This window comes from Rhinoderma darwinii, chromosome 12 (genome assembly GCF_050947455.1).
Source record: "Rhinoderma darwinii isolate aRhiDar2 chromosome 12, aRhiDar2.hap1, whole genome shotgun sequence".
NCBI classification, from domain to species: domain Eukaryota; kingdom Metazoa; phylum Chordata; class Amphibia; order Anura; family Rhinodermatidae; genus Rhinoderma; species Rhinoderma darwinii.
The window spans coordinates 16,837,417-16,909,505 of record NC_134698.1 but is presented as its reverse complement, the minus strand read 5'-3'; the positions used below and the strand labels follow the sequence as shown (position 1 = coordinate 16,909,505).

Genomic DNA, 72,089 nt, shown 5'->3' with positions numbered 1-72,089 from the left:
CATGACAGAACTAACCTGTAACAGTGCCCCATGACAGAACTAACCTATAACAGTGTCCCATGACAGAACTAACCTGTAACAGTGCCCCATGACAGAACTAACCTGTAACAGTGCCCCATGACAGAACTAACCTGTAACCGTGCCCCATGACAGAACTCACCTGTAACAGTGCCCCATGACAGAACTAACCTGTAACAGTGCCCCATGACAGAACTAATCTGTAACAGTGCCCCATGACAGAACTAATCTTTTATAGCTTTTATAGCAAACACAACCTGCAACAGTGCCTGCATAATGCCAACACCTGCAACAGTGCACACACAACAGAGCAATAGTGCCCCCATATACAGCCAGTCTGCAGGAGTACGCCCATAAGAGATACAGCCATCTGTCAATCATTGGTGCCATATCTAGTTTTGGTATCCTCAGGGTCTGTGCTGGTAATAGTCCAAATATTCATATCAGTTACCAGCAATGTGGACTACAGAAGGACGTCTCACTTTACCACATGACACTCCCGGTTCCCCCGTCACTATACATATTCCTATCAGTTATAAGCAATGTGGACTACAGAAGGACGTCTCACTTTACCACGACATTCCCGCTTCCCCCGTCACTATACATATTTCTATCAGTTATTAGCAATGGGGACTACAGAAGGACGTCTCACTTTACCACATGACATTCCCGGTTCCCCCGTCACTATACATATTCCTATCAGTTATTAGCAATGGGGACTACAGAAGGACGTCTCACTTTACCACATGACATTCCCGGTTCCCCCGTCACTATACATATTCCACAGTGATCACAGCGATCTGTATTTTCTGAGTGGAAGAAATTGGTAAGAAGTTCCATCTTGTTATCTTTATTCCTCAGTCATTTCTAGTTCAGCCCCTTTATTAGTAACAGAGATGATGAAGAAGAAGAGAAATAATAAAACAGCGGCACAAGTAAAATCTTTCATTTTCTGTTTATTGTGCCGATAAATAAAGTGATGGCGTTTATAAAAAAATCTTACATGTAAGTTCTCTTGTCGGTAAGGGGAGGGGGATGGGCCGGGAGTCTTTATATTTCTTATTGAAGAAGTTCTTGTGGTCGGTCTGTTTTGGGCTTACAGACGTTCCAGTCCGGTCTCCCGGTTCTCTTGTTGGTGAGGGGAGGGGGCAGGGGACAGGCTGGAAATGTTCATTTCTTTGTTACACCAATGTTATGAGGAGCGTCGGCTTCCAGGTCTTATCTATCAGACGCCAATCCCATTCCAGGAACAGTTCTCTTGTTGGTGAGGGGAGGGGGGAGGGGACAGGCGGGAAATCCGCTTTTCTTTGTTACACCAATGTTATGAGGAGCGTCGGCTTCCAGGTCTTATCTATCAGACGCCAATCCCATTCCAGGAACAGTTCTCTTGTTGGTACGGGAAAGGGGTGAAGGGGGAAGTTTTTAGTTTTTTTTAAATGTTCAATGATTGACGACTGCAGGATTTACATGATGTTACGTATAATTTTCTTAATGGCGGGAAGGTTCTGCGGTGTCACATACTTCCTCACCATCGGCATACATCTGGGGTGATGAGCCAGAAGCTGCAGGGTGTTCCGGCCGTGCATCCTGTCACATATAATTTATGGTTAAATAAACATCAACAAGAACTATAGAAATCTATATGAGACATGAAGATACTGATATAAGATATATTTACACGGCTACATGAGTTATCCCCAATCTGTCTTTAGAAAAGCAGAGTGACCCCCAGTACAGCCGCCCCCGCAGATCCCCCAATACTTGTCACACAGGTTTTATGACTTGTAAATGGCAACGCTGAATAATAAGAATAAAATGTCAGCGCTTCTGTCTTCTCATGTCTGAGGAAGGTTCTTCAAGAGCCAAAATCAGCAGCTTCCATTCATTATGAAGCATTCACTTGTCACCCTTCTATTTCCATTGGTTTTACATCTGAGCTCCTAATAACAGTCCATGGACATTGTGTATATAGTCTATATGAAGGTATCTCACCTGGCTTCAGGGCAGCCATCTTGGGCAGAGCGGGTGATGGCTGGTATAGCCCTGTCAGTAATGCCTATGCCACCAGACAGGATGTAATCGGCTCCGCTCCTCCGCACGATGGTGTATAGTTGTTTGGCTGCACAGGATCTCACTATCGAGTTAAGATGACTGTAAAAACAAAAGGGTAGAAAGGGTTAATATAGAATTTATTGTTTGGACTCAATAAAAAACTTTTAGACAATTTCTCATATCTTTATCGTATTACAATATGACACTGATTGTATTCAACATATAGAAATACCTTAACCCGCCGTCAATGAGGGCGGCGAGCGCTCTGCCCGGGTGGATGTTACGGGCCATGGAGGACAAGGCCTCCTCTGCTGCGTCACGGAGAAAGGTGTTACATTCTCCGCTCATCTGCAGAAGGAGACGGACGGAGATGTTAAGTCCGTATAGCATCTTGTCCTGTAGCCCCTGAAACATGTCACCTAGGCAGACCATGGCAGCTCTGGACACCGCTGATCTTAAATTCTTCACCTGTAGGTAAATTAAGGAAGAACGGGTCAGATCAGTAGGAGAACGAAAAGTTGACAAAGGATCACTGTTATCAAAATTGTCAATGGTAATCTTTCATGTTAAGGACAAGGCTACCCAGGTGATGTTCACCCAACACTGCCAGAGAGGAAATGTCCCCTGACATGTCACCAGTTATTAGACGATCGAGTAGTTTACATGTTTTTTAAAACGATTGTTAGATAAGTAGGTACTTTGTTGTATCGTTATCTGGCAGTCCTAACCAGGACATTACTAGTTGGCCAATTGTTCCACAGCTACACCTATATCCATCAAAATCTTTCGTGTAATCCTAGCCTAAAACTACCCTGTTTACCTTGCACTACCGGGCTTTACCACATGGTGTGCTATCAAACTCCATTTTGAGGATCCATCCATTCATCCATCCATGATCGCCATGGAACACAAAGTAGTTTTATACAGGCCTGTATACTGTGCTGTAGTATAATATTCTAACCTGCCATCTACTGGTAGAAATGTTTAGTGCAATAAATTACACTCTTATTTATACAATATATACGGTGATTCTGCTTCTGTACAATGCGTCCTACCCAGAGATCCTAAATAATATGGAGTTGAGTCATTTCTGGTCCCACATCACCACCACCCTCTCCATACACATCAGATGTAAGACTGAATTTAGGATCAGTGTATAATAGAAGTGACTATTATTAGAGGCGTATAATAACCTCATGGGTGACGGCGGCATGCAGCTCTTGGCTCCTCAGTGCAGCAATATCCTGATGATGGACAGAGAGGGAGCGGACGACCTGTAGACCGGCGATCTTCTTCTCCCTGTAGATGATACATAGGACTTAGTGATATAAACTGCACATTATATCTGTTTCTACCCATCCTCTGTGTCATTGTCCTCACCAGTCGTTCTTGCTCAGCAGCTCCAGGGCTTCACAGACGGCCATCTTGGGCTTGGAGAGGCGCTTCACTTCTGGTCTCTACATGGGCTGAGCGTGTACAACTGCGTAGTAATAAATGTAGAATGACTGATATGACATGAACGCTGATGACGTCTTCAGAATAAGTTTGCCGACACTCGCTGAGCCCTTTAGACCAGTCAGAAGGGTCAGGAGGGGTCATGTGATCCATGTTGACCATTTTTAAAACCCTTCCTGCTTTGTACATGTCTATGGGGGCAGGGTAGCGCCCGCACGTGATTTATCTATTGGCTTGTAGTTGGCCAAGGGGGCTCAGTGAGGGATGGCACAATATTGACTACCACAATAGGGACTGTTTAGTGGGAGCAGCCACCAGGTCCATGATATAGATGCTCAGCGCTCGGGTTTGTCGGGTGTCTGATGTCCTTTATGATTATCGTTTATTATCTATATAATGGAGTAAAGTAGAAGTACCTGGATGACTGATGGAACCATTTGTCTGCGCCACTAAACTCTTCCCCATCTGTACTGCCGGCAGCTTGGTCTTCCCTTCTCCGGACATGTTCTTCTTGTCCTTGGGGACGGGAATACGGGACTTCTTACACCCCTGTATATGTGGCTGCTCCGCCATGTAAGCAGGAGATGCTCCATCTGTACAGAATGGAGACAGTTCTATATTAGTCCTGCAATTCCTGATTTCTCTCTGCACTTCCACGCTGGATGACTGCAGATATTCTATGAGCCGTGTAACATATTCCAGACTACGGAGAATTGTTCATGTGTTTCCTACATGAGCTGTGAGTAGCGATACAATAATATACATCAGTAGTGATGGCCGCCGTCCTCCCGCGCTGGACGCAGGAATATAAGGGGAGTAACTATAGATATATATAATGTCACATATTAGTAGAGAAGACGGGGAGAGACTTCTCCTCCTGATAGAGTTCCCCTGTAATGGACCTGTAGTGTAATAGATATAGGTCACCAGTACTGACTACTTACATGGCGCTGCAGACGTCAGGTCCGGACATTTCTCCTGACATTGAGCAATCGGGGGAAATTTCAGGCGGTTAATCGGACGCTGAAAACAGAATGAGAAATGACAATGTTTATACTGTAGTATTGTGATTATACTTCTCCTCCATGTAGGTGGAGTTCTCCTTTAACCCCTTAACGCAACAGGACGCACCGGTATGTCCTGGTGCAGTTTAAGAAGTATGGAGCGCTGCGAGTGTTGGCTGACAGCTGTTCCTGACTTTTTAACCCTTCAAGTGCTGTGGTGCTGACGAGGCGTTGTAAAGAGGGGGCGGCCCCCTCCCATAGCTCACCCCCCACCCCCGCAATGAGATCAAGTTGTGACGATGGTTGTCATGGCAGCCCAGGGGCCTAATGAGGGCCCCCAGGACTGTCTTCACTCTGCCTCTGTTAAGCTGTGCCTGTGGCAGGTCTTAACAGATGCCTAATATTACGATATACTGCAATACATTAGTATATTGTACCAGCGATCTAATGATCGCTGGTTCAAGTCCCCTAGGGGCACTAATAAAATGTGCAAAAAGAAGTGAAATAAAGTTTTTAGTAGTGAAAAAATTAATAGTTCAAAAACCCCCCTTTTCCCATTTTTCCTCTAAAGTAATGTAAAAAATAAAAAAAAGTAAACAAAATTGGTATCGCTGCGTCCGTAAAAGTCTGAACTATTACAATATAGCGTTATTAAACGCACACGGTGAATGCCGTAAAAAATAAAACTGTAAACCGCCAAAATTGCTGTTTTTTTAGTTCAAATTATCCCCAAAAAATGTCAGAATCTGGTGATAGAAAACAATTTTGTTTTTTAACAAAAAGTTTTTTTTTTTTAAAAGTAGTAAAATTTTAAAAAAAAACAATATAAATTGGATATCAGCGTAATCATATTGAGCCACAGAATAAAGTTAAGTTATTGTTGTTACCACACGGTGAAAGACGTAAAAACAAAACCCAAAAAATAATGGAGGAATCGCAGTTTTTCCCAATTTCAGCCCGTAAATACGTTTTTTTCAGCTTCCCAGTAAATTATATGGTAATGTAAATGCGACCAATAGAAACTACAACTCCTCCCGCAAAATATAAGCCGCGCTCTACTGACGGAAAAATAAAGACGTTATGGCTCTTGGAACGCGATGAGCGAACAACAGAAAAACAAAAAATGGCGGTGTCCTTAAGGGGTTAAGGACGGACACAGCAGATGATAGACACGTGACATTACTGCAGCTCTATACATTACAGTCCATTATATCACAATGTAGACTATGCCGGTGACCACATAACAGAAAGAAATGCTGCGCTATTCTCCCCGGGTAAAGAATGACATCCTAGTGGTTACCGTATGTTTTACATTGTGCCCTATGGAGGACGCCAGAAATACCGGATAGATAATATCTGTAATGTGAACAGGACTTTCATGCTGAGAATAAGTGCTCACACATAGTTACATGTTTCTGAATATGTACCATGTACCATATAGTGATGTAGCAGAGCTGAACTTGTAATCACAGCATTTCTTTAGTGACATGATACCTCTCTGAGATAAGATGATACAGGAGGTTTGCCTGCAGTCCCGGTTAAATCAGAAATAAAAAAAAAATATTATGTTATAAATTGTGCCAAATGACAAACTCAAGTCTGCTACATGTGATAATCTCAGCTCTTCTTTCTTACTGCACACATTTTCTATAGGAGGTGAAGTTACGTGGTGTAATGTGTGTCACCGCTGCTCGCCCTATTCCTCTCGCTCATGTACATGCACAGATGCTACACCCACTTCTGCATAGTTCTGGTTCTCCTTTGGTTCGTACAATGTTATTTTGCTTTGGACATACGGGACCTGTTCTCAGAATCCCAGTCCTGTTGACCTGTGGATGAAGGACTGATAACCTGGACTATAGGTCCCTTCTTACCTGCTCCGGTGCATGGTATTTCCCGCCTTGTTTTCCCCCTGATGGTGCAGGTGGTCCGGTAAGTCTGGCAAGGATTTTTGCCATTTGGGTCTCTCGGCAAAACAGGAGGCCATTCTGGGGACTCATGGGCTTGGTGTCCATTATCCCCTCTTCGTCAAGGTGCTTGTCTAGACTGGACCAGCTGCTCCCCAGGCTGGAGGAAGACGGGCTGGAAGCTGAACCAGAGAGGTACCAGCCCAGCTCTCTTGCCATGATGGTAATGGCAGAGAATAAATATAAAAACAATAAAAACTCTCAGAAAATTCTGAAAACGCAGTCGAATAGCCGACAATTTCCACCGTCCTGTGATCTGAGTAAAGTCTGTGGATCAGCGGTGCAGAGCAGGCAGGGAGCAGCGTTCTAGAGCACAAGTCTCTTTATGACGTCATCCAGTCACATAGTGACGCCGCAATCTGACAACATCTCACTGACAACTTATCCAGGAGATTCTTTATTAAATCTTTATTTATACAGTTCATAAGGAGAAGAACAAAAAATAATAATGATAATTGATGACAATGGACGCAAACAGATACAGATTCATTCACACAGTTTATAAGAAGAAGAACAAAAAGGAACAAAATGGAGGCAAACAGAAACAGACGAGTGGCTATTTATTATAATCTGTCTGTGATTCTTGGCAATTGTAATAAGCAGAAAAACCATATAGAGAGTCATGTATAAAAAAAGTCTGTGATTTAATGGAGGGGCAGAGGGTGGGCTGCAATTGATATGCAGGAGTGGGGGGCATCTAGGAGTGGGTGGCATCTTCACAGTCACTGCTCGCGGCTGCTGCCACCGGAGCCTCAGCAGGGTTGTATAGGAACTGGTGGTGCTGGCGGAGGGTTTTTTGGACACCTATGTTTTCAGTACTGGGTAATGCTCCCACTCTACACAGGCTGCTATACTTCCCTCACCTGTGCTGGGGACTGGCGGCTATTCCTATACTCCACCATTACTTCTGGTGACTACGCTGGACTCTACGGGTTGGAGCGGGCTGTAGCGCTTGTAAGGGGAATACAATTGTGTATATGTACTGTATATATAGATATATATATCTATATATACACATACATACATACATACATACATACATACATACATACATTTACAAGGATTATAGGAACTATATACTTTGTATTCCCTGTGCCCAGTGTGGGTTAGAACAGGCGGGCAGGAATAGTAGGTTAGTTGGCTTGATTAGTTTAGTTTCTGCTGCTTACACTAGTAATGGCCATTGTAAAACACAACCACATAAGATCCTACTGGGAAGAAAGCCCCGTACATGGGACCCCGGGTTTTGCCAAAGTAATTCCAAGAACCCCTTATGAGATTTTGTCAAAATTTCTTCACTATAATGACAATAGTCAGTGCCCCCCAAATGAATCCCCAGCATAAAATCGTTTGTACAAGATTCGGCCTGTTCTAAACCATTTTCTCAAACATGTCTGAATCCGTATGCTCCTAGCCAAAATTAGTCAATTGATGAATCCCTGGCAAAATTTAAGAGCAGACTCTATTTTAAACAGTATATTCCTTCAAAACGTGCCAGATATGGAATCAAATTGTATAAGCTACGAGAAAGCAGCACGGGCTATACATTGGATCTTCGTGTCTACCAGGGGAAGGACAGTCAGATAGATCATCAAGGTTTCTCACCAGAAATCGGAACAAGTGGTAAGATAGTCTGGGATTTAAGATGATTATATTGCCTAAAATCTTGTATGTATTCAGGAACATTCCCAGTTTCTTGCCTATATCTTATCTTAACAAACTTCAATCGATTGTGCAAAAATTCATATGGGGTAAGACGAGACCCAGAGTTAAGTCCAACATTTTACACTTAACCCATCGTGAAAGGGGCATAAACACTCCCTCAGTTCTCCACTATTATAGAGCAGTGATCCTAGACCAAATGAGGTCACTCTGGTCAAAAGATAGATCAAAACTATGGGTTGATATTCAACTTCACTTCCTAGATAACCGCCTTTTGAGGCATCATTTTATTGCTTGTAGCCAAAAATAGGGAGGGGGTGGGTGAGATTCCCTCCCACATTTACAGCAGCTGTGAGTCATGTTGCTTTGCCTTATTCACCTTGCTGTAATTCTGGAAAGTGCTCCCTCAAGTGGCCATCATAGGAAAACATGTCAAATTATTATTTAATTTGTAATTCTTTCCACCATGTGGAAAAAAAAAAAAATATACACAGCAAAAAACTTAAAAAATATAATAGAAATAAGTAACTTACTTAAAAAAAAAACAAGGTTTAATTCACGACACATTCCCTTTAAACTGCGTGGGAGCCTGAGGAGGGGAATAAAGCACTGGCCACCAGGTACTTGACTCAGATATGTGCCTATTAAGCCGTCCACTTCCATAGGCCACCAGAGGTGTCCCCATTAACCCTTTTACTACCGATGACCACCAGATATAGCATCACATACAGCAGAAGTTTTCTGCTGATCACAAAAGCCCCAAGAATCCTCTGCAAAGTTTTATTTTTGTTACCTGCAGATTTTGCCTTGGATTTCTTTTCTTGATTTGACCACAGATTTGAGCCTTTACATTGATCAGTGAAATCTGAGGCCAAAACTGCAGCTATATTCTGCAAGATATAAGGCACATACTATACTATGTAGATCTATTTCCACATCATGTAAATAGGCTTTAGATAAATCCTATTCAGTTGTGTGAAGCAAGTTTCCAACGTGAAAAATTTCCCAAAGGAAATCTGCTGTGTGTGAATTTGAGGGGGTGGGTTGGCACCATTTCAATTTTCACTTCAGGCAGCAGAAAGGCTTGGTATATCCCTGCCAATGTTTGCTGGGTACATGGGTTGATGAACAGAAGCATGCCCGCCAGAGTACCCCTGGTCCTCCGGTGGGCCAGTCCGGCAATGCCATAGATTGTGTAATACCAAAAGTCTCTATCAGGTACATGAGGCCTTAGCCTAGATATAGTTGCTCCTCGGGGGCAGGGCCATATTATATTTCTTGTGTTGGGAATTAGTGTAGACGTTTTCATGCAATACCTTTATACACGGAATGTAGTTCTTATTGTTTGGGTCAATAATATAAATTTATTTCAGAATTTATTTCATAAACTTGTTCTCTTTCCTGGAATAATACAGCAAGGACTCCCCAGTGAACAGTATGAGAGGGTCTGCTGCAAAACTCCTATTACTATCTATAGAAGCTACAAAATGAGACTGCTGTACTGATCATTGCTGATCACAAGGATTTTCCGCAGCTGGACATCCAATGGGGTGTATGTAACAAAGCAGATGGTCTTTGCTGGACCATTCCTTACTAATTATAAAATAACTTGCTGTCTACAGCCACCACTAGGAGGAGCCTAGGAACTTACTGTACATGGATTTATAATGCAGACACGCTAAGCTCCCCCTAGTGGTGGCTGAAGGCAGTCAGAATTGTATCATTTACCTCTGATGTTACAGAGGATATGGAGCTCTTTACCATTGTAAAGATATAGTATGAGATTAGCACAAAACTGAATTTCGACCTAAAAAATGGTTAAATGTGAAACTTGAACTAATAGAAAAGTGGAATATATAAAATATGTGGATAGTTTCAGATGAAATGTTTTTCTTCATTACAATAAAATAAAGGAGACGACACAAGGTTATAATTATAATTAATAATTTATTTCTAACAATTATTATTATTGCCCTATCATTACTATTATTATATTATTATTATTATTATACTATTATTACTATCATTTCTATTATTATATTCTTATTATTACTATTATTATACTATTCTTATTATTATTACTATTATTACTATTATTACTATTATTATTACTATCATTACTATTATTATTATTACTATCATTACTATTATACTATTATTATTACTATCATTACTATTATTATACTATTCTTATTATTACTATCATTACTCTAGTCCTATGCCCTATCATTAAAGCTGTTGATCTAGAAGAAGGCGAAAACCCCTGGTCACATTCTGCCAATTCGTGCCACAGGGGGAAAATTCCTTCCTGACCCCGGGAAAAGGCGATCAGTCCAAGAACCCTGGATCAAACTCGCTGCTAAATATTATAATTTACGTTACTATTATTGTTATGCTGATTCTGATGATACTATACTATTATATTTGCTATTACAATTATTGTTATTATTATACAATTGCTATTTCTTAATACTATTATATTAACCTGCTGCTAACTATTACAATTTACTACTATTATTATTAATAATAATAATAATATATTGTTTATAATCATACTATTATAATTGCTATTCTCATTACTATTAATGTTATTCTTTTATTATTATACTAATGTTATTTCTAAATATTATTCTATTATAATGATATATTTATTACTGTTAAATTATTATTGCTATTGTTACTTTTATTTCTATTATTATTTTGCTAAAACTATAAACTACTTCCCTAATCCTAAAGCTGTTGATCCAGAAGAAGGCGAAAACCCCGGACACATTTGGCCAATTCGTGTCACAGGGGGAAAATTCCTTCTTGACCCCGGGAAAAGGCGATCAGTCCAAGAACCCTGCATCAAACCCGCTGATGTTATTAATATAATTTATGTTATTACTGCTATTTATTTATACTTTTATACTATATTACTCTGCCTAATATTATTATGAGAATCCTACACTATTGTTAATTATTTATTTTATTTATTATTTTTTATACTTACCAGTTGTTGTTATGGCTGTTGATGGTTTTACAGCTTGGATGGTGCCGTACTACACATCACCGGCACATTGGTCTGAGGAGGATGGTCCAGATGATGTTCCTCTTTCCTCGGAGGTTGCTGTGGATGTAATGGAGGGGGGAATGCTGGCGGATCTTATATCTTCTTCCTGCCTGATGTTGAACTCTTCTCATCTTCATACTGACTTTTTCCGTGGTTTCTTTTACCTCTTCTACGATTTTCTCTTCCTCCTCCGTCTCTTCCTCCTCTTCATTGTCTTCAACCTCCTTAGTGTCCACTTCCATGCTTTCCACTTCATCCTCGCTCTTGTCTTCCTCCTCATGTTCTTCTTCCTCCTCATCATTGTCTTCCTCATGTCCATCTTCCTCCCGGTCCTCTGCCTCTTCTGGCTCCGTCTTGTCCATCTCCACCGTCAGATATTCGCTCAGCTGGCCATCCATCATTGGTGTAGTTTTGGGTTCTTCTTCGTCCCATGGCCAAGGCAAGTATTTCCTCTGTGCTGCCCGGTTGGCCGGCATGAGGCGCTAAGAAAAAAAAATATTCAGTCAATTGTCTATTGAGATGTTTCTATAAAACCTTCACATCTATAGAGAGAACATGGATGAATCTGTTATATAGAGAACATAATAGGCGGTATGATCAGTGACCTCCATCTTGAAAATCGGAGACGGCAGGTATTTCGTACAGTAGATGAGACGCTGAAGAACTCTCTCCTCTTCAGTCCTGGGGTAAGCTAAAGAGAGAAGCCAACCAGATAATGAGATCAGTCATAAAATGTCAAGAAAGTGTCAAATCGATAAAATTACAGTAACATACCTTTAATCTGCCATCAATGGGACCTGCTATGTGCTGGATTATCAGATATTCTGCATTATCGGATGGGCATAGAAAACCATACAAATATCCTATAAAAACCTTCAATTTCCTAATAGATCTCTGCTTAATCTTACACATCATATGACAGTTCTGGACTACCAGATTTTCTGGATTATTAGATGCCGGGTAAAAGGAAAGTTACTGTATTTTCAGATTAACTATCAATCAATATATTGGGGCTTTAGCACCAAAAAACAAACAAACAAAAAAAACTCACTTAAGAAGGGTAAAAGTCCAAAGACGCTTTCCTGACGGCGATAGATGTCCTAAAGGGAAGAGAATCCAGTAAGTGTCCACTCATCACTCAGGAATGGAGCAGAGGACAATAGGACAAGGGGTCAGATACCAAATGAGCAGCCAGTGATTTGTGGACTTGTTACCTGTCCGGGGCTCGTACTCAATAAGTGGCTACTTGTCTGAGTGGACAGCCGGCCACATGGACCGCTCCTGCTGGATCCAAGTCTCCTGCTACATGTCCATCACAGGGAAGGAAAAAACAAGACAATGAAGACACTGACCTCCAGAGAACTGCTGCCCGCTGCCATCCTGTACACGTCCTGAACTGCAAAATCACAAGCTGGAACCCAAAAAAGAGATTTAGTCACAGATCTGATAAAGACACGAACACTGCAGCTTTCCACATGTACTGATAGTGAATGTCCGCTCAGGTGTCGGACCCCCATGATCAAATATTGTTGCACTATCCCAGAAAAGTTAATGTGTAAGTCCCGGAGAACCCCTTTTATCTACTAATATATCTTTGTAGCAGTCAGAGATCAGTTTTCCCCACACAGAGCTCCAAATCCCCTGCAAAATAAATTCATTAAATAAAGATGATTTTTGGACTGTAACTTTGGATTTGTGCACTTATATTTATGGGCAGTGATAATACATTGGAGTGTGGCCCTTACTGGGTATTTATAGGGTCCCCACATAGAAGAAGGACCAATAAAGGTAATACCAGACACAAAGCAGAGTGCCCACATAACCAGCTCCAGCAGATCTTCCCATCACACAGCCAGAGAATTAATGATACATTTCTGGTTTCCTGCACCAGCCACTAGGGGGAGTACACTGCACCAATATTTATACAGCTCATATTGAAATTATAGGGAGAAATATAAATACATATACAGCAGCTCCCCCTAGTGGTGGCTGCCAACAGTCTGTGGAGGACATTTGTCTGAGTAGGATTTAGGTGAAATAATAAAATCCTCATCAGATTCTTAATAATGTGAGTGAAGGATCATGGGAGACGAGATAAATCAGCGTCAGTTATATGACATTATATGATGTGAGGACTCACCCACGTCCGTCTTCACTCCTCGTTGTCCTGTAACAGACTGAGGGCCACTGACTGTTGTTGTTTTTTCAAGTTCAAATCCAGCGATATCATTGGCTGCTGACCAGTGACAAAATTTAAAGGGACATGCCGCTCTTTTTTTTTTTTTAAAAAACAGTTTTTATTGAGTTTTGTTAAATTTTTTTTTTCTCTTTCCTTTACAGTTACAGGAAACCAAGTATGACATTGCCCATATCTTGGTGAAAGTACAATGATATACATAACTTTGTTTTTGCCGTAATATCATCCTGGTACAATGACTTTTACATCCTAGTTTCTGATATTTCGCATGTTTTCCAATAAACTTTGTTAACAATTAACATAACAACAACATTGGCAGTCCTTATTTTATTTTCTATTTATTTCTTTATGTATTTCTTTGTGGGTTTTTCCCCTTCTCATTTTTTTCCCCTTCTTGTCCTATCGTGATTCTCCACTCCCTATGTCTTTCTACCTAATGTCTTGTTACTCTGACCTTCAGCTTACCCAAGGTCCCTTTAAGATCCTCTGTGAGATACCATTTTGTTTGTTGAAACCCTTCCATCACTGCCTCAATATCTAGCGCACACATCTGTATCAAGAATGGTTTCCATTTTTTGAAAAAGCTTGCAGTTTTTCTTTCTTTATGTGTTAATGCTTCAACCCTGTCTGAGTGTAGACATATTTTCAATTGTTGCACCAGTTGATCTAGTGTCGGTGCGGCAGCTTCCAGCCAGTTTTTCAGTATACATCTTTTTGCAACAAGTATTATTATGTGTACTAGCGGGGGTATATGTGTAAAGCTCCCTTCCTCATCAGCGTTCATTGACGCTGTGGATTGAAATATAAGAAGTGTTGGTGTCAGTGGCATGGATCTGTCCCATATTTTCGTAACATATGTTCTTATCTCTGCCCAATATCTTTGTGTCACTGGGCATAACCAAATGCCATGATATAAATCAGTATGTGGTTGAGCACATTTCGGGCATGCATGTTTTCGGTCTAGATCTCCACTACTAGGCGGAATGTTAAAAGCGTATATGGCCGCATGTATCAATTTAAACTGCGTCTCCCTCCACACTTCATTAATAACATGCTTCCTCACTGTTTTCCATCCCTCTATTATCTGCGCATTAACATCTGTTGTTTTGAAAATGCGTCTCCAGTAAGGGAATTGATTTCTTGGTTCTATTTGTACATAAATATCTTTCATTGCCCTATATAAATCTGATAGGGATTTCCTATTTGGTTCTTCACCTATTAGTTCATCGAATTTGTTTTCTACTATTTCTCTCTCCAAATTATCTACTATTTGCGTACAGAAGGATCTAACTTGCATGTATTGAAGAAAGTGTGTTGGCTGGATCCCAAATTCACTCACTAGTTCTGGTAACTTCTTTAATCTTGGTTCTGTTGCATGTAGTATGTGTTTTACTGTGTTTATCCCCTTTTGCTTCCAGGTGGTAAACAGACTACTGGTCCTCCCGGCCGGGAACTGTATGTGTGACCATAATGGCAAATACTTTGACAATTGGAAAGATAGTCCCTGCTTCTTCCTCACCTCCTTCCAGCACATTATTGTGTCTCGTAATATGACGGAAGATTTAACATGCTGTGGGAGACTCCCAAGTTTTGTGTGTAGTAAAGCTCGGAGGTCATACTCTCCTGCTAGTGCTGATTCCAGCCTTTGATTGGAATAGTGGTTTGTTTTGTGTATCCAGTCTAAAACATGACGGAAAAGGCTAGCAATATTATAACCTCTCAGATTTGGAATGTTAACTCCCCCCTGCCAATGATATCCCTGTAATTTAACTAGCGCTATTCTGGGTCGCTTATTTGACCATATAAATTTTGTTATCGCAGAGTTTAAGTCTTTAACATCCTTATGCTTCAGTAGAATAGGTAATGTTTGCAGTGGATACAATAGTCTAGAGAATGATATCATCTTGACCAGATGACATCTGCCAAAAATGGAGAGCGGCAATGCACTCCACTTTTGCAGTTCTAGCTTTATTTTTCGGAAGATATGTTCATAATTCAGGTGGTATAAAGTTCCTGGGGTCCGCCCAATCCGAATCCCCAAATATGTTATCTGCGCTTTCGCAATCTTAATCCCCAGGTGTTGGAGGTTGGTATCTGTAGTATGATTGTGCGCTGTTAATCCTAAAAGCTCGCTTTTGGTTGGATTTATTTTGAAACCTGCAAATGACCCGTACTCCCCTATCACCTCGAAAATTTTTGGCAGATGCTTAGATGGTTGAGAAAGAAACAGCAGAATGTCATCTGCAAATACTGCAGACTTGACTTCTGCCTCCCCCACTTGTATGCCAGAATATATCTGCCCATGTTCTAAGACCTGTATCAATGGTTCCAATGCCAAGTCAAATAGAAGCGGTGATAGGGGACAGCCCTGCCGTGTTCCTTTGTGTAATCTAAAAGCTGCTGACCTAAATCCTGGCGTACAAACCGCCGCTGTGGGATTATTATATAATGCTTTTAAATAGACTCTAAATTCCCCTTGTATGTTAAATTTGTCCAGGACCATGTCCAGCCACCGCCACTCAACATTATCAAATGCCTTCTCCGCATCTAGTAAGACAAGTGCCGATTGGTTGTGTAACGCTGGCCAAGCCACCGTCCCGTCCATGACTCCCAACACTTTCCTGATGTTAGTGACCGCTGATCTTCCCTTTATAAAACGCACTTGCGATGGACCTATCAGGAGAGGCATTAAGTGAGCTAACCTGGCTGCCATAATCTTGGATACTAGTTTGAGATCTTGATTTATTAATGATATGGGCCTGTATGAGCTCGGTAATAACAAGTCTTTTCCCGGTTTGGGTAGTACCCTAATATGGGCCATGTTCGCTGCAGCCGGGATGGACCCACCCCTCATCAGGGAGTTAAAATAGGCCAAAACCACAAAAAAGGCCATACTCACTAGGTAGGTGGGTGGGTGAAAACCCGTTCCCATCAGGACGCAGACGGGTCCCGTCTGCGTCCTGATGGGAACGGGTTTTCACCCACCCACCTACCTAGTGAGTATGGCCTTTTTTGTGGTTTTGATATTTATGTCCCATTTTTTCTGTTTGTAGTTAAAATAGGCCAGTAGTGTCGGGGTGATTTGTTCCTGCAGGATTTTGTAGAATTCCGCCGGGTACCCATCAGGTCCCGGGGCTTTCCCATTTGGTAATGATTTTATCGTTAGCTGTAATTCTTCTACTGTTATTTGCGCATTCAGATCATCTAACTGTCCCTGATCCAGAGTAGGCAGGGTCAGCTTGGTTAAGAACTGACTCCCCCTTTTATCTCCGGGCTCGTCAGAGGTCGCGTAAAGCTGTTGATAAAAGGCATGAAATATGTCATTCATTTCTCTGGGTTTAGCTCGAATATGGCCTTCACTATCTTTCAGTTTGGTAATATGTGTGTGAGGACGGAAGCCTCTAGACAATCCCGCCAGCATCTTACCTGCCTTATTGCCGAATCTAAAAAGCTTGGCTTCGTAGATTGACCTCCCAAACTTCTCCTTTTTATCTAACCATATTTCAAACTGTCTTCTAGCTTCTATCCATTTATGTTTTTTTTCAGGTTTAGGATCAGCTAGGAATGAGGAGTATGCCGCTCTCAGACTGTCACTACTTTCTCTGTATTTCTGTTGTGTCTGTTTTTTCTTGAATGTAATGTATGATATAAGCCTCCCTCGCAATACTGCTTTAGCCGTCTCCCAGAATAACTCCTGATCAGTAGCATGTTCCGCATTATCACTGGCATATTCCAACCACCATCCCCTTATCCGCTGTTGAAAGTCTCCATCTTCTGCTAGATTTGAAGGGAATCTCCATGGGAAAAAATCCCCCCTGGGGTGCGCGTCTGCCAGCACTAGCCGTACTGGTGCGTGGTCTGATATAATCATGTCAGTGATATCTACCTGTTCTACGCGCTGTAGTAGCTGATGGCTTAAAAAAATGTAATCTATTCTGGACCAGGATTTGTGGTATGAAGAGAAGTAGGAGTATTCCCTGTCATCCGGATGGCTATATCTCCAGCTATCAGTTAGTTGTGTATCGTGTGTAAAGTCAGGCAATATGCCATCTGTGGCTAACGCCGGAGCCCGGTTGTTTCGTCTCCTATCCTCATCCGCGCATACTACAGAATTAAAATCTCCCCCTATCAACTTCATCGTACACGTGTCAGCTATAATCGATGTTTGAAGGTTCTGAAAATAAGTCCTATTGTTTGTGTTTGGTGCATATATATTGTATACACTAATTTCTCCCAGTGGTGTGTCTAGCAGTATTTGCAGTACTCGTCCTTCGGTGTCTACATTTTTCGCTCGCAATGTGGCTGCAAAGTTCTTGTGTATTAAGATCATTACCCCATTTTTTTTTTGAATTGCCGGGGAGCCATATACCGTTCCCACCCAAAATTTACGCATTCTACAAAAATCTTTTTCTTCGAGGTGCGTTTCCTGGAGCAAGGCTAAGTCAGCTTTCATTTTACCAAGATGGCGTATTATCATCGATCTTTTGTGTGGGGATAAGAGCCCCTTAACATTCCATGTCACTACTTTCATAGAGGGTATTTCTATTTAGTGATTTTGTTGTCTGGCCCTGTGTCTGTGACATATAGTGATTGTTCCATGTCAATAAGGAGTGTCTAAGAGTTTTGAATTTGGTGTAATATAACTCAATTAAATTAATGTGACCACCAATTAACCATACAACACAACTATTAAATAACAATTTAACCTTCTCCACGTTCTTCGGAGATTCCCAACTCCCCCCCTCATTTCTTCTCAGGACTTCTCTTTTTTCTGTCATGTGATGTTCTCTACCCTACATCTATTTGTGGCCTAGTCAGCAATCCCCTTTTTTACAATACATCTGTAACCAATATGATTATGCATTTTTCTGATTTAACTTTATCTCGCTATTATCCCATATCATTTAGCCTCGGCTAATGCTATACATATCATATATATCAAATAACAGACTAATTATTTCCAATTCCATTAGTCTCTGTTACTCACGACTCCCTTCGACCTAGGAGCCGACTCGCTTGTAGATCTGGGTGTCTGCTACCCGTGCCTTGGGGTCTGCGGCGGTCTTTTTTCTTTCGGCGGTGGTCCCTGTGTATGCGATGTTCTCTGCTGCGAGCGTCCTCTGGGAACTTTGTTTTCTGCTGTCGGCGTTTCAGAGTCTTTAAGTAAATCCTTATACAACGCTTCCGCCTCCTGGTGATCCGTGTATGTCTGCAGGGTACCACTTGGTGTTGTGACTTTTAGTGTCGCCGGATATTGTAGCTGGAACTTCATTCCCTGGTTATGGAATGCTGTGCAGATTTTGCTGAATAATTTCCTTTTTTTTGAGACTTCCGCGGAATAGTCGCCAAACAGCATGACCGTGCCACCATTCATTCTCGTCGGTCCTTGTCTGGATTTATACAAGCGGAGCAGCGTTTCTTTATCAGAGTAATCTAAGTAACGCACTATAACTTGTCGCGCTCTTTTCATCTGACCGAGATGCTGCGGTAAATTTTGTCTGTCGGGTCCCACTCTATGTGCTCTCTCGACTTTGCATGGCCCCTCCATGTTTAGCGTTTTCGGTAGGTCGTATTCGCAGAGGCGTTTTAGGTGTGTGGCCGGTACTGTTTCCGGTATTCCCACTATCCGGATATTATTTCGCCTTGACCTGTTTTCTAGATCATCAATCTTGGATAACATCTTTTGTTTCTCTGCCATTAGTTCCTGCAGTGTGCCATGTGCGTCTGCTGCATCATCCTCTAGCATAGATACTCTCTGTTCGATTTCATCTAAGCGTGTGCCATGCTGTGACACTTCGTTTTGTAGTGCTTTCAATGAGTCTGATACAGTATTAGCCAGGGTGTCTTTGATGTCGGGTGTAATACGTTTGGCTACTTCTATAGCAAGCTTCTTGTAGTTTATCTTTGCCGAGGTCCCCTCCCCCTCTTCTTCGTCTGACATTATGTCTTCCTGATCTGAGGATGGCCGGCTTATCTCCTGCTTCTCTTTCCGGGTAACCGGTGGCATCTTGCCCTTTTTCAAGTTTGTGGTTGCTATCTTTAGATATAAGACTTATTTTTTGTCAGGATATGCTTGTTGCAAGGGGCCGAGACTGATCCAGCGTGGAACTACCTCTGAGCTCTGTGAAAGATGACTCCCCTTATCTTCTGATACGCGGCTGTGTTATTTGGCGCCAAAATGTGCTCCTCACTTTAATATGTGATCTTATATATCACTTGCACTATACCTGTGCAGTTGATTGCCTTGTCTTTTCTCTGCTCGATGTCTTAGGGGCGGCACTTCTCGGCTTCTCTGTAGTCCGATCCAAGGCCTCTCGGACCCCTCAGGAACTACGACCTGAAAATCGGTGACGGCAGGTATTTCGTACAGTAGATGAGACGCTGAAGAACTCTCTCCTCTTCAGTCCTGGGGTAAGCTAAAGAGAGAAGCCAACCAGATAATGAGATCAGTCATAAAATGTCAAGAAAGTGTCAAATCTATAAAATTACAGTAACATTCCTTTAATCCGCCATCAATGAGACCTGCTATGTGCTGGATTATCAGATATTCTGCATTATCGGATGGGCATAGAAAACCATACAAATATCCTATAAAACCTTCAATTTCCTAATAGATCTCTGCTTAATCTTACACATCATATGACAGTTCTGTGCTGTATTACCAGATTTTCTGGATTATTAGATGGCGGGTAAAAGGAAAGTTACTGTATTTTCAGATTAACTATCAATCAATATATTGGGGCTTTATCTCCAAAAAACAAACAAACAAAAATAACTCACTTAAGAAGGGTAAAAGTCCAAAAACGCTTTCCTGACGGCAGTAGATGTCCTAAAGGGAAGAGAATCCAGTAAGTGTCCACTCATCACTCAGGAATGGAGCAGAGGACAATAGGACAAGGGGTCAGATACCAAATGAGCAGCAAGTGATTTGTGGACTTGTTACCTGTCCGGGGCTCGTACTCAATAAGTGCTACTTGTCTGAGTGGACAGCCGGCCACATGGACCTCTCCTGCTGGATCCAAGTCTCCTGCTACATGTCCATCACAGGGAAGGAAAAAACAAGATATTGAAGACACTGACCTCCAGAGATCTGCTGCCCGCTGCCATCCTGTACACGTCCTGAACTGTAGAATCCAAATCACAAGCTGGAACCCAAAAAAGAGATTTAGTCACAGATCTGATAAAGACACGAACACTGCAGCTTTCCACATGTATTGATAGTGAATGTCCGCTCAGGTGTCGGACCCCATGATCAAATATTGTTGCACTATCCCAGAAAAGTTAATGTGTAAGTCCCGGAGAACCCCTTTAATCTACTAATATATCTTTGTAGCAGTCAGAGATCAGTTTTCCCCACCCAGAGCTCCAAATACCCTGCAAAAACCAAAGAATAAAATGTAGTTACCTTTAGCCACCACTGGGGAGCGTAGGGGAACACTGCAAACTGTTTTATTAGTGCAATGTACAAACAGTATTCAGTAATCGCCTGAGCTCCCCCTAGTGGTGGCTGCAGACAGTTATAATGTTATCATTCTCAATGCAGGGGATTTGGAGCTCTGTGTAAGAAATATAGAGCTCTGATCATTTTAAATATTTATTAAGAACTTAATCAGCACCTAAAAATGACATGATTATAAAAGGAGGACATTCACTTTACATTTAGGAGGCGTCATTTCTACATATTATTACACAGGGTTCACTTTATCTTGTTTTTTATAATCCATTTGTCACTCAGAGGATGCAAAGAATTATATTCATTAAATAAAGATGATTTTTGGACTGTAACTTTGGATTTGTGCACTTATATTTATAGGCAGTGATAATACATTGACATGTGGCCCTTACTGGATATTTATAGGGTCCCCACATAGAAGAAGGACCAATATAGGTAATACCAGACACAAAGCAGAGTGCCCACATAACCAGTTCCAGCACATCTTCCCATCACACAGCCAGAGAATTAATGATACATTTTTGGTTTCCTGCACCAGCCACTAGGGCGAGTACACTGCACCAATATTTATATAGCTCATATTGAAATTATAGGGAGCAATATAAATACATAGACAGCAGCTCCCCCTAGTGGTGGCTGCCAACAGTCTTTGGAGGACATTTGTTTTAGTAGGATTTAAGAGAAATAATAAAATCCTCATCAAATTCCTAATAATATGAGTGAAGGATCATGGGAGACGAGATAAATCAGCGTCAGTTATATGACATTATGGGATGTGAGAACTCACCTACGTCCGTCTTCACTCCTCGTTGTCCTGTAACAGACTGAGGACCACTGACTGTTGATGTTGTTTTTTCAAGTTCAAATCCAGCGATATCATTGGCTGCTGACCAGTGACAAAATTTAAAGGGACATGCCGCTCTTATATTAATAGACTGCATGTAATATCTGTGTTATACTTCTGCTTATAACATGAGGCTGTGGAGATAATCTGCGGGGACAGCCTTATATTCCTCTTCAGTCGGGTTGACATTTCATATTCAATATCAGATCAGAACATTATATTATTACACGATCAATGTGCCATGAAGGATTTTATAAAATTACAGGTTTTTTAAAATGATGACTTCTTTTTAACCCCTTCCTGATCAGGTAATTTGGGGTCTCTATGATTATATCCTGAGGTTTTCATCTTTTTATCATTACAGTGGTCGGGTTATTTCTACATCTTTATTATACAGGGACATGAGGGGCAAATAGGGGTAAATAATAAGACCTTAGTGGTTCGGGGTGTGGTGGGGTGTACAGCATCAGCTCCATTCGTATATTATTACATGACTCTATATTATCGCTGCTGTATACTTGGTTCTGTATCTGTACATTGGACTTGGTTCTGCAGTGGTTCTGTTACATTATCTTCATTCTTCATACTCATGTATTCAGAGGGGTGAGCAGGAACTAAAACCGTATCATAATGACGACCTTAGGGGTGTGCGATTCGTGCGGTCACACAGGGTGCTACAGCTGCCCATGCTGAAGTGGGCGCCACATTTTGCCCTTTCACTTGCAATTTTAAGTATGAGTTGTATGGCAGCATTATTTATACATTGTGTGGCACTATTATTAGATGACTTTATATACTTGTATACCTATTTTTTATTTTACAGTTTGTCCGATGGGAAGAGGGGAATGGTCGTTACACGGCCACCATGATTGCGCCACAGCTGTGGCGCACATTCGACTGTAAGATGCGACACATTAGTTAAGAGGTGTTCGGCTCTTAACCCCTTTAACAACCGGAATATAGCCTTTTTACGTCTGATGTTCGGGGTAGTTCTGAAGTGCCGCCTTTTCACATTGAGCGCCGCATCTGAGTGATTTTAGAGCACCCTCTCTCACCCCACTGGTACCCTGTGTTCATCGCGGGGTTTCCGATGGTTTTTATGGCAGCCTGGGGACCTAACAAAAGCCCGGCCTAACAGATGCCTGTCAGTTTTACACTGACAGGCAATAATACACTCAATACAGAAGTATTGCTGTGTATTATAATAGCGATCAAAAGTTTGCACAGTAAAGTCCCCTAGTGGGACTAAAAAAAAAGTTAAATAAAGTCTGAAATAAATAAATAAAAGTCCCAAGTAACAAAAAATTAAAAACCCACTTTTTCCTCTTACAAAGTACTTTATTATGAAAAAAAGTAAAAAGTTACTCATATTTGGTATCGCCGCGTCCGTAACGGACCCAACTATAAAAATATTACATTACTTAACCCGCACAGTGAATGCCGTAAAAAATAAAAAATAACGCCAGTTTTCTGTTCATCCTACATTCAAAAAATGTGACAAAAAGTGATCAAACAGTCGCATGTACTCCAAAATGGTACCAATAAAAACTACAAGTCGTACCGCAAGAAAAAAAGCCCTCAAACAGCTGCATCTGTTAAAAAATAAAAAAGTTCTGGCTCTTAAAATAAGGCAACACAAAAAGAAATAATTTTTAAAAAAACAAAACGTGTTTTTTACTGTGTAAAAGAAGGAAAATATAAAAAATCTATATAAATTTGGTATCTCCGCAATCGTAACGACCCGCTGAATAAAGTTATTATGTTATATATACCACACAGTAAACGGCGTAAAATTGACGCAAAAAATTTCCAGTACCCCACTTAAAAAGTTAATAACAAGTTAATCAATAACTTATATGTACCCCAAAATGGTGCTATTATAAAATACAACCTGTCCTGCAAAAAAAAGTCCTTATACAGCTATGCCGACGGAAAAATAAAAAGTTATAGCTCTTTGAATGGAAAAACTTAAAAAATTGCTCGGTCATTAACCCCTTAAAGGCATGGTGTCGCCCCAAAAACATGTTTTTTTTTTAAAATTTAAACATTTAGTGTGTGGGTGATTAAACATTGTTCAAATTTTTTTTATTTTTTTCGCGAGTCAGGAAATATTATAAATTTTTTAAAATTTATAATACTACCCATTTTTGGTCACTAGATGGAGCTAGTTGGAGCTAGTTCCCAAAATTGCAGCATTGCAACATTGGGTTAAAAGCTCTCGCTCTAGTGAGCTCTCAGCATCCCCCCCTCCTTTATCCTGGCTAGTGCCGGGATAAACGAGGGGTTTGAAAGGTTTAACCTCCTACACTGTGTGTCGCCATTTTTTGAGGTAACCCACAGTGTAGTAGGTTTACATACAGTAGTAAACACACACAAACACTAACATACATTGAAATCGCTTACCTGCTCCTGCCGCCGCGGCTCCCTCCGGCCCGTCCGCTCCCTTTGCTGCCGCTGTTCCATGTGCACAAGTCCGGAAGCCGCGACCGGAAGTAGTAATATTACAGTCCGGCCGCGACTTCCGGTCCACAGGAAAATGGCGCCGGACGGCGCCAATTTCGAATAGGACTGTGTGGGAGCGGCGCATGCGCAGTTCCCACACAGACGCCGTACACGGACGTGAATGGGACGGGAGCCGTTCACAGTCCCTATGGGACTGTGGCTGCCGTACTCCATGTCTGTGTGTGTCGTTAATCGACGCACACAGAAATGGAACAAAAAATGGCAGCCCCCATAGGGAAGAAAAAGTGTAAAAATAAGAAACAGTAAAACACAAACACACAAATGAATATAAACGTTTTTATTACAGCACTAACATCTTTAACATATTAAAAAATTATTTGCCATGACACTGTTCCTTTAAGGACGCAGCCTAGTTTTGGCCTTAAGGCTCAGAGCCCATTTTTGAAATCTGACATATTTCACTTTATGTGGTAATAACGTCGGAATGCTTAAACCTATCCAAGCGATTCTGAGAGTGTTTTCTCGTGACACTTTGGGCTTCATGTTCGTGGTAAAATTTGGTCAATATATTCAGTGTTTATTGGTGAAAAATTGCAAAATTTTGAGAAAATTTAGAAAAAATAGAATTTTTCATAATTTAAATGCATCTGCTTGTAAAACAGACGGTTATACCACCCAAAATAAATTTCAAAAGCCTTTTTTTTAAGGTACCTGTTCAGTTCTGAAGTGACTTTGAGGGGCCTATGTATTAGAAACCCAGATAAAACACCCCATTTTAAAAACTAGACCCCTCAAAGTATTCAAAACAGCATTTAGAAAGTTTTTTAACCCTTCAGGCATTTCACAGGAATTAAAGCAAAGTGGAGGTGAAATTAGAAAATTTCATTTTTAATGCTGAATTTCAATTTTATTACATTTTTTTTTGTGTAACACGGAAGGTTTTACCAGAGAAACACTACTAAATATGTATTGTCCAGATTCTGCAGTTTTTAGAAATGTCCCACATGTGGCCCTACTGCGCTCGTGGACTAAAACACAAGCCCCAGAAGCAAAGAAGCACCTAGTGCATTTTGAGGCCTCTTTTTTATTAGAATATATTTTAGGCAGCATGCCAGGTTTGAAGAGGTGTTGAGGTGCCAAAACAGTAGGAATCCCCCAATAGTGACCCCATTTTGGAAACTACACCCCTCAAGGAATTCATTTAGGGTTGTTGTTATCATTTTGACCACACAGTTTTTTCACAGCACCTATTTTAATTGGGCTGTGAAATTAAAAAAATGTCATTTTTTCCAATAAGATGTAATCTGTGATCAAAATGTCCTATTTTCACAGGGAACAAAATACCCCATTTTGTTGCCCAATTTGTTCTGAGTGCGGCAATACCCCATTTGTGGTGATAAACTGACGTTTGGGCCCATGGGAGGGCTCAGAAGGAAAGGAGCGCTATGTGTTTGTTGGAGTCCAAATTTTGCTGGATTGTTTTTTGGGTGCCATGTCACATTTGCAGAGCTGCAGAAGTATCAAAGCAATGGAAACCCACCAAAAGTTACCCATTTTTGGAAACTACACCCTTCAAACAATTCATTTATGGGTAATGTGACTCGTTAGACCCCATAGTTTCTACACGGAACTTATTTGAATTGGGCTGGGAATTTAAAAAATATATATTTTTTCCAATAATATGTAGTTTTAGCTCAAAATTTCTTATTTTCACAAGAAAAAAAATAATCCATTTTGTTGCCCAATTTGTCCTGAGTGCAGCAATACCCCATTTGTGGTGATAAACTTGCGTTTGGGTCCATGGGAGGGCTCAGAAAGAAAGGAGCGCTATTTGTTTTTTGGAGTCCAGATTTTGCTGGATTGGCTTTCGGGTGCCATGTCGCATTTACAGAGCCCCAGAGGTATCAAAGCAATGAAAACCCACCAGAAGTGACCCCATTTTGGAAACTACACCCCTCAAGGAATTCATTTATGGGTAATGTGACTATTTAGACCCCACAGTTTTTTCACAGCACCTATTTGAATTGGTCTGGGAAATAAAAAAAATTAAATTTTTTCCAATAAGATGGCATTTTTGATCAAAATTTCTTATTTTCACAGGGAACAAAATGCCCCATTTTGTTGCCCAATTTGTCCTTAGTGCGGCAATACCCCATTTGTAGTGATAAACTACCATTTGGGCCCATGGGAGGGCTCAGAAGGAAAGGAGCACTATGTGTTTGTTGGAGTCCAGATTTTGCTGGATTGGTTTTCGGGTGCCATGTCGCATTTGCAGAGCCCCAGAGGTATCAAAGCAATGGAAACCCACCAGAAGTGACACCATTTTGGAAACTACACCCCTCAAGGAATTCATTTATGGGTGTTGTGACCATTTTTAACCCACAGTTTTTTCACAGAACTTATTTGAATTGGGCTGGGAATTAAAACAAAAATATTTTTCTCCAATAATATGTCGTTTTGGCTGAAAATTTCTTATTTTCACAAGAAATAAAATACCCCCCATTCTGTTGCCCAATTTGTCCTGAGTGCGGCAGTACCCCATTTGTGGAGATAAACTGCCGTTTGGGCCCATGGGAGGGCTCAGAAGGAAAGGACCACCATTTGGCCTACTGGGGATTTTTTGGTGCGAAGTCATGTATGCAGAAGCCCCTGAGGTACCAGTACAGTTGAAACCCGCAAGAAGTGACCCCGTTTTAAAAACTACACCCTTGAGGCATTCATCTAGAGGTGTAGTGAGCATTTTGACCGGAGACATACACCCCATAAACTGTAACGTGGGTTCTCATAGGTACGTCAATACCCTACATGTGGCTGTAATCAGCTACCTAGGCACGCAGCAGGGCTCAGAGGGGAAAGACGAGGGGGGATAAGCAGTGCGGAGTACATCAGGGTAAGTAAAACTGGGGTAGATTAAAAATCAAGGGATGTATGATACATTTTGAAGCACTCTTTCATACGGAGCCTTAGTTTTTCGGGACACGTGTCACATTGATATATTGTGTCCTTCCTTATCCCCCTCTTATAGCAGACTTTGTACCTCTTTTGACTATTTCCTTTATTGCCTTTATTTGGGGAACTTCTCCTGGAAAGTGTTGCCCTGGTACGATGCGTGTGGCCTCGCCTCCAGAAGTACTGGGTGCCCCCCCTTCTTGGTCCCTAAAAATTAGTTTCTTGATAACCACCTCTTGAAATTCCAGGAAAATTCCCGTCTGGCCTGTACATCGATGTAGCACGTACACATTGTACAATGCCATCTGTATAAGGTGCCCGGCCAGCTTCTTATACCACACCGCATGGCGCTGTAGGGCTTCAGGACTTGATCTGACAAGTCCACCCCTCCCATGTACCTATTGTAGTCCAGGATGCAGTCTGGTTTGGGGGTCTCTGTACTGGTACCTCGTTCTGGTACATGGGTACTGGTGTGGCATCTCTCTTGTCCTTGTACGTGACACACAATATGTTGCTGCTAGATTGTGCCCTGCTCTCACCCCTTCTGAGCGTTTGCCCTGCAGTGTCTTAGGGAGGCCTCTCAGATTTCTTCTAGCAGTGCCGCATGCCGCAGGACTTCTGGGAGTGAGGCAGTTGAAGAGTGGGACACTGGTATAAAAATTATCCAGGTCGATTGTTTTTTTATTCTATTTTTTTTACAGCGTTCACCGTGCGCTATAAATGACATATTCACTTTATTCTGCGGGGCGATACGATTACGGTGACACCAGATGTTTATAGTTTTTTTTTATGTCTTATGGCGTTTGCACAATAAAATACGTTTTGTAAAAAATCATTCACTTTTTGTGTTACCTTATTCTAAGAGCCAGAACGTTTTTATTTTTCCATCAATAAAGCCGTGTGAGGACTTATTTTTTGCGTAACGAACTGTAGTTTCGATCAATACCATTTTTCGGTACATGCGACTTTTTGATCTCTTTTTATTCCATTTTTTGGGAGGTGAAGTGACCAAACAATTGTGATTGTGGTTCGGTTTATTATTATTTTCCTTTACGGCGTTCACCGTGCGGGATAAATAACGAAATAATTTTGTAGTTCAGGCCATTACGGACGCGGTGATACCAATTATGTATAGTTTAATTGTTTGTTTATATATTTTTATTAATAATAAAGGACTGATCAGGGAAAAAGGGGGATTTTTACTTTTATTACTTTTAAATCTTTTATTTTCTTATTTTTACACATCTTTTTTTAACTTTTTTTTAACTTTTTTACTTTGTCCCACTAGGGGACTTGAGGGCAGGAGGCCCTGATCGCTAATCTAATGTACTGCACTACATGCGTAGTGCAGTGTATTAGAAATGTCAGCTACTCACTGACAGCAAGCATAGTGGGTCCTGACTTCGTCAAGACCCACTAGGCTTCCGTCGATGGCAGAGCCGGACGCCATTGTTTGGTGTCCGGTTGCCATAGTCACCATCGCCGGCCGCTATCGTGTAGCAGGCCGGCGATGGCAGCTTAACCCCTAAAAAGCCGCGTTCTCTATTGAACACAGCTTTTCAGGGGTTAATCAGCGGGGACACAGCGATCGGTCCCCGCTGTAGGAGCTGTGACAGCTGCTGTACGAGACAGCAGCTGTCACAGCTCCTGTATGTGTCGGGAGGACGGGCGAAACGGCCGTTACTCCCGAGACGTACTATTAGGTCATGGAGCGCGAACGATACAGCTACCATGACCTAATAGTACGTCCAGGAGCGGGAAGGGGTTAAGGTTTAAAATACCTTCGGTATTAAGGGGTTAATAAATGCGCCGCCTCTTACTCCAATTTTCTGGTTATTATGACTGGCGAATGAAATGCCAGTCTTAATAAATCCCCCCTTCAGGGTATAGAAGACATGATAGCGGTGAGGCTCCGTCCACCAGCTCAGAGACCACTGACTTCATTCTATGGGTCGTTACGTTGATGCCGATACCAAATATGTACAGTTATTTTTATATATTTTTCTAGACAAAGTGTTCGCACGTAGCGGATACACTGCGAAATAACACGCACCGCATCCGCCCTGTGCACCGCAAGGAATTCCATGTGAACGTGGCCCTAAAACGTGTGAACTGGCCGTAAAAGAATTTTTCATGGAAAAAAAATGTTTTTGCATCGCCACTTTCCGAGAGCTTTACCTTTTTTATTTTTCCGTCAACATCAAATTTTGAGGGCTTCTTTTTTGCGGGACAAGTTATATTTTGAAATGGTACATTTTTTGGGTACATATAACTCTTTTATTAACTTGTAGTAATCTTTTAGAGGGTTACATTACTCTACGTCATTCACTGTGCGGTATAAATAACACTTATTATTATTATTATTATTATTATTATTATTATTATACAGAGTATTCTTATTATTACAACTACTATCACTACCTTATAATTACTACTATATTATTACTATACTTAGAATATTATTAATATTACTATCATTACTATTATATTATCATTATTACAATTATTATATGTATAGTATTCTTATTACTATCATTAAACTCTCATTACTATTCTATTATTATACTTATACTATTCTTATTATTACTATCATTGCACTCTCATTACTATTATACTATTACTATACTTATAGTATTCTTATTATTACACTATCGTTACTATTATATTATTACTATAATTATACTATTCTTATTACTACTACCATTACCCTATCATTAAGGTTATACTATTACCAGAATTATACTATTCTTATTGTTAGAAAAACATACAAATGATTACTATCATTACTCTATCAATACTATTATATTATTACTATAATTATTATATTGTTATTATTACTATCATTAATCATTTCTATTACCGGAATTAAACCTTTCTTACTTTTTAAAATCACTACTATTAATATATAACTAAACTTATTCTATTCTTATTATTTCTATCATTACTATATTACTATGAGATTCTTATAAATAAAGGTTTTGATCCAAAAGTAGATGAAAAACCGTAAAAACATTCGGCCGTTTCTGGCCTCAGGAGGAAAACTCCTTCTTAATCCCAGAAAAAAGGTGATCAGTCCTAGAACCCTGGATCAAACCTACTAATTCCTACCTGCAACAGTGCCCTATAAGAGAACCGACTTAAAACTGTGCCACATAACAGAGTCAACATGCAGCAGTGCCCCATAACAGAACTAATATGCAACAGTGCCCCATAACAGAACTAATATGCAACAGTGCCCCATGACAGAACTAACATGCAACAGTGCCCTATGAAAGAACTAACATGTAACAGTGCCCCATGACAGAACTAACCTGTAACAGTGCCCCATGACAGTACTAACCTGTAACAGTGCCCCATGACAGAACTAACCTGTAACAGTGCCCCATGACAGAACTAACCTGTAACAGTGCCCCATGACAGAACCAACCTGTAACAGTGCCCCATGACAGAACTAATCTGTAACAGTGCCCCATGACAGAACTAACCTGTAACAGTGCCCCATGACAGAACTAACCTGTAACAGTGCCCCATGACAGAACTAACATGTAACAGTGCCCCATGACAGAACTAATCTATAACAGTGCCCCATGACAGAACTAACATGTAACAGTGCCCCATGACAGAACTAACCTGTAACAGTGCCCCATGACAGTACTAACCTGTAACAGTGCCCCATGACAGAACTAACCTGTAACAGTGCCCCATGACAAAACTAACCTGTAACAGTGCCCCATGACAGAACTAACCTGTAACAGTGCCCCATGACAGTACTAACCTGTAACAGTGCCCCATGACAGAACTAATCTATAACAGTGCCCCATGACAGAACTAACATGTAACAGTGCCCCATGACAGAACTAACCTGTAACAGTGCCCCATGACAGTACTAACCTGTAACAGTGCCCCATGACAGAACTAACCTGTAACAGTGCCCCATGACAAAACTAACCTGTAACAGTGCCCCATGACAGAACTAACCTGTAACAGTGCCCCATGACAGTACTAACCTGTAACAGTGCCCCATGACAGAACTAACCTGTAACAGTGCCCCATGACAGAACTAACCTGTAACAGTGCCCCATGACAGAACTAACCTGTAACAGTGTCCCATGACAGAACTAACCTGTAACAGTGCCCCATGACAGAACTAACCTGTAACAGTGCTCCATGACAGAACTAACCTGTAACAGTGCCCCATGACAGAACTAACCTGTAACAGTGCCACATGACAGAACTAACCTGAAACAGTGCCCCATGACAGAACTAACCTGTAACAGTGCCCCATGACAGAACCAACCTGTAACAGTGCCCCATGACAGAACTAATCTGTAACAGTGCCCCATGACAGAACTAACCTGTAACAGTGCCCCATGACAGAACTAACCTGTAACAGTGCCCCATGACAGAACTAACATGTAACAGTGCCCCATGACAGAACTAATCTATAACAGTGCCCCATGACAGAACTAACATGTAACAGTGCCCCATGACAGAACTAACCTGTAACAGTGCCCCATGACAGAACTAACCTGTAACAGTGCTCCATGACAGAACTAACCTGTAACAGTGCCCCATGACAGAACTAACCTGTAACAGTGCCACATGACAGAACTAACCTGAAACAGTGCCCCATGACAGAACTAACCTGTAACAGTGCCCCATGACAGAACCAACCTGTAACAGTGCCCCATGACAGAACTAATCTGTAACAGTGCCCCATGACAGAACTAACCTGTAACAGTGCCCCATGACAGAACTAACATGTAACAGTGCCCCATGACAGAACTAATCTATAACAGTGCCCCATGACAGAACTAACATGTAACAGTGCCCCATGACAGAACTAACCTGTAACAGTGCCCCATGACAGAACTAACCTGTAACAGTGCCCCATGACAGAACTAACCTGTAACAGTGCTCCATGACAGAACTAACCTGTAACAGTGCCCCATGACAGAACTAACCTGTAACAGTGCCACATGACAGAACTAACCTGAAACAGTGCCCCATGACAGAACTAACCTGAAACAGTGCCCCATGACAGAACTAACCTGTAACAGTGCCCCATGACAGAACCAACCTGTAACAGTGCCCCATGACAGAACTAATCTGTAACAGTGCCCCATGACAGAACTAACCTGTAACAGTGCCCCATGACAGAACTAACCTGTAACAGTGCCCCATGACAGAACTAACATGTAACAGTGCCCCATGACAGAACTAATCTATAACAGTGCCCCATGACAGAACTAACATGTAACAGTGCCCCATGACAGAACTAACCTGTAACAGTGCCCCATGACAGAACTAACCTGTAACAGTGCCCCATGACAGTACTAACCTGTAACAGTGCCCCATGACAGAACTAACCTGTAACAGTGCCCCATGACAAAACTAACCTGTAACAGTGCCCCATGACAGAACTAACCTGTAACAGTGCCCCATGACAGTACTAACCTGTAACAGTGCCCCATGACAGAACTAACCTGTAACAGTGCCCCATGACAGAACTAACCTGTAACAGTGCCCCATGACAGAACTAACCTGTAACAGTGTCCCATGACAGAACTAACCTGTAACAGTGCCCCATGACAGAACTAACCTGTAACAGTGCTCCATGACAGAACTAACCTGTAACAGTGCCCCATGACAGAACTAACCTGTAACAGTGCCACATGACAGAACTAACCTGAAACAGAGCTTTTATAGCAAACATGACCTACAACAGTGCCCGCATAATGCCTAAACCTGCAAAAGTGCACACTCAACAGAGCAATAGTGCCCCCATATACAGCCAGTCTGCAGGAGTACACCCATAAGAGATACAGCCATCTGTCAATCATTGGTGCCACTTCTAGTTTTGGTATCCTCAGGGTCTGTGTTGCTAATAGTCCAAATATTCCTATCAGTTATCAGCAATGGGGACTACAGAAGGACATCTCACTTTACCACATGACATTCCCCTTTCCCCCGTCACTATACATATTCCTATCAGTTATCAGCAATGGGGACTACAGAAGGACGTCTCACTTTACCACATGACATTCGCGGTTCCCCCGTCACTATACATATTCCTATAAGTTATCAGCAATGGGCACTACAGAAGGACGTCTCACTTTACCACATGACATTCCCGGTTCCCCCGTCACTATACATATTCCACAGTGATCACAGAGTTCTGTATTTACTGAGTGGAAGAAATTGTTAAGAAGTTCCATCTTGTTATCTTTATTCCTCATTCATTTCTAGTTCAGCCCCTTTATTAGTAACAGAGATGATGAAGAAGAAGAGAAATAATAAAACAGTCCGTTCTCCAAGTTCTCTTGTTGGTGAGGGGAGGGGGAGGGGACAGGCGGGAAATCCGCTTTTCTTTGTTACACCGATGTTATGAGGAGCGTCGGCTTCCAGGTCTTATCTATCAGGCGCCAATCCCATTCCAGGAACACTTCTCTTGTTGGTACGGGAAAGGGGTGAAGGGAGAAGTTTTATTTTTTTGTTTTTTTTAAATGTTCAATGATTGACGCCTGCAGGATTTACATGATGTTGCGTATCATTTTCTTAATGGCGGGAAGGTTCTGCGGTGTCACATACTTCCTCACCATCGGCATACATCTGGGGTGATGAGCCAGAAGCTGCAGGGTGTTCCGGCCGTGCATCCTGTCACATATAATTTATGGTTAAATAAACATCAACAAGAACTATAGAAATCTATATGAGACATGAAGATACTGATATAAGATATATTTACACGGCTACATGAGTTATCCCCAATCTGTCTATAGAAAAGCTGAGTGACACCCAGTACAGCCGCCCCCGCAGATCCCCAATACTTGTCACACAGGTTTTATGACTTGTAAATGGCAACGCTGAATAATAAGAATAAAATGTCAGCGCTTCTGTCTTCTCATGTCTGAATAAGGTTCTTCAAGAGCCAAAATCAGCAGCTTCCATTCATTATGAAGCATTCACTTGTCACCCTTCTATTTCCATTGGTTTTACATCTGAGCTCCTAATAGCAGTCCATGGACATTGTGTATATAGTCTATATGAAGGTATCTCACCTGGCTTCAGGGCAGCCATCTTGGGCAGACCGGGTGATGGCTGGTATAGCCCTGTCGGTAATGCCGCTGCCACCAGACAGGATGTAATCGGCTCCGCTCCTCAGCACGATGGTGTATAGTTGTTTGGCTGCACAGGATCTCACTGTCGAGTTAAGATGACTGTAAAAACTAAAGGGTAGAAAGGGTTAATATAGAATTTATTGTTTGGACTCGATAAAAAACTTTTAGACAATTTCTCATATCTTTATAGTATTACAATATGACACCTATTGTACTCAACATATAGAAATACCTTAACCCGCCGTCAATGAGGGCGGCGAGCGCTCTGCCCGGGTGGATGTTACGGGCCATGGAGGACAAGGCCTCCTCTGCTGCGTCACGGAGAAAGGTGTTACATTCTCCGCTCTTCTGCAGAAGGAGACGGACGGAGATGTTAAGTCCGTATAGCATCTTGTCCTGTAGCCCCTGAAACATGTCACCTAGGCAGACCATGGCAGCTCTGGACACCGCTGATCTTAAATTCTTCACCTGTAGGTAAATGAAAGAAGAACGGGTCAGATCAGTAGGAGAACGAAAAGTTGACAAACAAAGGATCACTGTTATCAAAATTGTCAATGGTTATATTTCATGTTAAGGACAAGGCTACCCGGGTGATGTTCACCCAACTCTGCCAGAGAGGAAATGTCCCCTGACATGTCACCAGTTATAAGCCGATCGAGTAGTTTGTGTTTGTAAAAAGATCACGATTGTTGGATAAGTAGGTACTTTGTTGTATCGTTATCTGGCAGTCCTAACCAGGACATTACTAGTTGGCCAATTGTTCCACTGCTACAACTATATCCATCAAAATCTATTGTGTAATCCTAGCCTAAAACTACCCCGTTTACCTTGCACTACCGGGCTTTACCACATGGTGTGCTATCAAACTCCATTTTGAGGATCTATCTATTCATCCATCCATGATCGCCATGGAACACAAAGTAGTTTTATATAGACCTGTATACTGTGCTGTAGTATAATATTCTACCCTGACATCTACTGGTAGAAATGTTTAGTGTAATTAATTATACTCTTATTTATACAATATATACGGTGATTCTGCTTCTGTACAATGCGTCCTACCCAGAGATCCTAAATAATATGGAGTTGAGTCATTTCTGGTCCCACATCACCAGCACCCTCACCATACACATCAGATGTAAGACTGAATTTAGGATCAGTGTATAATAGAAGGGACTATTATTAGAGGTGTATAATAACCTCATGGGTGACGGCGGCATGCAGCTCTTGGATCCTCAGTGCAGCAACATCCTGATGGTGGACAGAGAGGGAGCGGACGACCTGTAGACCGGCGATCTTCTTCTCCCTGTAGATGATACATAGGACTTAGTGATATAAACGGCACATTATATCTGTTTCTACCCATCCTCTGTGTCATTGTCCTCACCAGTCGTTCTTGCTCAGCAGCTCCAGGGCTTCACAGACGGCCATCTTGGGCTTGGAGAGGCGCTTCACTTCAGGTCTCTCCATGGGCTGAGCGTGTACAACTGCGTAGTAATAAATGTAGAATGACTGATATGACATGAACGCTGATGACGTCTTCAGAATAAGTTTGCCGACACTCGCTGAGCCCTTTAGGCCAATCAGAAGCGTCAGGAGGGGTCATGTGATCCATGTTGACCATTTTAAAATCCTACCTGCTTTGTACATGTCTATGGGGGCAGGGTAGCGCCCGCACGTGATTTGTCTATTGGCTTGTAGTTGGCCAAGGGGGCTCAGTGAGAGATGGCACAATATTGACTACCACAATAGGGACTGTTTAGTGGGAGCAGCCACCAGGTCCATGATATAGATGCTCAGCACTCGGGTTTGTCGGGTGTCTGATGTCCTTTATGATTATTGTTTATTATCTATATAATGGAGTAAAGTAGAAGTACCTGGATGACTGATGGAAGCATTTGTCTGCGCCACTAAACTCTTCCCCATCTGTACTGCCGGCAGCTTGGTCTTCCCTTCTCCGGACATGTTCTTCTTGTCCTTGGGGACGGGAATACGGGACTTCTTACACCGCTGTATATGTGGCTGCTCCGCCATGTAAGCAGGAGATGCTCCATCTGTATAGAATAGAGACAGTTCTATATTAGTCCTGCAATTCCTGATTTCTCTCGGCACTTCCACGCTGGATGACTGCAGATATTCTATGAGCCGTGTAACATATTCCAGACTACGGAGAATTGTTCATGTGTTTCCTACATGAGCTGTGAGTAGCGATACAATAATATACATCAGTAGTGATGGCCGCCGTCCTCCAGCGCTGGACGCAGCAATATAAGGGGAGTAACTATAGATATATATATATAATGTCACATATTAGTAGAGAAGACGGGGAGAGACTTCTCCTCCTGATAGAGTTCCCCTGTAATGGACCTGTAGTATAATAGATATAGGTCACCAGTACTGACTACTTACATGGCGCTGCAGACGTCAGGTCCGGACATTTCTCCTGACATTGAGCAATCGGGGGAAATTTCAGGCGGTTAATCGGACGCTGAAAGCAGAATGAGAAATGACAATGTTTATACTGTAGTATTGTGATTATACTTCTCCTCCATGTAGGTGGAGTTCTCCTTTAACCCCTTAACGCAACAGAATGCACCGATATATGCTGGTGCAGTTTAAGAAGTATGGAGCGCGCTCACACGCTGAGCACGCTCCATACACTGCGGATGTCGGCTGACACTTGGGACTAACAGGCAGGAACAGCGATCGTGCTGTTCCCGAATGTTTAACCCCTCAAATGCTGCGGTGCTAATGAGGTGTTGAAAAGAGGGGGGAGGCCCCCTCCCATAGCTCATCGCCCTGTGGCAGGTCTTAACAGATGCCTGTAAAAATTACGATATACCACACGGTGAAAGACGTAAAAACAAAACCCAAAAAATAATGTAGGAATCACAGTTTTTTCCAATTTCAGCCCGCAAATAAGTTTTTTTCAGCTTCCCAGTAAATTATATGGTACTTTAAATGCTACCAGTAGAAACTACAACTCCTCCCGCAAAATATAAGCCCTCACAGCGCTCTACTGACGGAAAAATAAAGACGTTATGGCTCTTGGAACGCGAGGAGTGAAAAACGGAAAAACAAAAAATGGCGGTGTCCTTAAGGGGTTAAGGACGGACACAGCAGATGATAGACACGTGACATTACTGCAGCTCTATACATTACAGTCCATTATATCACAATGTAGACTATGCCGGTGACCACATAACAGAAAGAAATGCTGCGCTATTCTCCCCGGGTAAAGAATGACATCCTAGTGGTTACCGTATGTTTTACATTGTGCCCTATGGAGGACGCCAGAAATACCGGATAGATAATATCTGTAATGTGAACAGGACTTTCATGCTGAGAATAAGTGCTCACACATCGTTACATGTTTCTGAATATGTACCATGTACCATATAGTGATGTAGCAGTGCTGAACTTGTAATCACAGCATTTCTTTAATGAGATGATACCGCTCTGAGATAAGATAATACAGGAGGTTTGCCTGCAGTCCCGGATAAAGCAGAAATAAAAAAAAAATGATTATGTTATAAATTGTGCCAAATGACAAACTCAAGTCTGCTACATGTGACAATCTCAGCTGTTCTTTCTTTCTGCACACATTTTCTATAGGAGGTGAAGTTACGTGGTGTAATGTGTGTCACCGCTGCTCGCCCTATTCTTCTCGCTCATGTACGTGCACAGATACTACACCCGCTTCTGCATAGTTTCGGTTTCTCCTTTGGTTCGCACAATGTTATTTTGTTATATACGCTGGACTCTACGGGTTGGAGCGGGCTGTAGCGCTTGTAAGGGGAATACAATTGTGTATATGTACTGTATATATAGATATATATATCTATATATACACATACATACATACATACATACATACATTTACAAGGATTATAGGAACTATATACTTTGTATTCCCTGTGTCCAGTGTGGGTTAGAATAGGCAGGCAGGAATAGTAGGTTAGTTGGCTTGATTAGTTTAGTTTCTGCTGCTTACACTAGTAATGGCCATTGTAAAACACAACCACATAAGATCCTACTGGGAAGAAAGCCCCGTACATGGGACCCCGGGTTTTGCCAAAGTAATTCCAAGATTCCCTTATGAGATTTTGTCAAAATTTCTTCACTATAATGACAATAGTCAGTGCCCCCCAAATGAATCCCCTGCATAAAATCGTTTGTACAAGATTCGACCTCTTCTAAACCATTTTTCTCAAAATTTTTGTAATCTTTATGCTCCTAGCCAAAATTAGTCAATTGATGAATCCCTGGTAAAATTTAAGGGCAGACTCTATTTTAAACAGTATATCCCTTCAAAACGTGCCAGATATGGAATCAAATTGTATAAGCTACGAGACAGCAGCACGGGCTATACATTGGATTTTCGTGTCTACCAGGGGAAGGACAGTCAGATAGATCATCAAGGTTTCTCACCAGATATCGGAACAAGTGGCAAGATTGTCTGGGAGTTAAGATGATTATATTGCCAAAAATCTTGTATGTATTCAGGAACATTCCCATTTTCTTGCCTATATCTTATCTTAACAAACTTCAATCGATTGTGCAAAAATTCATATGGGGTAAGACGAGACCCAGAGTTAAGTCCAACACTTTACACTTAACCCATCGTGAAAGGGGCATAAACACTCCCTCAGTTCTCCACTATTATAGAGCAGTGATCCTAGACCAAATGAGGTCACTCTGGTCAAAAGATAGATCAAAACTATGGGTTGATATTCAACTTCACTTCCTAGATAACCGCCTTTTGAGATTCCCTCCCACATTTACAGCAGCTGTGAGTCATGTTGCTTTGCCTTATTCACCTTGCTGTAATTCTGGGAAGTGCTCCCTCAAGTGGCCATCATAGGAAAACATGTCAAATTATTATTTCATTTTTAATTCTTTCCACCATGTGGGAAAAAAAAATATACACAGCAAAAAACTAAAAAAATATAATAGAAATAAGTAACTTACTTAAAAAAAACCCCAAGGTTTAATTCACGACACATTCCCTTTAAACTGTGTGGGAGCCTGAGGAGGGGAATAAAGCACTGGACACCAGGTACTTGACTCAGATATGTGCCTATTAAGCCGTCCACTTCCATAGGCCACCAGAGGTGTCCCCATTAACCCTTTTCCTACCGATGACCAGCAGATATAGCATCACATACAGCAGAAGTTTTCTGCTGAGCACAAAAGCCCCAAGAATCCTCGGCATAGTTTTATTTTTGTTACCTGCAGATTTTGCCTTGGATTTCTTTTCTTGATTTGACCACAGATTTGAGCTTTTACATTGATCAGTGAAATCTGAGGCCAAAACTGCAGCTATATTCTGCAAGATATAAGGCACATACTATCCTATGTAGATCTATTTCCACATCATGTAAATAGGCTTTAGATAAATCCTATTCAGTTGTGTGAAACAAGTTTCCAACGTGAAAAATTTCCCAAAGGAAATCTGCTGTGTGTGAATTTGAGGGAGTGGGTTGGCACCATTTCAATTTTTGCTTCAGGCAGCAGAAAGGCTTGGTATATCTCTGCCAATGTTTGCTGGGTACATGGGTTGATGAACAGAAGCATGCCTTCCAGAGTATCCCTGGTCCTCCGGTGGGCCAATCCGGCAATGCCATATATTGTGTAATACCAAAAGTCTCTATCAGGTACATGAAGCCTTAGCCTAGATATAGTTGCTCCTCGGGGGCAGGGCCTTATTATATTTCTTGTGTTGGGAATTAGTGTAGACGTTTTCATGCAATACCTTTATACACAGAATGTAGTTCTTATTGTTTTGGTCAATAATATAAATTTATTTCATAAACTTGTTCTTTTATCTGGAATAATACAGCAAGGGCTCCCCAGTGAACAGTATGAGAGGGTCTGCTGCAAAACTCCTATTACTATCTATAGAAGCTACAAAATGAGACTCCTGTACTGATCATTGCTGATCACAAGGATTTTCTGCAGCTGGACATCCAATGGGGTGTATGTAGCAAAGCAGATGGTCGTTGCTGGACAGTTCCTTACTAATTATAAAATATCTTGCTGTCTACAGCCACCACTAGGAGGAGCCTAGGAACTTACTGTCCATGCATTTATAATGCAGACACGCTAAGCTCCCCCTAGAGGTGGCTGAAGGCAGTCAGAATTGTATCATTTACCTCTGATGTTACAGAGGATATGGAGCTCTTTACCATTGTAAAGATATAGCATGAAATTAGCACAAAACTGAATTTCGACCTAAAAAATGGTTAAATATGAAACTTGAACTAATAGAAAAGTGGAATATATAAAATATGTGGATAGTTTTAGATGAAATGTTTTTCTTCATTACAATAAAATAAAGGAGACGACACAAGGTTATAATTATAATTAATCATTTATTTCTAACAATTATTATTATTGCCCTATCATTACTGTTATTATACTATTCTTATTATTACTATTATTACTATTATTATTACTATTATTCTACTATTCTTATTATTACTATCATTACTATTATTATATTATTACTATTATTATTATTATTATTATTATTATTATTATTATTATTATACTATTCTTATTATTATTACTACTGTCATTACTCTAGTCCTATGCCCTATCATTAAAGCTGTTGATCCAGAAGAAGGCGAAAACCCCTGGTCACATTTTGCCAGTTCGTGTCACAGGGGGAAAATTCCTTCCTGACCCCGGGAAAAGGCGATCAGTCCAAGAACCCTGGATCAAACTCGCTGCTAAATATTATAATTTACTTTACTATTATTGTTATGCTGATTCTGATGATACTATACTATTATATTTGCTATTACAATTATTGATATTATTATTATTATTATACAATTGCTATTTCTTAATACTATTATATTAACCTGCTGCTAACTATTACAATTTACTACTATTATTATTATTATTATTATTATTATTATTATTATTATTATTAATATATTGTTTATAATCATACTATTATAATTGCTATTCTCATTACTATTAATATTATTCTTTTATTATTATACTAATGTTATTTCTAAATATTATTCTATTATAATGATATATTTATTACTGTTAAATTATTATTGCTATTGTTACTTTTATTTCTATTATTATTTTGCTAAAACTATAAACTACTTCCCTACTCCTAAAGCTGTTGATCCAGAAGAAGGCGAAAACCCCGTACACATTCGGCCAATTCGTGTCACAGGGGGAAAATTCCTTCTTGACCCCGGCAAAAGGCGATCAGTCCAAGAATCCTGGATCAAACCCGCTGATGTCATTAATATAAATTATGTTATTACTGCTATTTATTTATACTTGTATACTATACTACTCTGCCTAATATTATTATGAGAATCCTACACTATTGTTAATTATTTATTTTATTTATATTTTTTTATACTTACCAGTTGTTGTTGTTATGGCTGTTGATGGTATTACAGCTTGGATGGTGCCGTACCACACATCACCGGCACATCGGTCTGAGGAGGATGGTCCAGATGATGTTCCTTTTTCCTCTGAGGTTGCTGTGGATGTAATGGAGGGGGGAATGCTGGCGGATCTTATATCTTCTTCCTGCCTGATGTTGAACTCTTCTCATCTTCATACTGACTTTTTCCGTGGTTTCTTTTACCTCTTCTACGATTTTCTCTTCCTCCTCAGTCTCTTCCTCCTCCTCATTGTCTTCAACCTCCTCAGTCTCTACATCCTCCTCATGGTCTTCAACCTCCTGAGTGTCTACTTCCATGCTTTCCACTTCATCCTCGCTCTTGTCTTCCTCCTCATGTTCTTCTTCCTCCTCATCATTGTCTTCCTCATGTCCGTCTTCTTCCCGGTCCTCTGCCTCTTCTGGCTCCGTCTTGTCCACCTCCACCTTCAGATATTCGCTCAGCTGGCCATCCATCATTGGTGTAGTTTTGGGTTCTTCTTCGTCCCATGGCCAAGGCAAGTATTTCCTCTGTGATGCCCGGTTGGTCGGCATGAGGCGCTAAGAAAAAAAAATATTCAGTCAATTGTCTATTGGAGGACATTTGTCTTAGTAGGATTTAGGAGAAAAAATAAAATCCTCATCAAATTCCTAATAATGTGAGTGAAGGATCATGGGAGACGAGATAAATCAGCGTCAGTTATATGACATTATGGGATGTGAGGACTCACCCACGTCCGTCTTCACTCCGCGTTGTCCTGTAACAGACTGAGGACCACTGACTGTTGTTGTTTTTTCAAGTTCAAATCCAGGGATATCATTGGCTGCTGACCAGTGACAAAATTTAAAGGGACATGCCGCCTTTATATTAATAGACTGCATGTAATATCTGTGTTATACTTCTGCTTATAACATGAGGCTGTGGAGATAATCTGCGGGGACAGCCTTATATTCCTCTTCAGTCGGGTTGACATTTCATATTCAATATCAGATCAGAACATTATATTATTACACTATCAATGTGCCATGAAGGATTTTATAAAATTACAGGTTTTTTAAAATGATGACTTCTTTTTAACCTCTTCCTGATCAGGTAATTTGGGGTCTCTATGATTATATCCTGAGGTTTTCATCTTTTTATCATTACAGTGGTCGGGTTATTTCTACATCTTTATTATACAGGGACATGAGGGGCAAATAGGGGTAAATAATAAGACCTTAGTGGTTTGGGGTGCGGTGGGGTGTACAGCATCAGGCGGCGGCTCCATTCGCATATTATTACGTGACTCTATATTATCGCTGCTGTATACTTGGTTCTGTATCTGTACATTGGACTTGGTTCTGCAGTGGTTCTGTTACATTATCTTCATTCTTCATACTCATGTATACAGAGGGGCGAGTAGGAACTAAAACCATATCGTAATGACCGACCTTAGGGGTGTTGCGATCCGTGCGGTCACACAGGGTGCTTCAGCTGCTCATGCTGAAGGGGGCGCCACATTTTGCCCTTTCACTTGCAATTTTAAGTATGAGTTGTATGGCAGCATTATTTATACATTGTGTAGCACTATTATTAGATGACTTTATATACTTGTATACCTATTTTTTTATTTTACAGTTTGCCCGATGGGAAGAGGGGAATGGTCGTTACACGGCCACCATGATTGCGCCACAGCTGTGGTGCACATTTGGCTTAACATTAGTTAAGAGGTGTTCGGCTCTTAACCCCTTTAACGACCGGCATATAGCCTTTTTACGTCAGATGTTCGGGGTAGTTCTTCTGAAGTGCCGCCTTTTCACATTGGCGCTTCAGAAGAACTTTTCCTGCATCGTGCGGGGTGCTGCCGAAGTCCGGGCTGTTGCTAACAGCCTCGGGCTTCAGGGCAACGATCGGAGACCACTAGCGGTGGTCTCCGATCATATTTAACCCCTCAGATGCGGCACTTAATAGCGGGCGCCGCATCTGAGTGATTGTAGAGGGAGGGAGAACCCTCTCTCCCCCCACTGGTACCCTGTGTTCATCGCAGGGTTTCCGATGGTTTTTATGGCAGCCTGAGGGCCTAACAAAGGCCCGGCCTAACAGATGCCTGTCAGTTTTACAGTGACAGGCAATAATACACTCAATACAGAAGTATTGCAGTGTATTATAATAGTGATCAAAAGTATGCACAGTAAAGTCCCCTAGTGGGACTAGAAAAATAAAGTTAAATAAAGTCTGAAATAAATAAATAAAAGTCCCAAGTAACAAAAAATTAAAAACCCACTTTTTCCTCTTACAAAGTACTTTATTATGAAAAAAAGTAAAAAGTTACTCATATTTGGTATCGCCGCGTCTGTAACGAACCCAACTATAAAAATATTACATTACTTAACCCGCACAGTGAACGCCGTAAAAAATAAAATAAAAAACAACGCCAGTTTTCTGTTTATCCTACATTCAAAAAATGTGATAAAAAGTGATCAAACAGTCGCATGTACTCCAAAATGGTACCAATAAAAACTACAAGTCGTCCCGCAAAAAAAAAGCCCTCAAACAGCTGCATCTGTCAAAAAATAAAAAAGTTCTGGCTCTTAAAATACGGCAACACAAAAACAAATAATGTTGAAAAAAAACAACATGTTTTTTACTGTGTAAAAGTGGGAAAACATAAAAAAACCTATATAAATTTGGTATCTCCGCAATTGTAACGACCCGCTGAATAAAGTTATTATGTTATAACAGTCTTCCCTCCCGAGAATGATGCATCTTATCAACACCTTTGGAGATTACTCTGGACTTCGCATTAACTGGTCCAAATCGACCATCTTGTTTTTACAGCCTGGGGAAACGCAGTCGGCGGGCTCCACGAGAGAAGGACTTGCTGTAGTTGACCAATTTAAATACCTGGGTATACTTATTACTAGAAAGGCGGCACTCTCCCTACAACTCAATGTGTATCCTCTATTATCCGTTGCCAGAGAAAAGTTTAAGATATGGGCGGCCCTCCCATTGTCGGTCATGGGGCGAATTAATCTGATTAAAATGGTGATACTTCCTAAGAGTCTTTATATTCTACAACATATATTCACTCCTATACCAAAGTCCTTCTTCCGGCAACTGGAGTCTCTCTGTAATGGTGGGGGGGGGGGGAAACGGACAAGTGAGCCCTAATCTACCCGCCACTCTGTCCCTGCCTACTTGCAACGACCCGCCTTAGGCGATGGGGTACAACTGGGCGGCGGTCCCTGCGCTCAGTAAGTGCATGACAAACACGACAAACAAACAAGGGAATACAAGCAAGGGAAATGGGCAGTTGCTCGCGGAAACACCGTGAGCAACAGAGTAGTGAACGAGCCGAGTCAAGCCAGGAGAGTGCAAGGTACAAAGCGAAAAGCAGAAGAGTAGTCGGTAAGCCGGGGTCTGTATGGAGCAGGATCAAAAAGTAGCAGGAGCTGTAGCTGGGCCAGGAAACCTCAAGGAAAGAATTCACAAGCACAGATGGACAGGAAGAGCAGGCTTAAATAGACCGAGGGCGGGAGCTAGCTGAGTCTGGCCAGGTTGCGATAGGCTCTCCCACTCCTAAGCCTGCCAGCCTGAGTGGAGGAAGCTGGTGTCTGTCTCAGGGATGTACACTCAGGTGTTGACTGATTAATTCTGGGAATTAACCCCGAAGCAGTGCCTGGCAGATCCTTTACAGTACCCCCCCCTTTTATGAGGGGCCACCGGACCCTTTCTAAGTGGACCTGGCTTACTGGGGAAACGCAGGTGGAACCTCCTGACCAATACCCCAGCGTGAACATCCCGGGCGGGTACCCAAGTCCTCTCCTCGGGCCCGTATCCTCTCCAATGGACCAGGTACTGGAGGGAGCCTTGGACCATCTTGCTGTCCACGATCCTGGCCACCTCAAATTCCACCCCCTCAGGGGTGAGGACGGGAACAGGAGGTTTCCTCGAGGGGGCCAAGGACGGGGAGCAGCGTTTCAGGAGGGAGGCATGAAACACGTTGTGTATACGAAAAGACGGGGGTAACTCCAGCCGGAAAGAGACAGGACTGAGGACCTCAATGACCTTATACGGCCCAATAAACCGGGGAGCAAACTTTTTGGACGGAACCTTGAGACGCAAGTTCCTGGATGACAACCACACCAGATCCCCGACCACAAACAGGGGGTTAGCAGAACGTCTTCTATCGGCCTGAGCCTTCTGTATGCTCTGGGACGCCTCTAGGTTCTTCTGAACCTGGGCCCAGACTGTGCACAGATCCCGATGAACGACCTCCACCTCGGGATTGTTGGAACAACCAGGTGAAACGGAGGAGAACCGTGGATTAAACCCAAAATTACAGAAAAAGGGAGAGACCCCTGACGAGTTACTGACCCGGTTATTAAGGGAAAATTCGGCGAGGGGAATGAAAGAAACCCAATCAAATTGACAGTCAGAGACAAAACATCTTAAGTATTGTTCTAGAGACTGATTAGTCCTCTCCGTTTGGCCATTGGTTTCAGGATGGAAAGCAGAGGAGAAGGACAGATCAATCCCCAACTTATTACAGAAGGCTCTCCAAAACAATGAAACAAATTGTACCCCCCTGTCAGAAACAATATTGACGGGGACCCCATGGAGACGCAGGATGTGTTTGATAAACAAGGTAGCCAACGTCTTGGCGTTGGGTAGTTTCTTGAGGGGCACAAAGTGGCACATTTTACTGAAGCGGTCTACCACCACCCACACCACCGACTTGCCTTGGGATGGAGGCAAATCGGTGATAAAATCCATGGAGATATGTGTCCAAGGTCTCTGGGGAATGGGCAACGAACGCAGTAAGCCCGCTGGTCGGGACCTGGGAGTCTTGGACCTGGCACAAACCTCACAGGCGGCGACGTAGGCCTTAACGTCTTTAGGCAAACCAGGCCACCAATAATTTCTGGTAATGAGGTGTTTGGTACCCAGGATGCCTGGATGGCCAGATAGTGCGGAGTCGTGATTTTCCCTAAGTACCCTTAGCCGGAATTGCAGGGGAACAAACAGCTTGTTCTCAGGAAGGTTCCCAGGAGCTGAACCTTGATCAGCAGCAATTTCAGAGACTAAATCGGACTCGATAGAGGAAATGACTATACCTGGAGGCAAAATACAAACAGGATCTTCCTCCGAAGGAGGGCTGGCCATGAAGCTACGCGACAGTGCATCCGCCTTAATATTTTTAGACCCGGCCCTATAGGTAACCAAAAAATTGAATCTGGTAAAAAACAACGCCCATCGAGCTTGTCTCGGGTTTAGCCTCCGGGCAGATTCTAGGAAAACCAGATTCTTGTGGTCGGTAAGGACCGTTACCTGGTGCCTAGCCCCCTCCAGGAAGTGGCGCCACTCTTCAAATGCCCATTTAATGGCTAAAAGTTCGCGGTTGCCAATATCATAGTTACACTCCGTGGGCGAAAACTTCCTAGAAAAGTAAGCACAGGGGCGGAGATGGGTGAGGGAGCTGGTACCCTGGGACAAGACGGCCCCCACTCCCACCTCGGACGCGTCAACCTCCACAATAAATGGCTCCCTTTGGTTGGGCTGAACCAGCACGGGGGCCGAGATAAAGCACTTCTTGAGGGTCTCAAAAGCCTGGACGGCCTCAGGGGGCCAATGGAGGACATCAGCACCCTTGCGAGTGAGGTCCGTAAGAGGCTTAGCGACGACCGAGAAGTTAGCAATAAATCTCCTGTAATAGTTAGCGAACCCCAAAAAACACTGTAGCGCTTTCAGGGAGGCAGGTTGGACCCATTCAGCCACAGCCTGAACCTTGGCAGGGTCCATGCGGAATTCATGAGGAGTGAGGATTTGACCTAAAAATGGTATCTCCTGTACCCCAAATACACATTTTTCGATTTTGGCAAACAGTTTGTTTTCTCGAAGGACCTGGAGCACTTTCCTGACATGCTCTATGTGGGAGGACCAGTCCCTGGAAAACACCAATATGTCATCAAGGTACACTACAAGAAATATCCCCAGGTAATTTCTCAAAATCTCATTTATGAAGTTCTGGAAGACCGCAGGGGCATTGCACAACCCAAAGGGCATGACGAGGTATTCGAAATGGCCTTCGGGCGTGTTAAACGCAGTCTTCCACTCATCCCCCTCTTTGATGCGAATAAGGTTATACGCCCCCCGTAGATCCAATTTAGAGAACCATTGGGCCCCCTGAACCTGATTAAAGAGATCAGGAATCAAAGGAAGGGGATACTGGTTCCTTACCGTGACCTTATTCAGGCCACGGTAGTCAATGCATGGCCTAAGACCCCCATCCTTCTTCCCTACGAAGAAGAAGCCAGCACCTACCGGAGAAGAAGAGGGACGAATGTAACCCTTGGCCAGGGATTCCTGGATATACTCCCTCATGGCTTCACGTTCGGGACAAGAAAGGTTAAATATCCTACCCTTAGGAAGCTTAGCTCCTGGTACCAATTCGATAGCGCAATCGTATTCTCTATGAGGCGGTAATACTTCGGAGGCCTCTTTAGAGAAAACATCAGCGAAGTCCTGAACAAACTCGGGTAGCGTATTCACCTCCTTAGGGGGAGAAATAGAATTAACAGAAAAACATGACGTACAACATTCATTACCCCATTTGGTTAGCTCCCCAGTATTCCAGTCAAACGTAGGATTATGCAACTGCAACCAGGGAAGACCTAGAACCAAATCGTACGATAATCCCTGCATCAATAGTACAGAGCATTGCTCCAAATGCATGGAGCCAACAAGGAGTTCAAAAACAGGGGTATGCTGTGTAAAATAACCATTAGCAAGAGGAGTGGAGTCGATACCCACTACCGGAACAGGTTTAGGCAAATCAATCAGAGGCATAGCGAGAGACATAGCAAATTCCACAGACATGATATTAGTAGAGGACCCTGAATCCACGAAGGCACTGCCGGTAGCAGACCTACCACCAAAAGAGACCTGAAAGGGAAGCAATATCTTAGTACGTTTCATATTTACGGGAAATACCTGTGCGCCCAAGTGAGTGCATGACAAACACGACAAACAAACAAGGGAATACAAGCAAGGGAAATGGGCAGTTGCTCGCGGAAACACCGTGAGCAACAGAGTAGTGAACGAGCCGAGTCAAGCCAGGAGAGTGCGAGGTACAAAGCGAAAAGCAGAAGAGTAGTCGGTAAGCCGGGGTCTGTATGGAGCAGGATCAAAAAGTAGCAGGAGCTGTAGCTGGGCCAGGAAACCTCAAGGAAAGAATTCACAAGCACAGATGGACAGGAAGAGCAGGCTTAAATAGACCGAGGGCGGGAGCTAGCTGAGTCTGGCCAGGTTGCGATAGGCTCTCCCACTCCTAAGCCTGCCAGCCTGAGTGGAGGAAGCTGGTGTCTGTCTCAGGGATGTACACTCAGGTGTTGACTGATTAATTCTGGGAATTAACCCCGAAGCAGTGCCTGGCAGATCCTTTACACTCTCATCATTTCCTTTATATGGGGAAGGTCTAGGTCAAAACTGGCCTTACAGAAGCTACAAAGACCGAAGGAGATGGCTGGTATTGCTCTCCCGGACATTTATCTATACTATCTGGCCGGCCAACTCAAATACCTAGGCACCTGGACGCAAGCCAAACGCCCCCCGGGCCTTGAGGGTATGTTACTGGACTATTCTGAACATAAGTCATTGTGGCCGGTGTTGTTCCATCAGGAAGTGCCAAGATCCTCTTTACTGCCTGTCTGTCGAGTGGCAAGGGAAGCCTGGAAAGTGGCTATGACTATCTCGAGTTCTTCAGACATCCCCGCGGAAACTCCTCTGTGGCATAACACGGTGCTGGAATCCTTGGTAAAGTTCCCAGATGCCGCATACTGGATTGATGCAGGTGTCACAGTGCTCGGAGATGTGTATGAAAATAATATCCTTCTGTCTTTCGAACAAATGCAAGAAAAATTTCGGCTTCCTCTGCAACATTTCTTCAGATATCTGCAGATGCGTCACCTCCTTGCTGAGCAGTTTCCGAGACAGCGTCAACCCATCTCCTCCTACCCGCTCATCGGGGTGGTCCGGTCACAGGGCCCCAGAGGTCTGATCTCTACTATTTACGCTCACTTGATTGAACAGAAGGCTAAGGCGGCTCCACTGCCGATTATTTCCAGGTGGTCTCAACTAATCCCTTCTTTGACGGAGGACACCATTGAAGACCTACTACAATCACACTTACATGTGTCACCTGCTGCTAATAATAAGCTCATCCAGCTGTACTATATCCATCAGGCGTATGTGACGCCTCAGCGCCTATTTCAAATGAAATACATAAGAGAACCGGCTTGCCCGAAATGTTCACATGCCCCAGCTGACTTCTGGCATATGGTATGGATGTGCCCACACCTCCGCTCTTACTGGTCAGAGATCATCGGTTTCCTCAACTTAATGCTACCATTTCCTGTAGAAGGGACTCCAGAATTGTGTCTATTCGGAATACTGGAGGAAGACATATGGTCCCGTCATACAAAAATATTTCTGCAGGAGACCCTCTTCTTGGCCCGCAAAGGCATTTCTATGAGATGGATGGATCGCTGACCTCCTAAGGTTGCAGTATGGAAGCAGATGGTTAATTCCACTATATCTTATGAACGTATCATTTTTAAACATAGAGATCGGCCGGACAACTTCCATAAGATATGGGACATATGGTGCAACAGCACTGAGACAACGTACACCCCAAGGGAACTAGAGGTGGCAGTGGATGCGAGGAGGGGAGGGAGGAGACGATAGGCGAGTAGGGATGAGACGGATAATGTAGTGGATCTCCCGGACCTCTCACATATAAACATATTGTATGAACATTATACAGTTGTGAAAAATGTAAGTGAATGGATGTACTATCTGTGAATTTTATTATGCCTCTTTTGGGTAGTGAAGTAAACAGGATGGCAATATTGTTGAGATTTGTACAGCACCTGCGAGTGCTTAGTTGTATTGATTGGGACGCTGTTGTCCTTTACATTTGTTTTTATACTTCATAATGTGATAAAACAAACTCACTTTTCAATAAAAACAAGTTTAAAAATAAAAGTTATTGTGTTATATATACCACACAGTAAACGGCGTAAAATTAAGACGCAAAAAATTTCCAGTACCCCACTTAAAACGTTAATAACAAGTTAATCAATAACTTATATGTACCCCAAAATGGTGCTATTATAAAATACAACTTGTCCTGCAAAAAAAGTCCTTATACAGCTATGCCGACGGAAAAATAAAAAGTTATAGCTCTTTGAATGCGACCATGGAAAAACTTAAAAAATTGCTCGGTCATTAGGGTTTAAAATACCTTCGGTATTAAGGGGTTAATAAATGTGCCGCCTCTTACTCCAATTTTCTGGTTATTATGACTGGAGAATGAAATGCCAGTCTTAGGCCCCATGCACATGACCGTAAAAACTCCCGTAATTATGGCCCGTAATTATGGGCCCATAGACTTCTATTGGTCACGGGTACCTCCTCGTATGCTTACGGGAAGGTACCCGTGCCGTTGAAAACGATAGAACATGTCCTATTTCGGGTGACTACGTGTGTGCACCTGTAATTATGGGAGCATTGCTAGGCGATGTCAGTAAATAGTCACTGTCCAGGGTGCTGAAAGAGTTAAACGATCGTCAGTAACTGTTTCAGCACCCTGGACAGTGGCTACCGATCACAATATAGATAAAGCTGTAAAAAAAAAAAAAAAAGACGTTCATACTTACCCAGAAATCCCTGCTACTTCCTCCAGTCCGGCCTCCTGGGATGACGTTACAGCCCATGTGACCGCTGCAGCCAATCACAGGCCAATAACTAGCTGCAGGGGTCACATGGACTGCCGCGTCATCCAGGGATGTCGGGCTGGATGTGAAGAGAGGGACGCGTCACCAAGACAACGGCCGGGTAAGTATGAATTTCATTTACTTTTATTACGGAAATGGCTGTCCTTTCCCTCTATCCTGCACTGATAGAGAGAAGGGCTGACAATTAGTGCAGTGCAATTTTGCAGCCAAAAACGTGCCCGTAAATACGGGTGGAATACGGGTGACACCGGACCCGTATTTACAGGCACGGGTCCGTAAATACTGGTGCAATACGGGTCGAATACGTGTGACCAAGGACCCTTATTTACGCCAGTATTTACGGGTGGACAAAAATACGGTCGTATGCATGGGGCCTTAATAAATCCCCCCTTCAGGGTATAGAAGACATGATAGCCGCTAGGCTCCGTCCACTAGCTCAGAGACCACTGACTTCATTCTATGGGCCGTTACGTAAATGCCGGTACCAAATATATACAGTTATTTTTATATATTTTTCTAGACAAAGTGTTCGCATGTAGCGGATACACTGCGAAATAACACGCACCGCATCCGCCCTGTGCACCGCAAGGAATTCCGTGCGAAAAACTGCAGACATCTCATCCATGTGACCACTGCTACAGCCCAGGATTGGCTGCAGCAGCGGTCACATGGGATAAAGCGTCATCCCAGGAGGATGAAACACAGACTGCCTAGGTAAGTTTAATTAAAAAAAAATTTCTGAGTTCCGTTTTTCGGGGTGGGATCGCTGCGAATCCATTTTAAATATTTTTAAGGCAAGGAAGATCAAAAAACACCATTTACAATTGTCAACTGATCAAACTTCATAGCAAAAAATCTTTTCTTGTTGGTATCAAAACCAGTTATGTGTTACAATACTCATTGTTTTTTTGATGGCTTCTTGAATATCCTTGTTCCTTATACTGTAGATAATGGGATTCAATATAGAAGTCACCACTGTGTAGAGGATGGTCACAACTCTATCCTGCTCTGAAGAAGGATCGAGGATGTAAATGCATAAGCATGATGGCACCATATTAGAGAGATAGCACTAGTATGTGTGAGGCACATGTCAAGAACACCTTCTGATGTTCCTTACTGTTTCGGATCGTGAAGACAGTTATGGTAATGCAAAGGTAGGACAAAAGAATTAACAAGAAAGAACCAAGAGCAACTATAGCACCTGAGATGTACTCTGCCACCTCATTGAACCAAATATCTCGGCAAGAAAGTCGAAAGAGTGGCGGCATCTCACAGAAAAAGTGACTAATGAGGTTGGACTTACAGTAGGGAAGCTGAAAGGTTAAAAATGTGAGAATAAATAAGTTTAGAAAACTCAAAATCCAACATCCAGTGACCAGACCTACACATAGTCTCCTGTCCATGATAGATGTGTAATATAATGGGTTACAGATAGCAGTATACCTATCATAGGCCATGACGGCCAGTAGAAGACATTCAGTGCCACCCAAAGCCAAATGAAAATACATCTGTGTTGCATCCCACGAAGGAAATACTCCTGTCCGGGGATATTGTGTTTTGTAAAACTTTTGGTACTACGGTTGAGAAAAAGCAGATGTCAATCATCGAGAGGTTACTCAAGAAAAAGTACATAGGGGTCTGATGTTTGGGGTTGAGTCTAATCAGTAAGACGTTTCCCGACATTGTTTTCATGTACATCATTGAAAACATCCAGAAGAAAATAATCTGAAGACCAAAAACATTGGAAAGTCCCAGAAGAATAAAAGTACTCACCAATGTTTGGTTTACATTCTCCACAGCATTGTCCAACATATTGTTGTTTTTTTTGGGATAAAATTCGAAATGAATGTAAGATGAAGTATAGTGATGGGGTTTAGCGTATACTTGCAGAACTAGTGTTAAGATTTATGGAAAATAAGAGTCAATGGTTTATTGGCACCGATATTTTAAAAATCAACATAAGAAAGTACAAAAACAGTAATTGTGACAGCGGTGTATCAGAATCCTCAAAAACATAACACTGTGAGATACTTCTAGGCTCCACAAATACTATATGGTCTTAGGTTAACCAAGAATGGTAGTCAACTGGGGTAACATTAGTATAAGTATTGACCTGGTCTTATACGATAAAGTTGGTGAAGCCAAATTGTTGATGGTAGATATCTCCTGTAATTGGGACAGATAGCACTGTCATGATGTCATTCCTGAGATGTTCACAATCTAAGTTATGGTTCCATCCGCCCTGTGTAATGAATGAATCTCTGGTAAAATTTAAGGGCAGACTCTATTTTAAACAGTATAAGCTTTCAAAACGTGCCAGATATGGAATCAAATTGTATAAGCTACGTGAAAGCAGCACAGGTTATACATTGGATTTTCGTGTCTACCAGAGGAAGGACAGTCAGATAGATCATTAAGGTTTCTCACCAGAAATCGGAACAAGTGGCAAGATTGTCTGGGAGTTAAAGGGCCGATTGCTCCACAAAGGCTACAAGTTATATCTGGACAACTATTATTAGGGCATCCCCTATTCCAAAGACTCCAAGCTGCCAATACAGGGGCCTGTGGTACTATCCGCTATAAAAGAAAGGGATTTCCAGTTGCTCTAAAGAGAAAAAACCTTCAAAAAGGGGAATCTGCTGCTCTCCGTTGCAGCAATATGCTAGCGCTTCACTATCGCGATAAGAAAGACGTGTTCATGTTGACTACTGTGCACACTGATGCCACTATGCCAACTAAAGAAAAGAGGTCGTCCAATAAAATTCAGAAACCCATATGTATTATTCATTACAACAAAAACATGGGTGGGGACGACCTCTCTGACCAGGTCTTGAAGCCATATGAAGTTATGCGCAGATCTTATACCTGGTATAAGAAATTGTCTATCTACATATTGCAGATGGCAGGTTACAATTCACATGTCCTGTATGAACAGTCAGGTGCCACGCAGACATTTCTGACGTATCAGGAAATTATTTTAAAAAAAATCCTGTTTACTGCCAGAGGCCCCACTCTTTCCTTGGAATTAGAGGAAGTGTGTAGGCTCACAGAGCGGCACTATGTGCCACCTATCCCTGCAACAGCAAACCAAAAATATCCACAGAGAAAATGCTGTGTCTGCCCCAAAAGAGGCATAAGGAGGGATACTCGGTATCATTGCTCTGATTGCCCTTCCCTGCCACCCCTGTGTCTCATTGAATGCTATAGAACCTACCACACTGAGGTCCGCTGGTAATTCCCATCAGCAACTTTAGAAATATTTGCCATCATTCTTTGAATTTTTTTTTCCTTATTTTGTGTTTTCATACAAACATAGGCAGTTATACTGACAAGGGTAGGTGGAATAACTTTTGCTTTCTGGGAATTTTTTTTTTAAAAAGTGACAATATTCCATTAGACCCCTCTTTGAATACTATAAGTGGAGAATTTTTTAGGTCACTTCTGATGTTTTTACTCCATAGGTGGAATACAAAGACAGTGTGGCATAAAAAAATAGTTCATGCATGTGGGGCGTGGCTTGGACATGGCGCTGACCGGACGTGATGCTTGAGAGCTCCGTTCCGGCACTTCCCTAACTCGATCATTAGCACCGTTAGAATCTGAAGTTCACTTACCTGATGGTGAGGAAATCCAAGGCAACCTCTAGGACTCCATATCAGACGAGGCAGATGTCGTCGGCCGGCTCAATTCAGCGTTTCCTTACGGACGCTGCTGCTGGAGCTCCTTCCAAGATGGCGCCGCCGGAGGGGAGACGAGATGGCGGAGGGACTCCGCTTGCTGAGGGGCTTACATCTGCAGCCACCGCTGCTGCTCCAGGTTCCGGCTGTATTCTTTCCTCTCCCTGTGGTCCTGTGGGTTAGTTTCCACCCCTGCTGGCTGGGGGCGAGCTGAGTTCTCTTGGGACTGTCATGGCGTCTCCTGCTATGGAGCGCTCGCCACGTGGTGCCTGTCATGGCGGCCGGGTCTCCCCTTTTTTCTCCTCTTCTATGCCGGGGCCTTCGTCATTGCCTCCCATCTCTTCCAGGGATACAGAGGGTCACTTGTCTCACAGTCTAACCGCCCCAGGGGATGATTTACAGGGATTGCGGCTACAGTTGTCTGCTTTGCCTACTAAACAGGACATGGAGCGTTATATTAACCGCTTGGAGACCACTTATAAATCTGAGATTCAATCTCTCACTACTAATCTCTCTCACTTGTCTGATCAAGTACAGCGTATGGAAGGAGATATCTCATCTGTCTCAGTGCAACAGGTTTCACATGCAGATCGTTTGGATCAACACTCCCATCAGATTCATATGCTTTTTAATTTGTCGGAGGATCATGAAAACCGTAACCATCGTAACAATATTTGACTTCGGGGCATTCCTGAGGATATCTCTCCAGGGCAACTTATACCCACTTTACAGTCGATGGTTAACTCCTTACTGGAGCGTCCTGCTGGTGATCCTCTGGAGTTGGATAGAGCTCACAGAACTCTTGGTCCTTGTAATCCGGATCCTGACAGGCCTAGAGATGTCTTATGCCGTGTTCACTTCTTCGCTCTCAAAGAACAGATTATGAGGAAGGCCTGTGATAAAGGCGACGTTTTCTTGAATGGTGTCAAGATTCAACTCCTGTCTGATTTGTCTAGGATGACTTTAGACAAACGAAGAGTGCTGCGTCCTTTGCTGGATTTGCTGAGAGAGCATGAGATTTCTTAGGGACTCACTGGTTGTATCCGGTGTTTACTGTATTTGGATTTTTTCTCCTTGATTAGATCAGGGAGTGGGTGATCATTTCACCCGTTCTGTTTGTCTTTGTTGTCGTGTCATCCCTTCCTGGTTTGTCGTGTCTTTGTCTTTGTTACATTAGTACACAGTATTGGCTTGCTTATCCTGAGTACGGTGAGATGGCACAGTTGAAAGTCTGTACCTTTAATGTTAGAGGGTTTAATGTCCCTGAAAAACGCTCACAGGTACTGTATCACATGCACAAAGAGCGGGTGCATATCCTGTTCCTGCAGGAAACTCATTTTCAGGTGGGCCATACACCACAGTTTACTAATCGGTATTATCCGGTTTGATTTCACAGTGCCAACCCGGAAGCTAAATCCAAAGGGGCTAGTATTTGTATCCACAAATCGCTTTCTCATAAGACCATTGATGTCCTGATTGACCCGGGTGGTCGGTTTGTCTTTCTTAAACTGTCCATTAGGAATAAGATTTTCACGTGGGCTAACTTTTATCTTCCTAATCAGGATCAGACTCGGGTGTGCCGCGTATTTCTCAGGAAATTAGAGGAGTTTTCGGAGGGTGTTTTACTTGTGGGAGGTAACTTTAATTTGACATTTGACTCCAGGCTTGATACCTCCTCGGGCAGGTCTGCTGTTCCTAAGACGCAACTGGCGGCCTTGAAGACTACGATGCACTCTATGCAATTGATTGAAGTGTGGAGGGTTCTCCATCCTCAGGTACGAGAATATACTTATTTCTCTCCGTTGCACAATATGTACAGTCGTTTAGATGCCTTTCTTGTTAGCCATCACTTGCTTACCTGGCAACCTACTTCTGAGGTGGGCCCCATGTTGTGGTCGGACCATGCTCCGTTTTTTTGTCCCTTACCTTCCCTGATTCGGTGCTCAATTTTCAGTCTTGGAAGCTTTATGATAATCTCTTGCGGGATACGGTTTGTATGTCAGCTCTTAAAGATACACTTAACTCTTTTTTCGCTGTTCACGCTCATGACTCTACTCCGTTACCTTTACAGTGGGAGGCATTGAAGTGCGTGGTTAGAGGTGTCCTAATTCAGCACGGGGCTCGTTTGAAAAGGGAAAAAGGGGTGCCTATTGCACGGCTTCTGGAGCGGATACGAGAGTTGGAGTCCAGTCATAAGCGTGCTCCTTCTTCCTCACAGTTTTTTTCTGAGCTCACTACAACACGAGAATCCCTGCGTTCTTTGCTAGATCAATCGCATGCTAGATTTCGGGATCGGATGTGCAAACACTCATACGAATTTGCGGATAAATGTGGTCGGTCTTTAGCACGGATTTAACATCCCCGTACGCAATCATATATGATATATCCCTAAAATTGCGTCTCCCACTGGCGGCGAGGTTCATGACCCGGTCGGTATCACTGACTGTTTTAGACAATATTATTCTACTTTGTATAACCTTAAAGGTCATTTTCAGGATATGCAGGCTGATGCGTTGCGTGAAAAAATTGATCAGTATGTACAGGACACAGCCTTGCCGTCTTTGGAGGCTGGGGACGCCTTGGGTCTTGAGGAAGAATTTTTGGAATCGGAAGTATTGCAGGCGATTGGGGACTCCTTTGGGCAAAAGTCCAGGACCTGATGGGTTCAACAATAGATTTTATAAGACGTTCAAGGATCAACTTGCTCCCTTTTTGACAAAAGTCTTTAACTCTGTGTCTTCCTCTTGTCCCTTTGCGCCTCAGTCTCTTGAGGCTCATATTACTCTTCAACCAAAATGGGGTAAGGACCCCACGACGTGTGCAAATTTTAGGCCCATTTCATTGATTAATTTAGATGTGAAAATCTTTGCGAAATTGATTGCCTCCAGACTTTCTTCGTTATTGCCGGGCTTGGTTGCGGATGATCAGGTGGGGTTTGTGCGTGGTAGAGAAGCCCGGGATAATACTAACAAGACCCTGCTTTTAACATCATATTGCCAGACACGCAAGATACCGATGTGCCTACTTTCTGTCGATGCCGAAAAGGCTTTTGATAGGGTACACTGGGTGTTTCTCCGCAGTGTCTTGACTCAGGTTGGACTTGGCTCTACAATGGTGGATAGGATTATGGCGTTATATCACAGGCCTTCAGCTCAGGTACGAGTTAATGGTCTTTTGTCTGACTCTTTGCCTATTACAAATGGAACAAGACAGGGGTGTACGCTTTCACCTCTGTTATATGTGTTAGTCATGGAACACCTGGCTGTGGCACTGCGGACTAACCCTAGCATTAACCCGTTAGTGACCGGCCCATCGTGTTTCTACGTCGGTCACTAACGGGCCTTATTCCGATGCCATAGACTTTTTACGTCGCGGCATCGGAATAAGTAAACAGAGCAGGGAGTTGTCAAATCTCCCTGCTCTCGGCTGCTAGAGGCAGCTGAGGGCTGGGGGCATCCCTGCTCTGCCATGTGAGGTCGATATTAGTATCGATCTCACACGTTTAACCCCTCAGATGCGGTGCTCAATAGCGAGCACCGCATCTGAGTGGTTTTGGAGAGAGGGAGGGAGCTCCCTCTCTCTCCCACCGACACCCGGCGATACGATCGCCGAGTGTCTGTGTCTCTAATGGCAGCCGGGGGTCTAATAAAGGCCCCCAGGTCTGCCTGGAGTGAATACCTGCTAGATCATGCCGCAGGCATGACCTAGCAGATGCCTGTCAGTGTTAAACGGACAGGCAGTAATACACTGCAATACAAAAGTATTACAGTGTATTATAAATGCGATCGCAGAATCGCATATTATAGTCCCCTAATGGGACTAGTAAAAAAGTGAAAAAAAAGTTTAATAAAGTTAATTGAAAAAAAAAATGTGAAAAAAAATGAAAAACCCATCTTTTCCCCTTACAAAATGCTTTACTATTAAAAAAACAAAATAAAGTTAAAAAGTTACACATATTTGGTATCGCCGCGTCCGTAACGACCCCGACTATAAATCTATTACATTATTTAACCCGCACGGTGAACGCCGTAAAAAAATTAATAAAAAACTATGGAAAAATTGCTGTTTTCTGTGAATCCTGACTTTAAAAAAATGTGATAAAAAGTGATCAAAAAGTCGCATCTACTCCAAAATGGTACCAATAAAAACTACAAGTCGTCCCGCAAAAAAAAAGCCCTCATAAAACCGCATCGGTGAAAAAATAAAAACGTTACGGCTCTTTAAATATGGAGACCCAAAAACAAATAATTTTGAAAAAAAAGCGTTTTTACTGTATAAAAGTAGTAAAACATACAAAAACTATACAAATTTGGTATCGTTGCAATTGTAACAACCCGCTGAATAAAGTTATTGTGTTATTTATACCACACGGTAAACGGCGTAGATTTAGGACGCAAAAAAAATGGCGACATTTTAGATTTTTTTCTATTCCCCCCCAAAAAAAAGTTAATAAAAGTTAATCAATAAATAATATGTCCCCCAAAATGTTGCTATTAAAAAATACAACTTGTCCCGCTAAAAACAAGACCTTATACAGCTATGTAGACGCAAAAATAAAAAGGTTATAGCTCTTTGAATGCGACGATTGAAAAACGTAAAAAATAGCCTGGTCCAAAATAGGCTGGTCATTAAGGGGTTAAGGGCATTTGTGTTGGCGCTCAGCATCACAAGTTAGCACTGTACGCTGATGATCTTCTAGTGTATCTTACGAATCCTATGATGTCTTTGCAATCTTTGACTGGGGAGTTTGAGCGATTTGGTCACTTGAGTAACTTCAAGGTCAATTATTCTAAATCGGAGGCGCTGAATGTATCTCTGGACGCCCCTCTAGCTGCTTATCTCGCTCGGGTTTTCCCGTTTAAGTGGCAAACTGCATCTTTAAAATACTTGGGGATACATATCCCCACACATTTGTCTGACCTGTTTACCATGAACTACACACCTATCTTATAGCGTACATTGCGAGAGTTGGAGGCCTATGGGGGTCGGCGCATGTCGTGGTTCGGGCGTATCAACGCTATTAAAATGGATATTTTACCTAAATTTCTGTACATATTTCAGACTGTCCCCATTGTGGTTCCTGCGTCCTTCTTTAAGACCTTGCATAGGGCCATAACCAAATTTGTATGGGACTCTTCTAAGCCTCGGATTAGATTTTCTGTTCTCAGTAGGCCCCAGGTGGAGGGGAGTGCGGGCTTGCCGGACTTTAAGCGTTACCATCAAGCTGCGATCCTCATGAGGTTGGTGGATTGGTTCCATGCGGCTGCGGGTAAGCAATGGGTGCGCATTGAGAATAATATGTCCCCTCTTGCATTGTCCTCTTTGCCTTGGTTGTCTGGCTTACAGCGTCCAACGTCTTCTCTGCCTTTCCTCACACATCAGTTTCTTGTGGTCTGAGAGCGGATCATTGGTACCCTGTTCACCATCTGGGTCCTTTGACTCCTCTGTTTGATAATCCTTCCTTCCCTCCGGCGGTGTGTGTGGACACATTCCTCTGTTGGGGGAGACAGGACGGCGGATACCTAGCTCAGACCCTGACGTCCAATGGTGCTATTTTGTCCCTTGCTGCTGTCTCTGAGGCCTGCCCGGGGAGACGATCAATATGGTGGTCTTATTTTCAGCTACGTTCGTATCTCTCTTCCATCAGTGATTGTTTGGTGTTTTCTTCAGGATAAGACTCCTTTAGAACTTTATCTGTCCTTGACCTCCGCTCCTTCTCACATGCTGTCCTATTTACATGGACTTCTCCGCCCTGGCTATTCTTTTTCTCAACTGGTGTTCACTACAGCATGGGATGAGGAGATAGGGGTTCGACACTCGGAGGAGGATTGGGGGACTTCCTTTTTCCTGGCTCACAAATTGCCGACTTCTTGTTTTGCTTAGGAAAATAATTATAAAATCCTTACCAGATGGTACCGTTGTCCTTCATTCCTGCATAGGATATTTCCTGATGTTTATAATGCTTGTTGGAGGTGTGGGGAGGCTCCTGGAACCATGTTGCACATTTGGTGGGATCGTCACTTTTGGGGGAACATTTTTGAACTCGGGAACAAGCTGTTTGACACTGAAGTTCCTCCTTCTCCTTCTATTGGCTTGCTTTCCATGGTTCCTGGATCACTCCCACGCCTCAAACAAGGTATCTTTCGGCATTTTTTGACCACATCTCGCACTATCATACCAAGTCACTGGAAGTCCATTCAGGTGCCTTCTTTGCAGGAATGGGTTACTGAAATGAACGGGATTATGAGGATGGAGGAGCTGATGCCTGCTGACCGGGGTAGATCTGACATCTTTGTTGAACAGTGGTCAGTTTGGTCTGTGTTTCGGGGTGGTGCTGATTTGCCTCTTTGGCTGGATGGCCTCTTCTGAATGTTCCTATCGCCAGTTCTGTGTGCTTTTGTTTGTCTGTGCTTCCCTTTGTTGTCCTGTGTTTGTGTTATTTTGTGTTTGAATTAACACTTAAAAATTGTCATTCTTACTTGTTTTTTAGGACTGGTTTCCCTACATATTGCACTACTATTGAATTTGAATATGGCTATTGTGTTGTTATTTGCCATTGGATGTTATTATCTCCTCTTCTCTTAATTTTCTTTTTTGCTGTTTGGGAGAATATCTCCTGCCTTTGAATTCACGTACTTGTGAATTCATACACTTTGAATGTATTGCACTGCGTGCAATGTTTTGAAATATCATATGATATTCTAATAAAATTGTTGATAAAGTAAAAAAGAAAAAAAATGGTTCATGCAAAAAATGCACCTTGAACGTTAAAAGGTACATGTTTCCCTCTGGGCGTCATAACATGTCAAAAAAGCGGGTACATGCACAAGTGGTGTGTCGTTTTGCTCAGCAGAAGTTGCCGTATAGTTAATATAGTGATTTGTTTTTTACCATGATGTGTGGTGTGTACAAGAAAAATGCCACTGAGTTCACACCATAGTAAAAAAAAAAAAAAGTGCCCATTTTTTTTTTGGTGTCATCCTTTAACAAAATTAGAAAAAAAATTAAAGTACCACTTTTGTAATACGCCCCTTTTTGAATACCATAAGTGGTCTACTTTACTAAATGGTGTACTCTGCTGGCCACTTTGGATGTTTTGGTGCCACAGGTTTATCGTAAAGGCAGTGTGGTGTGATAAAATGGTTCATGCAAAAAATGCAAACTAAAAGTAAATAGAACCTGTGATTCTGGATGCTATAACATGACGATAGAAAGGGTTGCGAGCATTTTTGTGGTATCCTGAAACTTAGGAGAAGTAGCTTACGATGTTTTAGGCCTTGATTAAAATTTTCTACAAATTTAAAAGGCAAAAAATATAGCCAAAATAAAAAATATATATTTTTTTTCACTTTTTTGATCAATTGTTTGTTAGTAATATAAAATATGTGTTGCATATGTAGTAAAAATATATATTTTTTGAAAGCGTGATTTGTTCTAAAAAAAACAAAACTAAAAAAATTGTTAAGTTATCCAAAGTAGTTTAAAAGTTATGACCGTTTAAAAGAATGTATGCCAAAACTTTACATTTAGACCTGGTCATTGAGGCATCAGTGACCCTTGGTCCTGAAAGGGTTAATCTTAAAAGTAATCTCCATTGGATTTATTTAAAATTATACAAAAAAATAACCACCCTGGTGTGAAAGTGTTTAGGATACAATTCTGACATTATTAAGACTGTCCTTTTTTGCTGCCAGTTTCCTCCCTGAAGAGCCAGTAAAAAAAGGCTGGTGAGACATTTTGGAGCAGTGAAATTAATACAGGGACAATCTGCCAGGATAATAGAGAAGATCTGTGAGTCTGGAGGCCGCTCTTGTCAGAACAAACAAGCAGCCTCCAACCAGGGCCAGCCTTAGGGGTGTGCGAGTGCACAGGGGCACTGCACCCTCCCAGCATGTAGGGGGTGCCACTGGGCTCTGCCTCTGCTCTATCCTCTGCTCCTCGTTACACACACGGACGAAACAAGAGCCGAGGAGCAAGAGCAGAGGAGGAAGCTCCGTCACAGCCCGTCCTGCAAGAAACCTGTAAACCTGTCAGCAAGGAGAGATGTAAGTGTCTATGTGTGTGTGTATGTGTCTCTTTGTTTGTGTGTGTATATGTTCTACAGGGTGGGCCATTTATATGGATACACCTAAATAAAATGGGAATGGTTGGTGATATTAACTTCCTGTTTGTGGCACATTAGTATATGGGAGGGGGGAAACTTTTCAAGCTGGGTGTTGACAATGACGGCCATTTTGAAGTTGGCCATTTTGTATCTAACTTTAGTTTTTTCAATGGGAAGAGGGTCATGTGACACATCAAACTTATCGAGAATTTCACAAGAAAAACAATGGTGTGCTTGGTTTTAATGTTACTTTAGTCTTTCATGAGTTATTTACAAGTTTCTGACCACTTATAAAATGTGTTCAAAGTGCTGCCCATTGTGTTGGATTGTCAATGCAACCCTCTTCTCCCACTCTTCACACACTGATAGCAACACCGCAGAAGAAATGCTAGCACAGGCTTCCAGTATCCGTAGTTTCAGTTGCTGCACATCTCGTATCTTCACAGCATAGACAATTGCCTTCAGATGACCCCAAAGATAAAAGTCTAAGGGGGTCAGATCAGGAGGCATTTCTTCTGCGGTGTTGCTATCAGTGTGTGAAGAGTGGGAGAAGAGGGTTGCATTGACAATCCAACACAATGGGCAGCACTTTGAACACATTTTATAAGTGGTCAGAAACTTTTAAATAACTCATGAAAGAATAAAGTAACGTTAAAACCAAGCACACCATTGTTTTTCTTGTGAAATTCTCGATACGTTTGATGTGTCACATGACCCTCTTCCCATTGAAAAAACTAAAGTTGGATACAAAATGGCCGACTTCAAAATGCCCGCCATGGTCAACACCCAGGTTGAAAAGTTTCCCCCCTCCCATATACTAATGTGCCACAAACAGCAAGTTAATATCACCAACCATTCTCATTTTATTTAGGTGTATCCATATAAATGGCCCACCCTGTAGTATGTGTGTGTATATGTGTATATACTAGTACATACATGTATGCATGTAGAAAAAAGCAGAGAATTGGAGCAGCACTGTGAACAAATGCCTGACTAGGCTGGTGCAAAGCTTCAAAAATAAAGGAGTGACCTCTCCTTATGTGTTAGGGTATGTTCACACGGCCTATTTACGGACGTAATTCGGGCGTTTTTGCCCCGAATTACGTCTGAAAATAGCGCCTCAATAGCGCTGACAAACATCTGCCCATTGAAAGCAATGGGCAGACGTTTGTCTGTTCACACGAGGCGTATATTTACGCGCCGCTGTCAAATGACGGCGCGTAAATAGACGCCCACGTCAAAGAAGTGACCTGTCACTTCTTTGGCCGTAATTGGAGCCGTTATTCATTGACTCCAATGAATAGCAGCGCTAATTACGGCCGTAATGGACGCGGCGTTCAAGCGCCTGCACATGCCGGTACGGCTGAAATTACGGACATGTTTTCAGGCTGAAACATCCCCGTAACGGACGCCCTCGTGTGAACATACCCTTAGATATCCAAAAAAGAGAACGTGAAGCAGCACTCAAATAAAGTGAATTTGCTTCTCTGTTTTGGACATGTATGTATGTATATATTCCAGAATGTGTGTGTGTGTATATATATTTGCCTGTTTGTCTAAATATCTGCCTTTATGTATGTGCAGTATATATGTTCGTGTGTGTGTGTGTGTGTGTGTGTGTGTGTATATGTGGTATTTTTGGTTTGTGGAGGGCGGCAATAGAGAATCCCGCACAGGGCGCCATCCAACCTAAGGCCGGCCCTGCCTCCAATATATACAGAGGAAAGGACTCAAATTTTCACAAGGACTTGTGATCAGGGTCCTGGCTAGTGTGGGAAATGTGTAGATGTTAGGCTGGGTTCACACGAAGGTTTTTGCAGGTGGAAAATCTGTCTCAAAATTCAGTTTGGAAGTTTGAGGCAGATTTTCCTCTGCCATTGAGCGCCGCAGGCATAATAAATACGCTTTCTCTGCCTCCCATTGATATCAGAGGCGTAATCGTGCGAAGATAGGGCATGTCCCTTCTTTCTCCCACGAGCCAGTTTTACCGCTCGCGGGAGAAAACCGCCCCCGCCTCCCATTGAAATCAATGGGAGGCATTTTCGGTCGTTTTTGACGAGTTTTGTGGAGCGGTTTCCACGCCAAAAAACTCTGTGTGAACCCAGCCTTAGTCGGTCCCTAGTGCACACAAAAAGATAGTGACACTAGTGGATACAGTCCTGAAGCTCCAACTCTGCTCAGAATTGTATCCTAAACACTTTCACACCAGGGTGTTTATTTTTTTGTATCATTTTAAATAAATCCAGTAGAGGTTACCTTTTAGATTGAGGGTCACGTCCTGACACTATTGTGTATTATTTAGCCCAGCAGGGAAATCAGTTAAGTGAACATTACTGCAATCACTTAATAATTACTATTCCATTATTCTTATTATTACTATCATTACTATAGTACTATGAGATTCCTATAATTAAAGCTTTTGATCCGAAAGTCTTATTATTATTATTATTATTATTATTATTATTATTATTATTATTATTATGCTTATGGTATTCTTATTTTTACTATCATTACACTATCATTACTATTATAATATTATTATTATTATACTTAGTAGTAGTAATAAGAATACTTTAAGTATAATAATAATATAATAGTAATGATAAGGTAGTGATAGTAGTAGTAATAATAAGAATATTATCACTACGATATCATTACTATTATATTATTATTATACTTAAAGTATTCTTATTACTACTACTATCACTACCTTATCATTACTATTATATTATTACTATACTTAGAGTATTCTTAATATTACTGTCATTAAACTATCATTACTATTATATTATTACTATACTTATAGTATTCTTATTAATTACACTATTGTTACTATTATGTTATTACTATAATTATACTATTCTTATTACTACTACCATTACCCTATCATTAAGGTTATACTATTACCAGAATTATACTATTCTTATTGTTAGAAAAACATGCTATTATATTATTACTATAATTATTATATTGTTATTATTACTATCATTAATCATTTCTATTACCGGAATTAAACTTTTATTTTTTACAATCACTACTATTAAAATATCACTAAACTTATTCTATTCTTATTATTTCTATCATTACTATATTACTATGAGATTCCTATAAATAAAGCTTTTGATCCAAAAGTAGATGAAAAACCATAAAAACATTCAGCCTTTTCTGGCAACAGGAGGAAAACTCCTTCTTGATCCCAGAAAAAAGGTGATCAGTCCTAGAACCCTGGATCAAACCTACTAATTCCTACCTGCAACAGTGCCCTATAAGAGAACCGACTTAAAACTGTGCCACATAACAGAGTCAACATGCAGCAGTGCCCCATAACAGAACAAACATATAACAGTGCCCCATGACAGAACTAACCTGATACAGTGCCCCATGACAGAAATAAGCTGTAACAGTGCCCCATGACAGAACTAATTTGTAACAGTGCCCCATGACAGAACTAACCTTTAACAGTGCCCCATGACAGAACTAACCTTTAACAGTGCCCCTTCGAGATCTAACCTGTAACAGTGCCCTATAAAAAAACTAACCTGTAACAGTGCACCATGAAAGAACTAACCTGTAACAGTGCCCCATGACAGAACTAACCTTTAACAGTGCCCCATGACAGAACTAACCTGTAACAGTGCCCTATGACAGAACTAATCTGTAACTATGCCCAATGACAGAACTAATCTGTAACAATGCCCCATGACAGAACTAACATGTAGCAATGCCCCATGACAGAACTAACATGTAACAGTGCCCCATGACAGAACTAACCTGTAACCGTGCCCCATGGCAGAACTAACCTGTAACAGTGCCCCATGACAGAACTAACCTGTAACAGTGCCCTATGAAATTACTAACTTGTAACAGTGCCCCATGACAGTACTAATCTGTAACAATGCCCCATGACAGAACTAACCTGTAAAAGTGCACCATGATGGAACTAATCTGTAACAGTGCCCCATGACAGAACTAACCTGTAACAGTGCCCCATGACAGAACTAACCTGTAACAGTGCCCCATGACAGAACTAATCTGTAACAGTGCCCCATGACAGAACTAACCTGTAACAGTGCCCCATGACAGAACTAATCTGTAACAGTGCCCCATGACAGAACTAACCTGAAACAGTGCCCTATGAAATTACTAACTTGTAACAGTGCCCCATGACAGTACTAATCTGTAACAATGCCCCATGACAGAACTAACCTGTAAAAGTGCACCATGATGGAACTAATCTGTAACAGTGCCCCATGACAGAACTAACCTGTAACAGTGCCCCATGACAGAACTAACCTATAACAGTGTCCCATGACAGAACTAACCTGTAACAGTGCCCCATGACAGAACTAACCTGTAACAGTGCCCCATGACAGAACTAACCTGTAACCGTGCCCCATGACAGAACTCACCTGTAACAGTGCCCCATGACAGAACTAACCTGTAACAGTGCCCCATGACAGAACTAATCTGTAACAGTGCCCCATGACAGAACTAATCTTTTATAGCTTTTATAGCAAACACAACCTGCAACAGTGCCTGCATAATGCCAACACCTGCAACAGTGCACACACAACAGAGCAATAGTGCCCCCATATACAGCCAGTCTGCAGGAGTACGCCCATAAGAGATACAGCCATCTGTCAATCATTGGTGCCATATCTAGTTTTGGTATCCTCAGGGTCTGTGCTGGTAATAGTCCAAATATTCATATCAGTTACCAGCAATGTGGACTACAGAAGGACGTCTCACTTTACCACATGACACTCCCGGTTCCCCCGTCACTATACATATTCCTATCAGTTATAAGCAATGTGGACTACAGAAGGACGTCTCACTTTACCACGACATTCCCGCTTCCCCCGTCACTATACATATTTCTATCAGTTATTAGCAATGGGGACTACAGAAGGACGTCTCACTTTACCACATGACATTCCCGGTTCCCCCGTCACTATACATATTCCACAGTGATCACAGCGATCTGTATTTTCTGAGTGGAAGAAATTGGTAAGAAGTTCCATCTTGTTATCTTTATTCCTCAGTCATTTCTAGTTCAGCCCCTTTATTAGTAACAGAGATGATGAAGAAGAAGAGAAATAATAAAACAGCGGCACAAGTAAAATCTTTCATTTTCTGTTTATTGTGCCGATAAATAAAGTGATGGCGTTTATAAAAAAATCTTACATGTAAGTTCTCTTGTCGGTAAGGGGAGGGGGATGGGCCGGGAGTCTTTATATTTCTTATTGAAGAAGTTCTTGTGGTCGGTCTGTTTTGGGCTTACAGACGTTCCAGTCCGGTCTCCCGGTTCTCTTGTTGGTGAGGGGAGGGGGCAGGGGACAGGCGGGAAATGTTCATTTCTTTGTTACACCAATGTTATGAGGAGCGTCGGCTTCCAGGTCTTATCTATCAGACGCCAATCCCATTCCAGGAACAGTTCTCTTGTTGGTACGGGAAAGGGGTGAAGGGGGAAGTTTTTAGTTTTTTTTAAATGTTCAATGATTGACGACTGCAAGATTTACATGATGTTGCGTATAATTTTCTTAATGGCGGGAAGGTTCTGCGGCGTCACATACTTCCTCACCATCGGTATAAATCTGGGGTGATGAGCCAGAAGCTGCAGGGTGTTCCGGCCGTGCATCCTGTCACATATAATTTATGGTTAAATAAACATCAACAAAAACTATAGAAATCTATATGAGACATGAAGATACTGATATAAGATATATTTACACGGCTACATGAGTTATCCCCAATCTGTCTTTAGAAAAGCAGAGTGACCCCCAGTACAGCCGCCCCCGCAGATCCCCCAATACTTGTCACACAGGTTTTATGACTTGTAAATGGCAACGCTGAATAATAAGAATAAAATGTCAGCGCTTCTGTCTTCTCATGTCTGAGGAAGGTTCTTCAAGAGCCCAAATCAGCAGCTTCCATTCATTATGAAGCATTCACTTGTCACCCTTCTATTTCCATTGGTTTTACATCTGAGCTCCTAATAACAGCCCATGGACATTGTGTATATAGTCTATATGAAGGTATCTCACCTGGCTTCAGGGCAGCCATCTTGGGCAGAGCGGGTGATGGCTGGTATAGCCCTGTCAGTAATGCCTATGCCACCAGACAGGATGTAATCGGCTCCGCTCCTCCGCACGATGGTGTATAGTTGTTTGGCTGCACAGGATCTCACTATCGAGTTAAGATGACTGTAAAAACAAAAGGGTAGAAAGGGTTAATATAGAATTTATTGTTTGGACTCAATAAAAAACTTTTAGACAATTTCTCATATCTTTATCGTATTACAATATGACACTGATTGTATTCAACATATAGAAATACCTTAACCCGCCGTCAATGAGGGCGGCGAGCGCTCTGCCCGGGTGGATGTTACGGGCCATGGAGGACAAGGCCTCCTCTGCTGCGTCACGGAGAAAGGTGTTACATTCAGGAGACGGACGGAGATGTTAAGTCCGTATAGCATCTTGTCCTGTAGCCCCTGAAACATGTCACCTAGGCAGACCATGGCAGCTCTGGACACCGCTGATCTTAAATTCTTCACCTGTAGGTAAATTAAGGAAGAACGGGTCAGATCAGTAGGAGAACGAAAAGTTGACAAAGGATCACTGTTATCAAAATTGTCAATGGTAATCTTTCATGTTAAGGACAAGGCTACCCAGGTGATGTTCACCCAACACTGCCAGAGAGGAAATGTCCCCTGACATGTCACCAGTTATTAGACGATCGAGTAGTTTACATGTTTTTTAAAACGATTGTTAGATAAGTAGGTACTTTGTTGTATCGTTATCTGGCAGTCCTAACCAGGACATTACTAGTTGGCCAATTGTTCCACAGCTACACCTATATCCATCAAAATCTTTCGTGTAATCCTAGCCTAAAACTACCCTGTTTACCTTGCACTACCGGGCTTTACCACATGGTGTGCTATCAAACTCCATTTTGAGGATCCATCCATTCATCCATCCATGATCGCCATGGAACACAAAGTAGTTTTATACAGGCCTGTATACTGTGCTGTAGTATAATATTCTAACCTGCCATCTACTGGTAGAAATGTTTAGTGCAATAAATTACACTCTTATTTATACAATATATACGGTGATTCTGCTTCTGTACAATGCGTCCTACCCAGAGATCCTAAATAATATGGAGTTGAGTCATTTCTGGTCCCACATCACCACCACCCTCTCCATACACATCAGATGTAAGACTGAATTTAGGATCAGTGTATAATAGAAGTGACTATTATTAGAGGCGTATAATAACCTCATGGGTGACGGCGGCATGCAGCTCTTGGCTCCTCAGTGCAGCAATATCCTGATGATGGACAGAGAGGGAGCGGACGACCTGTAGACCGGCGATCTTCTTCTCCCTGTAGATGATACATAGGACTTAGTGATATAAACTGCACATTATATCTGTTTCTACCCATCCTCTGTGTCATTGTCCTCACCAGTCGTTCTTGCTCAGCAGCTCCAGGGCTTCACAGACGGCCATCTTGGGCTTGGAGAGGCGCTTCACTTCTGGTCTCTCCATGGGCTGAGCGTGTACAACTGCGTAGTAATAAATGTAGAATGACTGATATGACATGAACGCTGATGACGTCTTCAGAATAAGTTTGCCGACACTCGCTGAGCCCTTTAGACCAGTCAGAAGGGTCAGGAGGGGTCATGTGATCCATGTTGACCATTTTTAAAACCCTTCCTGCTTTGTACATGTCTATGGGAGCAGGGTAGCGCCCGCACGTGATTTATCTATTGGCTTGTAGTTGGCCAAGGGGGCTCAGTGAGGGATGGCACAATATTGACTACCACAATAGGGACTGTTTAGTGGGAGCAGCCACCAGGTCCATGATTCTCAGCGCTCGGGTTTGCCTGGTGTCTGATGTCCTTTATGATTATCGTTTATCATCTATATAATGGAGTAAAGTAGAAGTACCTGGATGACTGATGGAAGCATTTGTCTGCGCCACTAAACTCTTCCCCATCTGTACTGCCGGCAGCTTGGTCTTCCCTTCTCCGGACATGCTGTTCTTCTTGTCCTTGGGGACGGGAATACGGGACTTCTTACACCCCTGTATATGTGGCTGCTCCGCCATGTAAGCAGGAGATGCTCCATCTGTACAGAATGGAGACAGTTCTATATTAGTCCTGCAATTCCTGATTTCTCTCTGCACTTCCACGCTGGATGACTGCAGATATTCTATGAGCCGTGTAACATATTCCAGACTACGGAGAATTGTTCATGTGTTTCCTACATGAGCTGTGAGTAGCGATACAATAATATACATCAGTAGTGATGGCCGCCGTCCTCCAGCGCTGGACGCAGGAATATAAGGGGAGTAACTATAGATATATATAATGTCACATATTAGTAGAGAAGACGGGGAGAGACTTCTCCTCCTGATAGAGTTCCCCTGTAATGGACCTGTAGTGTAATAGATATAGGTCACCAGTACTGACTACTTACATGGCGCTGCAGACGTCAGGTCCGGACATTTCAGGCGGTTAATCGGACGCTGAAAGCAGAATGAGAAATGACAATGTTTATACTGTAGTATTGTGATTATACTTCTCCTCCATGTAGGTGGAGTTCTCCTTTAACCCCTTAACGCAACAGGACGAACCGGTATGTTCTGGTGCAGTTTAAGAAGTATGGAGCGCTGCGAGTGTTGGCTGACAGCTGTTCCTGACTGTTTAACCCTTCTAGTGCTGTGGTGCTGACGAGGCGTTGTAAAGAGGGGGGCGGCCCCCTCCCACAGCTCACCCCCCCCCCCCCCGCAATGAGATCAGGGGGTGACGATGGTTGTCATGGCAGCCCAGGGGCCTAATGAGGGCCCCCAGGACTGTCTTCACTCTGCCT

At 42.3% G+C, this 72,089-nt stretch overlaps 2 protein-coding genes, 1 long non-coding RNA gene and 1 pseudogene across 3 annotated transcripts; all 4 read right to left on the bottom strand.

Moving 5' to 3' along the window:
- Window positions 1-1,336: 1,336 nt before the first annotated feature.
- On the bottom strand, window positions 1,337-2,526 carry LOC142665229 (TOG array regulator of axonemal microtubules protein 1-like). Its single transcript, XM_075844853.1, has 3 exons — window positions 2,303-2,526; window positions 2,011-2,169; window positions 1,337-1,605 (listed from the first exon to the last, which is right to left on the bottom strand). The coding sequence occupies exons 1-3, from the start codon at window positions 2,500-2,502 to the stop codon at window positions 1,482-1,484; spliced, it is 483 nt and encodes a 160-aa protein (XP_075700968.1). The 5' UTR covers window positions 2,503-2,526; the 3' UTR covers window positions 1,337-1,481.
- Window positions 2,527-3,477: 951 nt separating this feature from the next.
- LOC142664600 (uncharacterized) lies at window positions 3,478-4,547 on the bottom strand. Its single transcript, XR_012851333.1, has 3 exons — window positions 4,470-4,547; window positions 3,942-4,118; window positions 3,478-3,550 (listed from the first exon to the last, which is right to left on the bottom strand). It is a non-coding gene; the product is annotated as an uncharacterized LOC142664600 (long non-coding RNA).
- A 47,755-nt stretch (window positions 4,548-52,302) lies between these two features.
- LOC142664418 (olfactory receptor 5V1-like) lies at window positions 52,303-53,243 on the bottom strand (annotated as a pseudogene).
- A 15,110-nt stretch (window positions 53,244-68,353) lies between these two features.
- Window positions 68,354-69,756, bottom strand: LOC142665099 (TOG array regulator of axonemal microtubules protein 1-like). The gene is made up of 3 exons (XM_075844645.1): window positions 69,549-69,756; window positions 69,257-69,415; window positions 68,354-68,851 (listed from the first exon to the last, which is right to left on the bottom strand). Exons 1-3 carry the CDS (start codon window positions 69,605-69,607, stop codon window positions 68,728-68,730), a joined length of 342 nt encoding a protein of 113 aa, XP_075700760.1. The 5' UTR covers window positions 69,608-69,756; the 3' UTR covers window positions 68,354-68,727.
- Window positions 69,757-72,089: the final 2,333 nt, after the last annotated feature.

Excerpts from the sequence above, each read along its gene's own strand:
- LOC142665229 (XM_075844853.1), bottom strand. The coding sequence starts at position 2,502 with ATGGTCTGCCTAGGTGACATGTTTCAGGGGCTACAGGACAAGATGCTA. Across the intron at positions 2,170-2,302 it reads CTCATTGACGGCGGGTTAAG|TCATCTTAACTCGATAGTGA; the intron begins GTATTTCTATAT and ends TTGTTTTTACAG. Across the intron at positions 1,606-2,010 it reads GATGGCTGCCCTGAAGCCAG|GATGCACGGCCGGAACACCC; the intron begins GTGAGATACCTT and ends TATATGTGACAG.
- LOC142665099 (XM_075844645.1), bottom strand. The coding sequence starts at position 69,607 with ATGGCCCGTAACATCCACCCGGGCAGAGCGCTCGCCGCCCTCATTGAC. Across the intron at positions 69,416-69,548 it reads CTCATTGACGGCGGGTTAAG|TCATCTTAACTCGATAGTGA; the intron begins GTATTTCTATAT and ends TTGTTTTTACAG. Across the intron at positions 68,852-69,256 it reads GATGGCTGCCCTGAAGCCAG|GATGCACGGCCGGAACACCC; the intron begins GTGAGATACCTT and ends TATATGTGACAG.